Here is a 67,776-nt window from a genome sequence, read left to right as displayed (position 1 = left end):
ACGAGGCAGGACTTTAGGCGGAACAAGTACTATAAATAGCCTTGTCTATCATCGAGGTGGGCGTGGAGATTATGATAAATGGGCGGAACTTGGAGCAAAAGGGTGGGACTACGATAGTGTGTTGCCGTATTTCTTAAAATCCGAGTCCTTTCAATCGCCATCTTTTAGGGATAGCAGTAAGTTTATCTACCTACTGTTTTCTTACTATAAAAATGATAGTCTAGATGATATCATTGAAATTTGATCTACTTGTATTTCCTTAATTTTTCGTTCCAGAATATCACAATACGAATGGACCATTGAAAATCACCGAAACAGCTTTCACACGGGTAGCCGACATCTTTTTGAATGGTGGAAAAGAATTAGGCTATAAAATTCATGATTGCAATGGAAATGATGGCGACCAAGAGGGTATACGTGATTTGTTAAAAAAAAAAATTCTTTAAGATTGATGTATTTGTAAATAGATTTACGTTGGATTATATGCATGTTCTAAATTCTATACTCTGTTCTGACATATTTACCTTTCCCTTCCGTTTTAAGGGTTTTGCAGGCTTCAGACGTTTACCGGAGACGGGTTACGGTCAAGTACAGCCCGAAGTTTTTTAATTCCTGCCTCTAAGAGAGAAAATTTACACATTTCAATCAATTCTCATGCCACAAAGGTAAAGCAAATAGAATTATTATGCTCTTTTGCAGCAGAGCTTTCATAGGGAAGAGGTTGAAAATGAAAATTATCAAATTCTAGAATTATGATATTTTTCACGCGGTTTTGCATTTTTAACGATACGTTTTGAATAATTCATTAAAATGAATCAGAATTATTCAAAAGTCGCAAGACTTACACCAGATTTAAAGATAAGAAAAAAATAATTTAAACTTCGATTTAAGCAAACAAGTTCATTGCAAATGTAGTTCACAGTATTTTGAAAACATTAAAAAAGCATTATCATGACGTGACCGAAAATAGCTTTTGAACTTGATGGAAAATTACTGGTATGCATCCACTAAATTTTGATTGAGCTGATAACACATAATTTAATGTGCATCTCTACATTTATATTGCTTTCCTTTAGGTGAAGTGAATTCCATTTTTTGGTTGCTCTGTTCTCTTTGCTTTGAAAATAGCGGCAAGAAAGTTTCACCTTCTGTATAGTGTTTATATAAGTATTCTTTTTAGATTCATTTTGAGGGAAAATCTGCTACAGGGGTATCTTTCGTTAGAGGTGGCCTGAAATTTACTGTGAATGCTCGGAAAGAAGTTATAATATCCAGTGGTGCTGTTGGATCGCCCCAACTTCTAATGCTTTCCGGTGTGGGACCTAAAAAGGATATGGATAAACTCAAAGTACATTTACATAATAATAAGTGATTACTCCACAGCTTATTCATTGCCAGTTGAAAAAACAATGCAACGATAAAGAAAGATTCATAGTTTATTCAAATTCTGAAGACCTGTATCATTACTTGATAGTAACGAAATATTCCTTGATGGGACGTTAAATAATGTGGATTGTGAATTGTTGACCAATCAATATATTCGTTACAGATACCGTTGGTGGCAGATCTACCAGTCGGAAAGAACCTTCAGGATCACATGATGTTCCCCGCGATGATCCACGTGAACGAATCTATCAGTGGATCTGATTGGGTGTACGGCTTTTGGAGTCAGCTGAAATACTCACTGTTTAGATCAGGTTGGTGACTATAAAACACTCGGCTTTTATGATTGTCTTGTTGCTTTTCAACAAAATATTTTTTATTAAACTCTTTTATAAGAATGTCGCCCTTGGGCAGAATTTTATTTCTTTCTACTATTTTCTCATAAATAATGGTTATTGTTTCATTCAATCCTTTTTTATAAGCAGTATTTCTATAAATATTTGCTTAATACATAACTTGTGGAATCAATTTGGCACCATTGATATATTGTCCTATTTGTTTCCTTTTTAAGGACCTCTGTCGTTCGCGGGCATGCGCGAAGCTGCTGCTTACTTCCGGACGGAAAGATCAGCCTCGGACATCTCGCCGGATGTACAGTACCAGCTACACAGCATAGACATCAAATACGAAAAGCGATTCTCCTTTTTGGATTTCTCAAAACCGAAGGTTGTAAATAATCTATGTTGAAATCAAGTTTAAAATTTTGATTTTTTCCTATGTCGTTACCATAGAGAATTTACAAGATTCGGAAGCTACAAAGTTAATCGGAAAAGGTGCATTTATGAATTTAACCAGGCAATGACAGAAGGAGATATCAAAGGAAATGGGCAACTTTTCACGATAGGAATCATGGCCCCGCAACACCCAAAAAGCGTTGGAGAAATCCGCCTCCGATCCGCAGACCCATTTGATTACCCTATAATTGATCCACATTATCTGGAGGATCCATATGACATGGGATGTTTCATAAGAGGTATTCATACATTGAAATTTTCGGGAGAAAAAATATTCACTTCTATAACTGTTTCGAAGAAAAATAAATAACGCTTTTGAAACTTGAACTATTACATTATGCAAAAGAAGAACACTTTCTTGTTGAAAATTATGAGTAATAGTCATTTGGTTGATATAGGAATTCGCAAGCTTCAGGATCTTGTGGCAACAAAGTCATTCCAGTCGGTACAGGCCAGAATTGTCCAGATAAAGCACGAGGATTGCCAATCAAAAGACCAGGATGCTGATGAGCATTGGGAATGCCTCGTCCGCCATTACGCCCTGACGAACTACCATCCCACCAGCACCTGTAAGATGGGGGCCAGAGACGACAAGACAGCTGTTGTTGACCCTGATTTGAGGTATTCAACATTTTTAGTTTTCGATTCAAAGAATGGTTTATTATTTATTAGTTCATGTCTTCAAATTCAATCACCTGGAAAATCTTTCAAATATTTCAGAGTGATTGGCATAAAAGGTCTACGTGTGGTTGACGCATCTATCATGCCTTTTGTAACCGCTGCTAACACAAACGCACCTGTGATCATGATCGCCGAAAAAGCTGCTGACGCCATTTTAAATGCTATCAAATAGCAAAGCCATAAAACTTATGCTTAAGCGCTATCATATAGCACTGATGTAGCTGTCCACGTAGACAAAATAATATCACTGTTATTTGTTTTTATATGTATGCATGTAGTTGTTATGATTTTAAATAAAAGAAGTTAAGAAAGATGTTTAAATTATTTGTGTTAAATGCTATCAACTGATTTATTATACCTCATTTTAATAATTTTATAAAACTCATTATCTTATTGATGCTAGACAATCACGTGTCATGGCAATGAAACTTCATATTCCCCTGTCGTATTCATCATATCCCACGCCTTCGGAAGCCATATGAATTTTCATTTAGGATGCGATATAGTCCAAAAGATTAATTCTAAAATTTTATAGGAATTATATCAACATTTAATATACTGTTTATATCAGAAAACTGACATAGAAAGAAACCAGTAAACATTCGATAGGTTTTTGCTTTAAAAGAGTAAAACAAACTATTAGAAGCTGATATATTCTAAATTATCACCTGTCGTTCGGTATCCTAATAAACAATTTATTGCATGAACATTCTGGAGGTATATAAAAATATATTCGTCCAGGAAAATCATATTTTTCTCGGTATTCCAAACTGCCACGTAATCCTATATATAAACCCGACCAAGTGTAAATCTTGTTTAATACATTACCATTTTCTCAAACACAATAGAGAATTTCATATCTGTTTACCGTACAGTAGAAGAGAGATATATTACACAAGACCAATGTTTCCATGCATCAGGTCCTGGAACGAACGTTTTGATCACAGTCTCACTATTTCAGTATATTGTTAATTGAGAATGGAGACTTTGATCAAACGTGATGTCTTCTGGTTATGAGTTTTTTGATACACCTGTTTTACTTTGTTGGCAAAATCCCGTTCAGATGGATTTCTAATTTAAACGTCAACCCCAAAATTCGAAACAAAAGGGAAGGAGAGAATTGTAAATTTTGAACGAATAAAATGTTCAACCCAATGATATTTATTTATTAATTAACATGAGTTCATACAAATACTCTGATTATTCTAATTAACATATATACTAGCTGTTTAAAAATCTGTTTTGTGTCCCAAATGGTTTGTATTCGTTCAAAATGTCGTATTTAGTTGCTAATATCACAATGATCGTGAAACCGACATTTGTATGGTGACGTATTTATTTGAATTAAGATTATGAATAGATATTTAAGCAACGGGACACAAAAGATTCTAAGAATAATTTCTATCAACTGGATTCACAAATGCTGGTGTTCCTCAGGGTTCTGTTACTGGTCCATTATTATTTTTTTTACTTTATGTAAATGATGTTTCTAAATATATGAGATCAATTTGTAGACTTTATGCTGATGATAGTTCATTACAACAGTTGCTGTCTTGGAAAATGATCTACATTGTGATCTTTATCTGTTTAAGACATGATAAAAGAATGCAACTACAACTTAACATACACACAAAAAAACAAGCTGTATTTTTTTAGTTCTCGAAACCTTCACCAACCTATATTGTACGCAAAATTACGGACTGCACGAGATGACCATGGTATGATGTCAGATAGAGGACGATACACAATAATTAAATTAATTTTACTTACTTTTTACAATCAGTTTATAATTTAAAATAATATAAAAAGATGTAAATATTAACAATATACTTAATATACTTTCTCTGATGATTCACGCGGGTTAAGGTGGCGATCATTGCAGAAAAATACATAGCCCGCTAAATTATTAATGCTTTAAAAATGCTTGAAATGGCGTTTTTGTCCAAATTTGCAGACAGTTATGAGTGAACTCAAGACACACGACAAAAGTATAGCCGGTGATTCAAATCAAGCACACTTTCGATTCGTAGATTATATAATGCTGCATGGATTATTTAAAGGATGAACAATTTGATGATGCCAAATACAAAAGTAAGTATACATAGGTATTGGAGGCTTGAATTCTGTGAAAGACAGGTCTACGAACAGGGTGAATGAGCACGGGTATAGGGACTGTGTCAAGACACGCAGAAGGGTCGACAGAACGCGGGAAAACTCTGACCGACTTCTCTATGTCCAACGATCGCGTGCAAGCATCAACAGACGCGCAACATTCAAAGAGAGACCGCATGGATTTTTGGGGACTGCTAACCTAGAGTCAAAAGACTGCTCGAGTATAGTACACTAACAGTTACAAGTAAACAAAGGACTGAACTTTGGGGTAAGAGTTTTGCGGTATATTTTCTTCAGTATAGTAATCGTTATGTTTGCACTGCGATGTTTGGATTATGTAAGATCACGTTGTGTAAGCACTATAGTATAGTCCGAAATCACCGATTGATTCAGGCACTTGTGCTGATAGACTCAACATTAAAAAAAATTATATCCTCCTTTGTATTTGCCAAGCAAAACACATCAAGAAAATGAGAATGCTGTGTTTGAAGTTATATTTTAACTCGCTATACATGTGTACAAGAGTTACCTCCCGTTAAGCACATAGGAGGCAAGTGCATCGTCACAATCCCTCGGCGTTTTTGGGAAGATCATGTATAGCATTTTTAATGGGTTTTCCTCACATTCTGACTTTGCTGAAGTAAGCTGAAGAAATTATACGCTCCATAGATATTTGATATTTACCACAATGCAGGGGAAAATATACAGAGATGTTTGTATACTAAGTTGGCTATTAAAAGCATCAATATTTTTACTCTGAGCATGCACTTGATGGGGCACAGTGGTATTGCCAAAAAGAAAATATATTCTCGAAAATGAAAGAAAAGAGTTGTCTTTATGTCATAATCAGAGAAGCCGTGGAGAATGTGGATTTTCATAACACAGATTTAGTCATAAGAAGAAAGCGTAAAAAAGCTTTGAGTTAATGTATAAAATAATTTTTTTTAAGTTAAAAAAAATGAATAAATAAATAAATAGCAACGTCTGATTACACGAGTTAAACACTTTTATTTCATTGGTTATAGATTTATCATTAAAATTAATGTACCGTATATCATGATGAAAAATTTATGAGCGAAAAGGGGATTTGCTTTGCATGGATTTACTTTGATTTGCTTTAGGCCTATAAAAAAAATTGTGTGTTTAGGGTAACACTGATGAAAAAATTAGGTTAGGTAGGTAGGGATTTTTTAATCATATTTTTTTCTGCATGAATTCTAAGAATGTTTGTGTCATATTTAAAAACGGATGTTTTAATAGATATAATATAAAACTTACAATCGGATAAAAAACATACATCTAAAAATGGTAGGATCGGGGCATATTTGTAGGTTAGGTCGGGTTTCCCTAAACCCAAAACTTTTTTAGGCCTTATCAAACTGGTTAAATTTGTCAGTAGATGTGTAAACACAATCGGATCAAATTTTAATGCATATGAAGTGTAGATATAAATTGCAGAACAATAATGCGGTTTACATTTTTGGGAGTCGATTTTAATCAACTCTCCTATGCAGTTACTCTGGCAAACAGAAAGTGAAACAGTGTTTGGACCGAAGAACAAATCATCACCGCTGACAAGACTTAAATCTCGAAAATAATCGATAAATTCGGTGTAATGAATTCTGAAGCACTGCTTTTCAAGGAAACTTATTTACAAATACCATGAAAATAGTCAGATTTTAAATGATAGGAACAATTCAGATATTTTTTCTAGTGGTATGTATTCCTTCGCTAGAGGAGATTACTATAGTCTCGTTCAACTAGACGATCGGTGGTTTCCGTAAATTTTCGACAAGTAGAGAATCTCTCTTGCTTGTCGGAGATTAACGGAGAAAGCCGAGCGTCTGGTTGAACGAAACTAGAGTCCAGTATTGCTTGGATCCATACAATTTTTCAGAAATATTTCGATTACTGATACATACATGTATCTTGGTATTAGTAATATTACACGACATGATTCATATGGGTTTTATCGAAATTCTTTTCGGAAAAGTCCGAGTATTCATATTATAAAAATGTGCGTAATTCAAATACATACATGTATAAGCAGAGACATAAATATTAAGAAACTACTTGTCATGCAAAATAACAACGTATCGTTGATTCTAAAATAAATGATAATCGATAAAATCAAAAAATCAACTCCCGTCAGTACTTCAGTACTTTGATTTTCGGTAACTATTTGCTAACCTTTACGCCTACATGAACCACTGTTCATTAGCTCAGCACAATTTGCTAATCTGAAAGCTGTCTCTTTTTATGCACTTTGTCCATGTATATGATATGTCAATTGACTTTATAAATAAATAAAAAACTGCATTTTATAACTACTGTAAATAAAATATTTTTAAACTCAAACATAATTTCCATATGGGTGTATGTCTTTTTTGGCATTTAAATCGTCGCAATTTTCCATCGGTGTATTTATGATATGAAGTATTTGATACTGCATAATATGTATTTTATATCCAGTTTTGTAAATTTAATGGGTTCTTTGATAATTTTTCAGAAACCTTGATGAATTTTAGTAAAATAAATACGACTAACATTATATGAAGGGAAACGTGATGACTATAAAGACATACCGATAGTAATGCGTGCAGGGAAAGATTAGTTGTTGTGTCTTATATTAGTTTTGACCAGGGGTTAGCGCGAACGCAGACCCCCACACTAAAAAATTACGTGCCCGAGTAACCCGCATTTGGGGTTATCGCAGACTTCAGCCAAACCGGAGTGCAATGGTAAGGCCTCGATCTGGGGGAACCACCTTGCTGATCATGGTATCCCCTGCACCAGGTAAGTATGATTTGTTAATGGCAGTATTAGCTTTTATAATGAACGGTAGAACATAGAGTGTGAGTGGAAATAATTTTAATGTATTGGTTTTGTTTTTGTTTTTTAAACTTATGTGATAAGTATTCATGAGTTTGCAAGTTTATGAAATATAAAATACTTTATAATTTAAATTATTGTTTTAATGATATATTTATTATCTCGGGAAATAATTGGTTATTAACTCTATATATGCTTTTTTTTTCTCAACAGATTAAGGGCGCATGTTTGACATAATGTTCGATAACTCTTGTTTATGCCACGTCATATAGATAGTTAGTTGCTTAGAACAATGAAAAAAATGTGTTTACAAACCCTAAAACTAAAAAGGGATCTTTTATGTTACATTGTGAAATTTAATGCATCTTTTTAATCGTGTATAGGCCCCATATTCTTTTTTGTATCATCGTAATCATTTAACGTATAAACAACTGATTAGCCTGATGAAACGTTTCTTATAGATAGGTATGAATGCTCCTCTCTCTCTCTCTCTGAATAATTACACTATATATCTCCTGTGACTGTTAGTATTACAATAAAAAAGAAAAGAAATTACACAAGTCATTAATGGCTCAAATCTTTTAATTACATAGCAAAATTTGTTCACGTGTTCTCAAGCGTCGGTGGTGTAATGGTCAGCATGGTTGCCTTCCAAGCAGTCGATCCGGGTTCAATTCCCGGCCGACGCACGTTTTTTGTTTACTTTTGTGTGGTGTTATCACGAGCACAGAATGAGCTTTTATTTTTTTTTTTATCGTTCAGTAAAGTTTATCAATAAAAAACTTGTGGTTAGGAAATAAATGAATTTCATGAACAAAAGAAGTGAACTTGCATAATGTAGTGAATAGAATATGTTACATGTATTGTGAACTTTTGGTAATTTTCTATTGCATCTATTTATTGTAAAGATCTACCCTTGTTGCAGTTATAGTTGTGAATTTGCCCGTGGTATGTTTTAGTAAACTGCATATTTTAATATATTAGATGAAACATTTGTCATGGAAAAATTGTATTTTGAAAAGTATTTTAATTAAAAACATATTAGTTTTGACAAAAGTCGTGTATTGTACATGTTATTGCTTTATATGAAATAAAGTAAAATTTGAAAAGGTGCTGTTGTGTAAAAACTGCAGTAGTACATGTGAATTGTGTTATAGTTGTCGGTAATCTTGCATGCATTATTACTTTTCCAACCATATAAATTAAGGGCATACCCCCAGTATGTCATACTACATCATATTATCATGGCATCATGTTGAATTACTATTTCATGCGTGTTTGCATCAAGAGTAAAAGCAATAGGAATGCACATGTTACATGCATTGATGCGCATAGCGTCATTGTTATTGTTATTCCTTGGGGTTGTTTTTATATCTATTATAAGGGGTATGTTGAAGGAACTCTCTCTCTCTCTCTCTCTCTCTCTCTCTCTCTCTCTCTCTCTCCAGGTTCAATGCATTTCAAAATTTAAAATATCGTGAATTTAGATGAAATACCCTTCAAGAGTTGAGATATGAACATAAAAAACGAACTAGAAACGGTATGTAGCAGACGAATAAATCGTTATCTGTTGCAGCATTTCCCGCCAGATTTCAACATCCATCGGTGCTTCGAAATTGATGCTTCCTCTACCCCGGAATCGATAAAACAATTGTAAACAGGAATATATCTCGTGCACACATCGCTGGTCTAATCTATTACCACGAGCCTACAGGTATGTAAATCATTCAAACAATCACTTAGTTACAACTGTCAAACTGCTTCAGGTGTGATTTTCCTGTACAGAAAGCTTGCCTTTTGCATTGTTGTCGGAATTCGTTTTGAATCCAATGTTGTCTAAATGGTAGTATTTATGTTTGGTATTGGAATGGTAAAAACGCCCGTTTCGCAACGAACAAAAATCAATAAATGGGTATATTTCGTTGTTATTAAGACAGTATTTAAAGATAAAAGATTGATTGTATATAATCGTTCTCAAGATTTTTTTTCCATCTGTCCATTAAAAAGATTATTATCGGGAATCATTATAGTTTAAGGTTTGTTCTTCTTAAAGTATATATCGATTTATTTTATTCTGTCTAATTCAAAACCAGGTTCAAATCGATTAAAATAAGCATGGTTTAGCGGTAAGTGGAGAGTTACATTGTGATTTTTGCCATAAGTAATTAACAAGACGAAAATTTAGTTTTGTTTGAAAAAGAAATGCAAAATTGGAGGTACAAAGTATTTCTATTTGAATTTCAATTCTGTAATGATTAAACAACAAGTGTATTACCCAAGGGTTGGTAAAGTTATTTATGTAACCTTCATTTCAGTATATTTTTACCTGCAAATTAACCCAAAAAATGCGAAATCACGATCACTCAAAATTTGAAAAAGACAGTCCAGACCTGGAAAATAAAAATTAAGGAAGATTTGAAGCGACGAATTTATATGCTACTGAAATGATTTTGTGATAAATAAACATAGTGTTTTCTAAAAAAAGGAGCTTTATGATTCATTCAGTGGCGTCAGAAGTTATGGTCACGTTCAAATTTGGAAAAAAGTGGGGGAAGGCGCAAAGTCCCAGCCCCCCCCCCCCCCCCTCCCGATTCCGACAGCGATGATTTCATTTACGTGAATTTGCATTAAATTATCAAATGAAACCTAAGATCTACATGGTATAATTTCATTTCGATCGAAACATGAGGAATAAATATTTAATGTAGAATACCTTTATAATCTTGTCATGAGTCAGCAAATCACTATAAGCTATGGTCAGGAGGACTTCACAAACCCGTATCATTATGTGCTAGTAATTTATCAATAGACATAAAACCCTGTTTGAAAGTCGCAATGTTTTATGACGCTTTCAAAATTCACCAATTTTATTATATATGATTAGTAAGCATGCAAGGACGACTCATCCAATCGAATTGTTTCATGAAGATTTGAAATTTGAATTGTATTATTGTTTGTTTCATGGTTGTATTGTTGTGTACACGTGTTTTGATCACATGTTCTTGTGATTTATATGAATGTATCGTCAGCTGAAAGAATTTCCGTTAATTGTTTCATAACTTTGTAATGTATAAATATTATACACGCCTACCAGTGAATGAATAACTCGTAGCACAAAAGGGCCCTCCATCATAACTTTGTAATGTTATACACCGAAGTGAATAAATTTCGCACAACACGAAAGGGCCCTCTTTGCACTGACGAAAAAAATATTTGTTGACTTTGAGAAAGTACATGTAAAATGACATAGTAGATATAACTTGTATATTGATACTATTTACTTCATTTTAAACATGGTGATTTTGTAAAAAGCAGATTAAATCTTAAAAGACAATGCTAAAATCGTTGTTGGTTAATTAATAACATAAACAAGTAAATAAATAATTAAAGTTTTCAATAACATTGTCTTGGTCATTTAAATGTTTAGAATAAATGTCAGGATAAATCAGAAATTATGTCATGTAACTTGATACTTAGATTGGCGATTATACTGTTTTACTTGCATACTATGATGGACCTCCGTACCTAGACAAAAGGACTCTGAATTAAATATTTACATTTGTACATGTAACTACCCATCTAGTAAATTAAAGATTGATAAATACCTCAAAAAGTCTTAAAATTGAATGCAAAGGGCACCCCTTTCTCTTAATATACATATATATATTTACAATTAATGATATCAATTTTTCCAAAGGAATTAAAGCGGAACAGATGTTCTTATATAAATAGTGCCTGTTTGGGAGGGTAACAGTTGAAATTGACACCCCGAGAAAACCATTGTCAACCGACGCGAAGCGGAGGTTGACAATGGTTTTCGAGGGGTGTCAATTTCAACTGTTATCCTCCCAAACAGGCACTATTTATTTTGTTATACTGAATGTCTTTTTTAAAATTTTAAAAATTTTTTTACTGCTTTTATATAGGAATAACGTGAATTCTACAGCGAACCGTACGCGCATAATTTTCGCGCATGTAACATTTTTTTATGTTACCCGTTGCCAAGTGCGTTGCTAACGCTGAGGGTAATAGTAAATATTATTAACTGCGTCTTAACCAATCAGATTTCAGTATTTAACATGAAAGTATAACAATTACGTTTGTATGTTTTCTCACGGCGCATTCTGCTAGGATCGTATTACTTTAGTTATATATTGAATAAAGAGTATTTTCCTCCTATGACTTAGCTAATGTGTTTGAAAAATCATCATAAAAATGATTTAAAAGATTTACTTGTACAAGTAATCCATCGAATTCTAAGTTTCTTAGATTTTTGCCGCAATTCCGCCTAAGCATGCAACATTTTTTATAACGCATGATCTGCCTGATTGACCGTGTTTCATATGCCATATTTTGTTAAATTTCATGGCACTTTCTGCCACAGAGAAAAAAAAAATCAAATTACATGACTTAATATCTGTATTGTTAATTTATTGACCGTGTATTTGATGCATTTATATTTTGCAGACTTAACGAAAATGGGATTTTTGGAACGCTGGAATCGAAACAAAAACAATTCTGAGAGAGTTTACACCGAGCGGCGTCCCCTGGAAACTATAGGTTCCATCATCTTCGTCTTCTGTAAGCCTCTCTTTGTGATAGGAATTATACTAACAATTGTTATATACACGGAAAAAGATCCGACGGACTCCATCTCTTCCTTCCGGATCATCGGTCCGGTTTTTCTGTCTCTGTCCGCCGTGTTCTTCGTCTTTGGCGGATTCATGACGAGTCCCTATTTCCCGCTTGTCTTGGAGAGATGTAAAAGGAAGAAAAATACTACTAGTCCCATAGCAGCGACGGTATTAAATAAGGAAGAACCCGCAGTAAAGACCGTTAGAGTGCATCCATTGAAAACAGCCGATCCTGTAAACGTATAGTAAACGATCGATTGATTGTTTAATTTTTTGTAGCTACAAAGGAAGAAGAAAAAAACATACTCTCCCTCTTTTCCATATATAGCATTTCTCTCGTGACATTTCCAAGAGATATAGATGTGTCGTTTTGCCGTAGAATCTTAAAAAGTCCCCATGGTGACGAGATGTTTTATCAAACAAGTTAGTTCGTCTTTTCTTTTTAAACGTCGGCCCGGTGCAGGTCTAAAAATAGGGACCATGGTCCAAGGATTCCACACAAAACAACAACAAAATGGAGTCTCTGTCTCCAGAGAGGGAAAATGTCAACCAAAATATCTCATAGTGATTGACTTTCAGGTAATGTTTAATTTTTTCTTTCACAATAAACAAATGTCAACCAAAATAAGCACATTTTTTTTCTGTTTCTGTCCGTATATCAAATATTTGTAAATGACATACTTTATCGTATATGACGCGAACTAGAATGAGAGACCACCCACCTTTAACCAAGACATGTTTTGATCGGTTTTTCCTAAACTTAACTGAGTGCAAACAAGGCAGTTTCCAACATAATGAAACGTATTAACTGTGTTGATTTTTCATCCTAATGATTTTTTTTTTTTAGAAATGAAGTGATATCTGAAGATGATGTACCTGTACAGTAATAACCTGGCCAAATTTACAGGGCAAGAGATGAATAATTAAAAGGTACTCTAGCGGAGTCCAGGTAAACAGACCCAGAGCCGTGGATCCTGCGCCGGTAAGATTCGATTTCTGGAGTATAGTCGTGGATTGGAAGTTGCAAATAACGTGGAGCTCCTAGCTCGGTCACGTTACATCAGGATCTCGTCGTCAGCCGGCATCCGGTATCGTTAAAATGTCAATACTCTGATCTAAATTTTGAACTGTTTACATTTTCCCCCTTTTCTCTCCCTCGATTCGTTTTATAATTGAACTGTTTACAAAAAAAGTGAAGGAACTTTTATCAGGCGTGTAGTGATATTGCCTCAGTCGGCATGAACCATGGATCCAATACAAAGCAAATACTGGAACGACCAAATAAAGAGCCTGGTGGGGCCGTGTATGGTGACTTTTGCTATACCCCTGACGATCCCTGGACTAACTATCACGCTTGTAGCGTTCAGTGACGAGAAATCATTCCCTGTGTACGGAACATTACACATCACTGGACTGATCATTTTAATCATATCCGTGCTTTTGATCCTTTCGGGGTGTATCCTGAAGTTCATTTGGAAACCTATCATACTCCCTGACATTGAGCGCCAGCTGTCCCCCCGAGAGTCTTTCAGGAATGAGAGAGGGGACTCTTTCTACAGGAGAGAAATTGAGCGCATTCAGCGTGAAAATTTGAGGAGGTCCGACCCCGCACCTGAGAGACAGCGAAAGAATAGTTCAACAAAGACAGAAGAAACTGTTTTAGACTCTCAGAAAGGTACAGAGACAATTAAATCTATCGATGTTGCACAACCAGGGAAGGCAGGTAAACAGTCTGGAAGAAGAAGCGTAGAGCAAGACGATGCACAACCCAGTACAGCGGGCAAAGGTTTATCAGCATTACCCCCAAATGACTTATACTTCCAGTCTCCGCGTGGAGGCCGCTTACCACCGATAGAGACCACAGACAAGGGACCCGTACCCCGTAACAGAGTTCCTAGTTCTGATCGCGAAGTCCCGGATGTGCATGTGTCAAGAGGAATTCGACTCAGTGATCCTGGAGAAACAGAATCGGCGTCCAGAAAGAAGAAAAAGAAACGTAAACGCCATCGCAGAAGTGAAGAAGGAGGAAGGAGTAAAGGGGAGGAGGAGGAAGGAGAGGAGGAGGAAGATGAGACTATTCAAAGAGGAGACGAAGTTAAAGACAATGTTTCTCACGCACAGAGTCAACTCCAGCTGCCAAAATTACAGAAAGCCAGAGAACATCTGTTGGATGAAAACAACTCAGGGTAATGTACCAGTTTATTGATCACTTTATAAACATTTTTGGGGTACACATCGTCTCTTATATTTGTTTTCAATTTTTTGTTTTCAAAAAGATATGATTGAAATAATCCTCTGCATGTTATTTAGATCAAAACAATTTGACATAATTTTCCATATTATTGTTTGATGCATTGAGAAATGCATGTTCCATTTATAACAGTTCTATTTCACGTGCAAGTTTTGTTATGCAATGAAAACTTACATATGTGTACTTGTCAGTTAGTTATAGCTATGAGCTAATTATCTGCGAACTACAATGTATGTGTGAGGGTAAAAATCAATCAACTATCGATTTGGTGTGAATTATCTCGAAGATGGGCATCCCAATAAATCTTTTTGATAAGGCTCGATTTCCAGAAACTTCCATTTTTTACTCATACTAAATAGATTCAAATAACCATAACAAGAGCTGGGAATACAGTTGTATATCCTGGTTAGTTCAAGTCAGTAATCTGTTGGGTGACACACAGAAAACGTATGCGGTATTTTGGAAAAGCATAAATACCGAGTGCATGTACATATGAAAACGTTATTGACTGATCGGATGAAAACACATGTACTCTTATTGAACGGAATCCCCTCAATTAGAAAATGATTTCAAAATATTTAAGTTAGTTTGTGAAACACTTTGTACCATGATTTCTTCATGGTAATGGTATTTGCCATGCACCTTTTTCATGCCAGACTTCATTTATATACTTCTACATTAGAGTTTTTTTTTTATTACAGGGAATCTGCTATATCTTCAAATCGTAGTCTACTGAATGAGGAGAATTCAGACACTGGAAAGAAAAGAAAAAGACGCAGGAAAAAGAAAGCATTAAGTTCACTACGCCAAGAATCTAAAGAACAAACGAATTCTATCCAATCAGTGTGTCGCTCCTCATCACATGGGTCGTGCAATGACGATGACGTCATAACTCGCAATCTTTCCGATTCGGATAGCCCGCATCCGATTGACTCTAATTAGCTTTGTAATTGACCGAATAATCAGAGTCAAGATGCATGTGGTTGCCAAATCTCAAACTGGACGGGTTGTTTTAATGCGTCAATGAGGAACTATATGCGGTATGTCCGCCCCATTACGTAAATTTGTGCACACGAGTGCTTCAGTATTGTTTACGATTATTTATTTTGCGTAACCAAAAGCTTAATAAGTCTACAATCTCATGGCTTATTTTGACTTCATGAAGCAAAGTGATTTTCAGAAAACTAATGAGAATTCTTGATCCAGTGATTAAAATCTGTGATATTATTTTTTTCTAATTTGTTACTGTACATACTAACATGGAGTCTTTTCTAATTAAATGTTTTTTTTTAAAAAGACGAATTTTGTTTTCAAAACAATATTTTTCTATATAACGTTACAGTTTAAAGGAAACAATGCAGATTTATTTTTACAATTGATTTCAACAAGGTACCCAGATGTAAAATAATGCGTAATGCTCTACAAATAGAGAAATTCCTTTAGCTTTAAAGTTAAAGTCGTAATACAACCATACCCGTCTCGTCGTCAGAGGTGAAATTTAACATGAGGCGAAATAATTAACACTGTACCCTTTTATGTCGTTTGTTTGTTAGCAAATTTTGTTCGTATTTTTCTTCATTGGAATTTAGCTAAATTGACTAGAAAAAACTGCTGCAATGTCTATTATAATACATATACTAAGCATAACCATCGTTTAAAAGCGTGCATAAAATTTGATATAAAATCGGACCAAGCAGCTTTAACTAACATTATATTTCCTTTGTATATCATATACTGCTTTCCGTGTTCCGTGTTTATGCATACGAATACTTGTGGTCGTTTACTTCCGGCAGTATAACAATGCACAGGTGTCCGTCTTAGTCCAGCATGTAGGAGATATTTTCAGCATCGATATGTAAAATTATATTATAACCATTAGAATCGCTTCCTTCTGTAACTAATGTATGATGTATAAATAGGCATGTCTACTTGTATCTACTTCGTGAAATACGTTACAGATAAGCATTACCATATCTTATGTTGGTGCAGTAAAATGAAAACTGTGTAAATAGGTATACTGTATGGTTCACGTTTTTCATTGAGAATGATAGTTTAAAGACGACTTTAATGCAAATAATCCACCGTTTTTAGCTCACCTGAGCTGAAAGCTCAAGTGAGCTATTCTGATCACATTTTGTCTGTCGTCCGTCTGTCCGTCTGTCCGTCCGTCTGTCCGTCCGTCTGTCCGTCCGTCCGTCTGTCCGTAAACTTTTCACATTTTCAACATCTTCTCAAGAACTACTAGGCCAATTTCAACCAAACTTGGCACAAATCATCCTTAGGCAAAGGGGATTCAAAGTTGTGAACATTAAGGGTCACACCCGTTTTCAAGGGGAGATAATTAGAAATTAATGAAAAATTTCGAGAAATTTTCAAAAATCTTCTTCTCAAGAACCAGAAAGCCAGGAAAGCTGAAACTTGTGTGGAAGCATCCTCAGGTAGTGTAGATTCAAAGTTGTGAAATTCATGACCCCCCGGGGGTGGGGTGGGGCCACAATGGGGGGTCGAAGTTTTACATAGGAATATATAGAGTAAATCTTTAAAAATCTTCTTCTCAGAAACTAAACAGCCAGAAAAGCTGAAACTTGTGTGGAAGCGTCCTCAGGTAGTGTAGATTCAAAGTTGTGAAAATCATGACCCCTGGGGGTAGGGTGGGGCCACAGTGGGGGGGGTCGAAGTTTTACATAGGAATATATAGAGTAAATCTTTAAAAATCTTCTTCTCAGAAACTAATCAGCCAGGAAAGCTGAAACTTGTGTGGAAGCATCCTCAGGTAGTGTAGATTCAAAGTTGTGAAAATCATGACCCCTGGGGTTAGGTTGGGGCCACAATGGAGTGTCGAAGTTTTACATAGGAATATATAGAGTAAATCTTTAAAAATCTTCTTCTCAGAAACTAATCAGCCAGGAAAGCTGAAACTTGTGTGGAAGCATCCTCAGGTAGCGTAGATTCAAAGTTGTGAAAATCATGATCCCTAGGGGTAGGGTGAGGCCACATTTGGGGGGGGGTGTTAAAATTTTACATAGGAATATATAGAGTAAATCTTTAAAAATCTTCTTCTCAGAAACTAATCAGCCAGGAAAGCTGAAACTTGTGGGAAGCATCCTCAGGTAGTGTAGATTCAAAGTTGTGAAAATCATGACCCCTGGCGGTAGGGTGAGGCCACATGGGGGGGTGGGTGTTAAAGTTTTACATAGGAATAAAGAGTAAATCTTTAAAAATCTTCTCAGAAACTAATCAGCAAGATGATTCTTTATAATTGTTAAGACTTTGGCTCCAGGACAATTCCTCGTCCTCACAAGAAGGTTCAGAGTTTGATGTAGCAAAATATCCCATATATAAACAATTGTAAAGGATCTTTTTGAGAACTGCAATACTCAACATGTGATATGACTATAAAATTGAAGCAGGCAGCTATTTTTTCATTAGAATCTTTTTGTATTACTGTTTTGGGTTATTGCCCTTGATTTATTGATTCTTGATTATTTTAATTAATGCATCCACTGTTAACCAATTATTGTGATGATTATTTTTATACAATAATAAATATTCAATGTATATAAGTTGTTTTGCATAAGTAGTTTTGGGTTAGGCTGGATTAGTTTGTTTATTTTTGATTTCCAATTTTTAGATACTATGAATTATTTTAGGCGGGCACATATATAGGGACAGTGTCTATTGCTTTGTGCTGAGTGACTGTTTGGGGTTAAACTTGAACAGGTACGGAGAGATTGAGGGTGTTAACATCCCTGGTCTATCTAATCTTCGAGTCTTTCAAACCAACGATACAGAATGTGTGGTCATTTCTGCCCTGTATCGCATTAATACAAGTGTGCGGTCATACCTGCTTGTATTGGTGGTGATTGCGGTGCCTGCGTTAGGTTGAGCTGTTGGCGCAAGTGTGTGGACATCCTTGCTTGTGTTATCTCTGCTTGCGTTAACGTTGGTACCTGTTGAGTTGCGTAGGTGTGCGGTCATCCCTGCCTGCGTAACGTTGAGTCCCTATATATGTGCAGGAGCGGTGATTAAAGTCTGCTCTTGTAAATATTGGCAGCAATCAGGGCTATCCGAGTTCCAAGGGGGAAAAATGGATTTTATTTATACAGGATCTACATTGTCCAGATTGTATTATGACTCCATTAAGCTGACTTTATCATACCTGTTGTTCCTCAGGTGAGCGATGTGGCCCATGGGCCTCTTGTTATATTAGTGGACATCTAAAAAAAATCAAACGATTTCAAAAAAGCACTTGAATTAATTAGCTATTGTATAAAATTCTGAAAAAATGGTATTTTTGGTTTACAAATTAAGTAGACTCTAAAGATTCAATAGACTTATTATATTTTTCGACGTATCATATTTTGTGATACACTTCAATCATGTGTTAGGCTTAATAACTAAAAAAAATATATTCAAAATTCAGTCAAAAATTAATTATGCACATTCCCTACCCAATGTTGTCTTTTAAACTCCCATTTCGGCAAAAACCCTCACTCTAGGGAAAGATAATATAATCTAAGATTTGAGCGACCCCCAAACCTTTAGCCCCTTGACAATTTATTTGCCCAGACACTTTTCAAAGAGGGAAGAATTTGGAACAGCTGTTCATGATCGTAACATCAGGCGTTTTTAAAACAATTGATATTGGCACATCGAAAGGTTTTAATAGGGAAAAAATAATTATGTAGCATCAAAATATCAATAACGACTCCAGAATTTTTACATCTTTACTTAGTTTGAACAAATAGTTTGCAGGGCGACTTACCACTGCAAGAAGAAGTAAATACTCGAATTCAAAAGGTAAACAAACACGTACTTCCGGTAATCATTAAACTCACTTAACAATACGTCTTAGAGTTAGATTAGGTTGGTTACCTATGTAATGTGATACTATATAAATAGTGCCTGTTTGGGAGGGTAACAGTTGAAATTGACACCCCGAGAAAACCATTGTCAACCGACGCGAAGCGGAGGTTGACAATGGTTTTCGAGGGGTGTCAATTTCAACTGTTATCCTCCCAAACAGGCACTATTTATTTTGTTATACTGAATGTCTTTTTTAAAATTTTTAAGAAAATTTTACTGCTTTTATATAGGAATAACTTGAATTCTACAGCGAACCGTACGCGCATAATTTTCGCGCATGTAACATTTTTTAATGTTACCCGTTGCCAAGTGCGTTGCTAACGCTGAGGGTAATAGTAAATATTATTAACTGCGTCTTAACCAATCAGATTTCAGTATTTAACATGAAAGTATAACAAAAGCAGATAGCTTATTATACGCCAATGACGTTGTTATAGTTTGAAATTAACAACTTTTTTTGAATTGTCAATTTGTACTCTGCTAATCTCTGCGAATAAACACAAAACTAGTTACAGGCAATTGCAAACTATACATGTAACTAGAACCGTTTTAACAAGAGCTTGGACTTTCTGTGGGATGTTACTATCTAGTTTACTCCTCAAAACAACCTGTAAAATATTGACCTGCTTTCAAAACCGGAATGTTGTTTGCCAAGATCTGCTCTGCTGTGTGAAATGGACGATGTTTCAGCGAAATATACATATCTGGGTGAAGTCGGGCGAGTGCCATTGCGTTCAGTATATTCATATTTATTAGCCAATGACTGGACAGTTAATCATGAATAGACCCCGCCTTCGTCAAATCGGAGTTTGTTACGTACTGCCCAAAGTCCAGGCTCCGTTTAAAACGGTTCTAATGATGACAAAATTAGACCCTTTTGAACGAATCAGGCTGATCTATACGAATAGATTGCTGTTTAGTATGCATGTTACCATGTGAATAATAAGTAACAGCCAGTTTTACATTCGTAAAAATTCGTTAAAAGAACAAACCATCTCCATGGCAACAGTTGAAATGCATGTTACAGCTGCATAAATTTAAAATGGCGTTCTTTAACATGCAACGACATTTAAGATTAACTTGATAGAATTATCTGGAAAAGTATGTTTTGTGATATAAAAATGCAATATAGAGAAGACTTCCTGAGTTTTACTTTGTAGCATATTCTTAGTGCGTTGAACCCCGAGCAAAAAGCGGAAAACGAAAAAGTCAAACAAAGATTAATGCACAATTTTTGTCTAGAGTTGTTGTTCTTTCCATTCAATAAAAAAAAAAACAGAGAGAGAGAGAGAGCGAGAGACTTTAATGGATAGATCGTTAATCATTAATATGTTTTAATTTTTATAGGACATCTACACATTCGGGTTAATATATAGGGAGAGTGTTCACGAACGTTTTCATTGCAAAATATGAATCGATGCATGGCGCGTTTGGGTGAACTTTTTCTGAACTTGTTATGTTACAATGTAAATAATATATCAATCTCACATTCATAGAAAAGTCGATTTAAAAAAATTCCCCTTGACAACAGGTGAAATGAAACATTGTTTTTAAAAAAAGGCTTTGTTTTACGCACATCAAACTCATCATTTTCCATGTCTCTTTGAAATGGCTGTCTATGAACAAATGTTACGATATAAGGAATTATAAACTTCCCAAAAATATAAAACTACATGTATATTTTTAGAAGGGGTCTAGTGATTTGATATATATTTTACATAATTGTTGCATTTTTAATCATTGTGGAGGTTTGAATTCATATATAAAAACTCAGTCAAAGATAAAATATTTTCGCCCTCCCTCCCGAGTACAGTTCCTATATAGGAGAAAAGTATTCTACCAGATGTACATGTACATAAAAGTATGATGTACATGACTGTACATAATGTACATAAGGGTATATATACAATCGCAACTTCTCGGGCCTTTCCGGCAGAAGTCGGAAAAACAACACCTCGAATGTATAAGTACAACCGGAGGTAAGAATTTTATACAAAATGGAGTCGCTTCCCATTAAAAGAAGTATCGACTAGACAGCTTTGTATGTCGCTTCTGTGGTATATTTTAGGGTATCATCGATTTTAATGATGTGTAGCTCACATCTCAAACGATCGTGAATATGTTGTATTTATTTAAGGAATAAGGAATCATTCTTTGAGGTGAAAATTTCGGCCGGGGCGTGGTCAAATCCAAGAAATCCCGAATGGCTTTATGATAGATTTGACCACGCTCCGACCGAAATTATCACCTCATAATATTCAAAGAATGATTCCTTATTACTTATATTTATATTATTTCCAATTTGTACTCTTTAAAACAGCGTTATTTTTAAAGCACTATTTTTTATGTTGCACATGCTGTGTATTACTACGCGGCACAGCCAATGCCGTTTTTCGTCTATGCTATAAGACACGCCCATTTTATGTCACTCATGTTTTATGAAGTTATTGGGTTTTAGGGTTCTAAATTGATTCGTAATTAATGTTATCACAGACAAAGACAGTTGAAAATGTAAATATATCAAATAAAAAGGAGGGTTGTAATGGACGCCTTTATAATACATTCGAGGTGTTTTTCCGAGCCTGCCGGAAAGGCCTAAGAAGTTGCGATGGGAATTTGAGTCTGACATCATTATGATTATTTAGTGCAGTCCGTAATTTGTTGGGGTCACTGTAGCAATCGGAACATCCCTCGGCCTTCGCCGTTAACTTGACTCAAGACGGAAAAGGCCGAGCGATGTTCCGATTTTCGACAAGTAGATAAACGGGGCGTGTAGATTTTAATCCCGACAGTTTCTACAGCTGTTCTACAGAGCAATGAATTAACTATGTTTCCGTAAGAAACAGAGGGAGTCATACTCGGTAGATATAAATATAATATAATGATTGTTTACATGAAGAAAAAAAACCTTCTTTAGACCAGTACATTAAATATGCACTTCTCTAAGCACTGTCTATTTATCTCCTCGAGTGAAAACAAATACTGCGCAGCCTAAGATGCTCTGTATATAATGCAGCAGCCAATTAGGATTGAAATGTATGGATAATCTACAGTGTGTTTTCTATTTTTTATGTGTTTAATGCTTACATAAGAGTACGTTGAAATCGAATAATCGCGCACTTTAAGGAGAGTTAATATATACACTCTTCTATAAGTCAACATATCTTTTTTTTTAATATTACGTGTATTTGGCATCAGTCAGTAATTTTATGAATGCGTTATTTTTTCTCAATGCACTGTGTACACTGTGCTTTAACATAATCTAAAATATTAGTATACTAGTAATATTTAAGTGTACATTATATAATTATCATTGCCAAAGGCCAAAGACCTTTACAGGTTTACGAGTTATATATCCATTTTTTTTAGGGGGTCATTGATAAGTATTTACAAATTTTATATATCAAACACAGATTGTTGTCGCCACTTTCTGTTCTCGAAACACAAATGCTGCAGTTTGAATTTGCGTTGTCCTTCTTCAGGACAGCTGCATGCAAGTTCACCGTCTCCTCTAATTTAAATTTAATTAGATCGCCTTTATAGAAGGATATTGAGAAAAATTTTACGCTCAAACATATATTATTTGCAACCAAAGCATTTTTTGCAATTTATGAGAAAATTTTTTAACATTTCCTGAACATATAAGATCAATAAAATCAATAAGATCATATGAGACCGGACGGTTTCGGAGTGAGTGATCCTATAACTGATCGTATCTGTAAAATCTGCTGTATAAATATTACTTATTTCAGTAACTCTACGCAACCTATTTCAAACTTTCATGTGTAATTCTTCAATGACGAACTGCAAAAGTTTGTATATCATTCTTTTACATTAAGACAACGCATGATGCTATATTCGCGCATGCATCGAAAGTTATCATTTATTGTTTACATTGACTTATACATGTACGTCAGAAGTGCCGGGGGCCATTAATTTAAAATATGTACATGTATATTTGTCATTGTAAACAATATACACAGCTCACTGTGATAAATGATATACTTACTTCCCTACTAACTTATTTACCTATTTTTTTTTTACATCCTATAGTGTACATGAATCAAGCAAACAGTCTGTTACAATTCCAAAATTCACTTGAACTTTTTAAGTCTCTCGAGCTTAACAACTTTAGATTATTATTCCTTATTTAATGAGGGTGTTTAAACTTAGTTGTTCCATTCAAAAAGAAAATTTTAAAAATACTTCCATGGCATGTTAAAGGCGACATTTTTTTCTTCAAAAAGCTATGCATGCATACTTGTGTCTGTGTGAATGAATATGATATATAATAAATATAGACGACAATGTAAAAATAATGTGTACTCATATTCATCCTTTCCTAGAATTTAATGTAAACAACTGTGCACTTTTATCATGGATAAAGTTCAATCTAGCTGTTCGTGTAATGTTTTAATATTTATTCACTACACTTTGACTTCGTAGTTGGTTACAGCTATTGAATTAGATTTGTCGTTCTTAGAATCCATTGGGGTTGATCGAAGCAAGGCTTATCAAAAAAGCAATGTCAGAGTGCATATTTAACAAATTCTGGGGACAAACTCTAAATCAGATAAGCATGAAATTACAAGTTAGTTTTTGTAAATTTCCGTCTGATGTCGGTTTTCTTGTTAGATTCTATGTGATAACACTGAAAGATAATCGAATTTTCACTCCATTATTCACCTTCCTGTTTCAATTTTTAAAAAAATTAAAGAAAAGGGACGAATAACCGTTGCAGGTCCCGAAGTCAATGTTATGTAACTAAGGTATTTTGGGTGGGTTTTTTTTTTTTCAAGAATGATCCCTGCTACGAGCACACTAAGAAGTAGACATCATCACCTGGACTGATCGCTCTTTCCATTGGTTATTTAATGCCAAGACAAACAGAATGTGCACAAAGTTATATAGGCCACATTTCTGAAAGCAAATCTGTTTGGCGTTCTGCTCTTTGATCAACTCGACCTGCACATGATTTTTTTTTTTTTAATTTTGGAATTCTTACGTAGAAGAAATCAATAACCCAGCTTTCACGGGTCTCAATGCGTTTCATTTTTCCATTTTTCGTGCAATGAATATTTCATAATTAAGATCCGGTGCACGACTTGATTTTTATCAAAGAGACTGCAGTCATGCGAGAAGATGTTTATGATTGTAACCTATTTGGCAACTGCAGCTATGTCAAACACGTGGTGTATTTGATAGTCGTGTTTCATACGGTGCATTTGTTCTTGAACTGTTATACTAGAAAAATTATTACATGTACTATTAATTATGAATTAGTTTTTTATTGTTTTTTTGCGCAGTCTCCTCAGCTAATTTATTATTTATGAAATATGGACATACCAAGGTCGTTTTTCATGTTCGTACATGTAACGCAAATATCGAAATATGTATGTCAGTTACTAGTAGTTTACACCAAAAAAAAAAAAAAAAATAAATAAAAGACATATCAGGGTTTATTGACTTTTATATGGCAAAAAATATCACACTTGACTGGTGTTGAGAATGGACCTAAAGGAAACAAAATCATAAAATTGAAAAATATTGCCTCAGATTATTATTTTCCTTGGCAACTTATTACTGATAATTATTGTTACATTTAACAATGTAAATCTCAAGTGAAGAAAATGAGTTATAAAAAAGGAAAACAAGAATATCAATTTCTCAAAACAGCCATGTAGAAACGTATATCGTCTTGTTTCATTTAAACAATAAAATGCTTTCTCTCAATGGGGATTCATGCGGGCATGAAGGTGGCGACATTGCATAAAAGATGCATAACCCGCGTAATTTATTTTTTTTCTGCTATGATCGCTACCTTCATAGTTCGCATAAATCACCAAAGGTTTGTATTTACTTTTTTCTGTTTAAAATTTATTGAATTAATCATAGAATGTTAGGAAATGTCAAGTTAACGTACATCAGTTCGTTGGATAGAAGAAAAAGTCAATTGTTCTTATGTGGGAATTTGGCTCTGATATTGTCATGATTATTTTGAACAGTCCGTGATTTTTTATAGCTTGCTGAAGGTTTCGACCAGTCAAGAATTTGGTAATAACTGGATCGTGGATTTTGAGTCCTGTCGCGTTTGCGGGTTGTACAATTTGTTTCTGCAATGATCGCTACTTTCATAACCCCCCATGAATCATCAAAGAAAGAATTATATTGCTTATATTTACATCTTGAGTGTAAAAAGTAAGTTTTATTAACTAGATAACTGTAAATGTACATCTCTATACACGTTGGCTATTGGAAACAGCGAAGTCGTCTCCTATGGGAATTTGAATCCAACATTAAGATAAGTTCGTGCATTCCGTGATTTTTCTTAGGTCACCAGCTGTATAGGATTCGACCAATCGATAGATGGGGCGTGTAGATTTCAGTCCTGTTAGTTTCAGTCGCTGTAGGTATCAATCGATAAACGGGACGTGTAGATTTCAGTCCTGTCAGTTTCTATAGAGCTATATGCATTTACAATAAGTCTCGGTAAATGAGCTTTAAATTGCAATTTCCGTTAGAAATCATACTTACTGGATGCAAATAAAACATTACCTTCCTTGCATGTATATATTGGCAATACACGAAAAACTAATTAATATCACGTCAGAATTTGGGACACTTGGAAGTTTTTCAAAATTTAAAAAAACTCGGTTTAATATGACGCATTATGAGGCATTGTTAATTACAAATGAGTATGAAGTATATGCCTGGTGATTCCAACCAAAAATACGTTCCTAATATATCCTTTGATCTCTCTTCCGTTTAAATAACCGACTACAAATAAGGAATTGTCAATTATCTTCGAACCATCATAAGTTAAGACACGACAAAAAGTTTAACAAGTACATTGCCAAAGAGCTAACAAGTTGATCAGTCAATTTGATCAATGATCATTTTAGGCCGTGGCAGTAGTGTGGGAGTTTTTTGTGCTCTGTGTCCAAAATCTAATGCCATGTCGGCAATCCAAATTTCAATTATGTGAATACCTTATAGCCCATCCAAATGTCAGTTAGTGAATGCCATATCAGCAATCCAAATGTCAAATAGTAAATGTCATGTCGGCAGTCCAAATGTCAATTACATGTATGTGAATGCCATGTCGGCAGTCTTGAAGTCAGTCAGTGAGTGCCATCTTGTCACTCCCAGAGTTCTGCGTTTGTAATGCTTCCCTATATGTCGTGTCGGCAATTCCATGGAATGTATGTCATGTTGGCAAAGGAATAATTCTATGAAAGCCTATTACATGCATTCCCAGCTGCGGAGATTGTGCATTTCCTCTTAATAATGTTCTTGATTTTGCAATGGCTAGTCAGAATTATCATATTTTTTTCACATGTTTTCACATGTTACATGCGGTTCTTAAAATTAACAAGGGTTTTTTTTCTTCTTTAAAATAACAAAAAAAGTGTGTTCCTTTTCCCCAATATCATAGGTATATACAATTGTAAAGTAAACAATGATAACACTGTATAACAGTAGAGCTTGCTCATTTATTGATGTTGTGGAAATATAGAGCAACAGATGTTCTCCATATTTCTTTTCTTCTCTACATTAAGCCATATATATAAAAACACCTATAAACACATATACATGTAAGCAATGTGCAAGTATATCGACGATGAACAAACACAAAATTTGAAGTTTGTGTTTCTGATATGAAATATCCAACAATTCCTACGAAAAGATCTTCAAATAGGCTTAGCAGGAGAACCCTCCGATGTCTTTCAAAGGAGGTGTATGGCTTTCTGGCATTACTGGCCATCTGCACTGCGACTATTGGGACTTTCCTGCTCATATTCGGACTGAAGAAGATTCTGATTTTTGACACTCTATCCACGGAGGTATTGGTCGCCAGCGGCGCATTTTTTATACTTTTTGGGGGTTTACTTTTGTGTCTTTCAATTGTCATCTACCAGCGGGAACGTCGAAAGAAAAACATCTGTTGTTGGTGTTGCCAAGACAACGAAGATGACGAGTGGGTTTATGGGATAGAAGACGACGCAAGTGTCAGTCTGTCGGGGTCGTCTTACATAGACTACGAAATGACGACTATCAAACCAGAATCTGCCAGACATTTCAACGATGCAAGGTAAAACCCGACAAAATATCGATACAGAGAGATCTGGCCGATACAGAAATAACAGAATGTGTCAATATTCTATAATCACTGCTTATCAAATGATATAATAGTGTCGTTGTTTCAAACGAAAAATCAATGTCAAAAAAACAAGGGGGCTTTGAATCGCTATTGATGAGTTAACGGGTCTATACATATAAATGGTTCTAAGCAGGGAAGTCTTTGAAATGGTTATTCATTCAAAATTCTTACGACGTTATCTGTAAGAATATCTGTGTAACAATTCTGCAATGTCGGCAATTGTTTAGTGTCTGTGATGGCAAACAATGTGAGGCCACCCCATAACAAATGCATGCATTAAGACCAAAATACAGATAATCGGTACGCTATTGAAATCATTAATTTTGTTTTGTTTCAGTATAACTAATTTAAAATTACATTTGAAAATCATATAAAATAAGGGTTGCTAATTTTGGTTATTTCAGTAATTAAACCCTGTTTTCTATAGAGGACTGATTCCTTTTGTCGTATATATTTGTTTAATCGACAACTTCAGTGTAGCACGTATTTGCCTTGCAGTTGTTTTCTGCACGTCTTCTTTCGGTAGCCTTTCTAAGGGTGAGAACCTAGTAAGTTGCAAGAACTTGTGTTCGAACCCTTTGTATTTTATATATACATGCAATAAAATATGTTCAAACCAGCCTTTCCAATCAAATCAATATTTTGCAGTAAATAATTGCAGTCTCTTCAGTTGAAACTGATTCTCGGCTCAGAAGTATTTTGTCAAATGACCTTATTCATCCAATACTTTGATGAACTTGTCAGTTGTATAACCCCATTGTCAAGATCTCACCATATCATTAAAGTTCGATATAGAAATAGTTATACTGGTTATTCGCAGGATGTTTAGCTATACTATGGAAACATTAGAATTCGTTGTATGATTTCGTGGGTACCCTTCACCCACGAATGGATCTCTCCGACAAATTATGAAACAAGGTCTTTATAGCTTACACGTGAGCATAATTTTTGAATTTACAAAATCGTCGCCAACTATAAATTAAATAGCAATCCACGAATTTTCGTCTCCACGAATTAAACGTGTTCTACGGTTGTTTTCAAGCCTAACTTTTCTCTGCGCATTACGTATTACATAGCTAAGATGTGCAATTTATTGTTTGTTTGTTTTTTACTTTACATTAAAATGTCCTGAGAGTGCAATTTTCCCCCATCATCCAATAAAAAAAAACCCCACTTTTATGTCCCTGTCATTTAGACTTCCTGCGGTAACATTTCAATGCAAGGTACAGAGCTCTGTGATTTGGTTTTCCCTATCTCTGTCCTGTGTTTAGATCGTCGTATATAATTGGCATAGCGCACTGGGTGGCTCAGCTGTATTGCTATTGCAACAATCTCAGTTGTCACATAAAAAAACTGACACCCGTTTGGAGATATACACTTTAAAAACCCGCAAACAATGCTTTTAAAACATCGACGTGTTTTAATTAAACTATTTTCCGTGATTTATAAACATGATGATCTTGCTAATGGCAACGAGAATCAATTTTAGAAGTTAACGTCTTCCGATTAAAATCGGTTAAGTTTCTTCATAAAATGCAGACCGGTATCATACATTGATAAGGGATGAGGAACAGGTTGCAGAGAGTTACCTTGCCTCTTTACCGTTGTGGCTCCTCATGCACGCTACTCCACCCATCCCCCACCCCGCCAATCTCCGACCACAATTATATGAGTTTGATTTATATAGGCCCCTACTCTTTGACCACCTGTGTGGAAATGAAGAATCCTTTTACCGTTCCTATTTTTTTACAAGGAAAATTTCCACCAGTTCTTTCATCAAGGTATATATATACGACTTGCTACAGATAGCCGCGTTTTTCTTATTTTTTAGTTTGCTTGTGCCCCATCCCCCTTTGTCAAAAGTTGATCACTATGGGTCTTTAGTGCATATATACAGTAATCGTAACTCTTTCTGTCCCTGGGTTTTCGCGATTCGTGGGCAGGTGAACCTAAAAGTTCCCACTGGCCACTGATTAACCGTGAATCAATTTACGTATACCCTTTTGAAGAATAAAGTTAAGATATTTACACTGTTAGTCACGACTTTAAATGTTCCTGCTTGATTCTCTGTGTTTACTCATTACAGCTTCGATTGCGGTTGCTCCTGTTGGCTCTGTGACAATCTTAATTCGGACACCAATCTTCCAAAGTCCTTAATGTAATACAGGAAAAAAGGGCCAAGAAAACAAATAAGTCAGAGATATTCCTTCCTTTGATAAATTGTAATTAATGAAGACCTCGCAAGTTGTTATAACTTGTGTCATAACCATTTGTATATGCATGTGTTATATATATATATATATATATATATATATATATATATATATATATATATATATATATATATATATATATATATATATATATATATATATATATATATATATATATTTGTATTATAAAATATGTTCAAATCATATTATAGATTTTAACTGTGACCATATGTGAATAAACGTTAAATGAAGACAAACTTTTGGCCTTTATTGAAGCATTTAAATTCTATGGAGTTTTTTTTCCACGCTATCGATCTGTTACTTGGTTGAAAGTTGACATAGATAACACATAGTTTCATTATATGCATTTATAGTTATTCACTTCCAGTTCCTTCATGGTTCTTCGAAAAAATACACTTATCTTGTTATGATTTCATTCAAACTATCCTTTTATCAAAAGAGACAATTTCATTACGACGAAAGGCGTTAAGGGGATAAACTTTATATATGGTCCCAATTCGGTTTAATGTTATACAGTATGTTATCTCGCGACTTCCTGTTTAAATTGCAAAATTTTCTTTAAAAAAACACATCACATCAATTAAGGTCAATCGTCAATTCTTTTATCATGATTCCAAAAAACAAGTGGGAAACCTTATCTTGGAAAAACCCGAAATGTTGAATATGCTAATTAAAATCATTCAACTTTTAAAGGTAAGGAATGCTAGGCCGATTTCTCGTGTACGTCATAGCCTGACTCCGCGGTGCATTCGTCCGGAAACCTCGTTGCCAGGGACGCTTATTGGTCAATATTATTCAGTATTTTGGGTAGCTACAAGATCTTCGGTCTGTACCAATAATTCAGCGCAACTCCTGAGTGTGTTGTTGTAGCAAGTATATTTACACCCCAAATTGATTTTACGACGATATTTGATTTCTGAAAACCAATACAAATTCATCTTCGCTCGGTTAAACTTGAGGTTTTAATGACCGAAAATTTTGATATCGATAAATCGGTTGTTCGTTACATGAAAACAAATCGTTCAGTTCTCTGTGAAGCTATGAGTATTAACGTACACATTGTTCATTGCTTCACACTCTATTGAGCAATATCAAGAACCCTCTATTCATAGAGGAAAGTGTTTTTAGGGACTTTTATCGCATACTGGGTTTATTAGACTTTATCTACTTTCCTGAGAACCATGAAATTATTCTTTAAATGGTATCAAAGTACTTATTTACGCGGGAAAAATACATGCAAAAAAGTAATTTTCATCTTAGTCGTATGACATGTCCAGACTACAGAAAATAATGACGGGTAATTTTATTTACTCTACGGTACCCCTAAATAATAGCAAAAAGGAGAGGAGGACCTTTACTTCTAAATTTTCAAGTTTTCGCGTTGAATTTTAACAAATTCTTTCATCATTCATATCTCAATTAAATCAAAATAAAACAATGAAAAAAATCGTTTAAATTTATTTCGTTTCAATGCAATAAAATAATAACAATAACATTATTTATCACTTTAAAGGTTTAAACAGTACAAAATACTCCAATACTAAAAAAGATGTCAATACAACAAATCATGCATTCATTCAGAGAAACCCTGTCAAAATAATTGCAAAGTAAAATATCATTGACTGGTTTTCTGGCTAATAGTCAAGTTCAGGCTGTTCACATAAAGTTTAAAATAAAACCTGTAACAGTACATGTATAAAGGTAGGTTTTCAAATACTTTTAAAACATATACAGCCATTTATAAATTTGTGAAGGGGGTGAGATTTTGTGTCAGGTCCACTGTCCATCATTTACCATGTTTACAGTCACAATAACAGTGTATTTACCATATTTACAGTCCCAATAACAGTGTATTTACCATGTTTACTGTCACAATAACAGTGTATTTACCATGTTTACAGTCACAATAACAATGTATTTACCATGTTTATAGACACAATAACAGTGTATCTATCATGCTTAGTTACTGTCGTAATAACAGTTTATTTACCATTTTTTCTGTCACAATAACAGTGTATCTATCATGTCAACTATCACAATAACAGTGTATCTATGGTGTTAACTGTTAAATGATACAATAACAGTATATTTATCATGCTTACTGTCACACAAACAGTACATTTACCATTTTCTGTCACAATAATGGCGTGTTAACCTTTTTTTCTGTCACAAAACCATGATTCTGGGACTTCATGCATGGGAACACTTGCATCTCCTTATTATAAATGCTTCAATGAACGAAGATGATTGCATTGATTTGAAAAATTAGGCTTACATTATCCAGACATTTATTTCTATACCTCCCTCTTTCTCTCTAAAAAAATATCTACATTCAGATACATAACACCAACACTTTTTATATTACTCCTTATATACAAGTAATTAATTTAGCATCAGTTTAACACACAACCAGAACAAAGAAAAATATAAAATAACAAAAGAAACAAGACCAATACACAAAAAGAAAACTTGAATAACACCTAACATTTACATCTGTAAAAGGTACATGTAACTTAGGATTTATAGGTAATACAAAGGATCTATTTGGCAGTGACCATTGTATGTCAGCAGTATCCAAATGAGCGGTAATGTCTCACAATTCACTCCTACAATAAATATAACTAGTGTGACTTCATTCTAAGATTAGATTGCACAATACACCCACAAATGTACACAGGATGGGAGGTAACAATTGAGATCTGAATTCTTTTCGTTTTCTTTTTCTAAAAGCACAAAATATCTTTTTAGTTTTGATTTGATTTATTTCATCACTTAAAAAAAGCCAGCCAAAAAAAATGATCAATTTGGGCTAAAAAAGCAATTCAGATTAGAAAATCAAACTGAATTTCCAAAAATATTATGCATAGCTTTGCCTACTAACACAAAATATAAAGGGATAGGGGTAGGGGTGCAATGGAATTATCAAAGTGTACTAACAAAAAAAAAATATATAATGAAATAACAATTTAATAATTTGCACACAAAAAAAAAATTTGCATTGAACCTACAAAATTTGTGAAATGTTCACAACATGCAATCATAATGCACAGCATCAGTAGTCTTTCCTTGTCAGATTTTCTAATCAACAGAGAATTAACGATAATGGAAGAAAATAAACCCTGAATGAAACCACAAAGTTTAACTACATCTAGAACTGTGTCTATACAAAAGCTTAAAGCAGTTACAATACAAGCACTTCCCTTGTTATCACACAAAATTTGTATACATATAGATTTATATAATATATATATAAGATGAAAGATTCTCTCATGAGTAGCAGAAGACCAGCTTCCTCGCTGAAAGGACTGTATATGATGAAAGTTGATTTTGGTCCCCTTAAATCAACACATAAATAAATGTGTTTCATGCATGTTCAATTTTTTCTTGATGTTTTAAAGAAAGCTGAGAGAGAATGTATGAAATTGTTCGACATAATGTGGCTTCATAAAATAAATTGTCATTTTGCTCAACTTTTATTTAGTGGGAAACAGAGTGCAGCTTTGAACTAGCAAATGTTTTCTTTTATAAGTAATTCTGAATCGATATAATGTGTTTTATAAAAAAAACAATTTGATCAAGCCTGCAGTCAATATTTCAACTTTTATACAATTTCATTCAAAAAATGATAAAATGCTGTGAAAAGGCATTGTGGGATTTTCGATCAGTAATAAGTTTAACCTACTCATGATATTTGTGTTTGAACCAAATTGATTTTTAAAATCATGGTCGAACTTGAGATGAATATTGTTGCAAATTTAACGTATTCATTGTAAGTGAATATTTCAAACCTTCATCATATACAGTCCTTTTGATGACAAAATTGTCCTTCAATGATCAGTGGGACTAGCAATGTTCTTAATTCCTGATGGAGTTTGCTGCAATAACATCACACTGGATGGTCCATGCTCCCTTCCACTTTGTGAAGGCTGTCTGTTTGCTCTGATCCTGTGAATCCACTTGAGGTGGAAGACCGGTCAAAATCATCCTTGGCTTTGGGCATATCAGAAAAGGATGGATTGTCCACTTGTGGCAAGTCATCACAACTTCCAACAGAATTTGAAGATGAGACTTTGTGTTCACTTGCAATAAACACTTCTTCCTGCATTTCATATGCAACGAACTCCCTTTCCTGAGAATCTTTTTGACTGTCTACATCTTCAGTAACATTTATGTCTTTCTCTGAGAATTTTCTCGAAATGGCGTCTGCCTCTTGTATGCCCTCTAGTTTGCTCCTCTGCATAATCCTCTGCTTCTGCTTTTTGCGTTTTCTGGGATGTCTTGCACGAGGCACTGCGGTAGAGTGCAAGTCCTTGCTCTTATTTTGAGATTTTGTTGAATGAGAGGACTGTTTATGTTTCCCTGTAGAAGTGTTGGCATCAGAGGAGGCCACTTTATTCCTGCTTCCAGCAGAAGACTTTCTGCCACTATTTGGAATATTGTTGAGTTCATCCGAGTGCACAGAAGGAGTCTTACTCCGTGAACACAAGTATATGGAGCTCACAAGGACACTTATAAACACAGCAGCAAATCCAGACACTGTCAAAATAATCCCTACGGTCCTTTTGCCTTCTTGGCTTTGTAATTCCGGAGGGAACAGTGCATTGTCAAAGTAGCCATAGTTGAGGATAAGGCAGACTCCTGTGGAGACCATGATGATCCCCATGAGGAACATGAAGACCCCCACCACACACAGGCAGCACTGGGTGGAGCTGGAGTGCATCCTGGGCATCTGAAATGACAAAGGGTGGCACCACTTATAAAACGGGTCTAAGACGCTCACAAAGAACAGCAACAAGTGTTAAGGAAATTTTTTTTAAAAGGAAGATTCATATCTCATTGGAGAGAGCAGATCATGTTTAATATCATTAATGCACAACATCTGACCATAATCTCTCCTTTGTTGTCTACAATACATAGAGGCAAAAGCAATCGATTGTAGACAGATGGAGATGAATTGTAATATGACTATAGTCTTGTATATCACTTAGTATTGACGTTTGTTGTTCAGTATCCACTTCAACATGTACAATCGACATTGCCTCTACGTATACACATGTACCAGTGGATATTGACCACAGAGAACATTTTAACTTATTTCATTGTCTATCAAATATTTTTTAATGACCTCTACAAAAGTTTCCATTTCATTCTAAAATGGTGCTATTTTAATTTTTTGCATACTTCAGTATGAACAAAATAAAGAAGAAAGAGACAGTAAAAAGTTTAAAATGTAAAGGTTTTTATTTTGTAATTGCCTAAATGAGCAAAACAAAGTAATTAATACTGCTGTACCAATGCTAATGTACAAAATAATTCCATTTCAAAAACAAAAACAACTGTTTTTAGTAAAGAACTAGTAAAATGGGGAAAAAAAATCTTTCAATGAAGTTTGGGGTAACTTCTAATTATCTTTCAATTTATTCCCCCTTCCTTCCTATACATTCATTTAGAGGTTAACCTTTGATACAAAACAAGGAAATACATTTCCTTCCCTCCTTCTAACCTAATGCATACTAGTTAGTAGTACTTCCATCTATTTTGAGTTGGTTTCTGGTATTGGCTTTCCGCATGCATATTTTATGCTTAAATAGCCATGCAGACTCTTCTTTATATTATGTTCAGTAACACAGTTGTGAAAAATCATTATTCATTTTTAGGCCACAGTTTAGGTAAAATTACCCGGTATATGAAATACTGTTACATGTGATTGCATGAAGTCTAATACCGGTACTCTAATCTCGTATGAATATTACCAGGTATTCAGAATTCTTAGTCTGCGTTATTATTCAAAAGGGTTACAACTTAATTGTCTCTTTCAAACTACTGTCAATTGAAAGCAAAGTTCGTACAAAAATATGGCCACGGTTTTCAGAATTCTTCCTCTTTGAGATCATGTGTCAGAATAAATCCCATCGTTAGAAATCAGTTGGTTTCTTACGAACGTAAAGAAAATCAGCCGACCGACTATCAGATAGAAATTCATTTATGCTTATAACAAAAAATGGCATGATAGTATCTACATGTGCAGAGTCATCTCTTTCCCATTCAAATGTCAACAAATTTTTCATCAACAATGGAAAATTATAATATATACACCATACATATAATTTTGTGAAAAAAAATAAACACATTCCTCCACAACAAAGCAATTTCCATGCTCTAAAAATCACAAGAGTTTCGTGTTGCTTTCTGTTGTTGTTGTTGTGAGTTTATTGTGTTTTTACAGATTTCACTAAACTTTGTCACGTCACACCTTCTTCGTGAATATTCTATGCATGATTTATGAGCCCGGCTTGAACTTTACGAGATTTTACTACAGGTGTATGCACACATTAAGTAAAGAACGCAATAAACTATTTCAAAGAGAACGTCATTTGTTGTGAAATATTTCTAAGCTCTCTCTTCCTTAAAAACAATGATGAAGCTTTTTTTTTTTGGTTCTAAATCATTAACAAGTATACTTGTATATACTTACTGCAGATAATTGACATGAAGAGAATTCACATTTTTAAATTTGGCTTTATAAATCAGGTAGATAAAAGTTGATAATATTCCAATATTATGACTTATGATACATCAGCAAAAAATGTCATTGTTCTAAACAAAATGCACAATATACAATACTCCTCATTGAATTACCTATAGGCAAGAAGTATTTCATAACTTGTATTAATTCATGTAGCAAAATAGTAACAAAACAGCACGTACAGCTAGAATTTAAACTTCTCAGAAAAGATTATCTGTTTTGATTTATAGTTCGTGTAGCTTAAATTCTGCAGATTTTTTCACAAACAGCATGCTTCATTGGTTTTGGTCAATTTAACTTCTGCAGTCTTCAAGGGACACCCCATGTCTAGGGCTTAACATATACTTAGTGTCTATTGTTCTTTCAAATGCTGATAGCTCTGATTTTTAAATCCTTCTTCAAATTACTGGTCCAGATGACAAGTCTAAACGTATAGTGTTGTAAACCTCTTACATAAATTAATATCCTTGAAAATAAAGAGTTTAATCTGTTCTCCTTATTTAACCCAAATTATATCAAATGACTGCCAAACAAACTAATTAATAAGGGTTAATAATGGTGACATCATTAAAATCATTAATAATCATTAAATATTCAAGAATTATGACTGAGATATTTCAGTATATGCTTGCATATATGTAAAACTCAATCAGTTTGCTAATTTCATATTAAACCATTTCCCCCTTTTTCAACACTTTGTGGAAACCCCTAAGGGCCTATCAAAAGTTTACTAGAAGAGAAAGGTTAATATTGAGAAAACACCTGTTCACATGAGATGACAACATTTTTCTTAGATCTTCGATTATATAACTCAAATTCAGAAAAAAATATCACAGATAGGGTCCTATAGTCGGACAATATTCTTACAATGCATGACACCACAAGTTAATCGATCTTTTCCTACCCCAAGACAGAAGATCGGCCATGTTTCCCAGTCATGAATCCATGACAGCGCTTCGCTTTGTGACTTGGACGATAAAATCAAACTAACAAACAACGTATATTACCTGAATGATGGCCAGGAGACTCAGCTTTAGTCTCTTCCTAAATGTCACACTGTTTTCACTCTCCATATTTTGTTCGCATGTCTATCGACACGACAGCGAGGTAAGGAAATAAACACATACACACACAGTCACAATGTATTCACAGTGACCCTCTTCCACTCGGGTTCGACTGTTTACCCAATCGATACACCAGAACTACCGAAGCTTGAAATATTTAATAGCCAGCATAACGACTACCCGCCATTACATTCCAGTAAATCGTGTATGTGTCATTTAAAAATAGATTTCAGCACATCCTTGATATTCCTTGAGTAATTTATTCAATAATTGTGCTATAATACAGAACATTCGTATTGATCAATTATATAATTTCGTAATAAATAAATAGTAGATGCAGTTATTGAATCAGTCTTATATACTGTTTTTAATGATTTTTTTCTATTCATTCATCATATAGGCTTATCTGAGATATTTTATTGCGGTTTTTTGTTTTTGGTTTTTTTTAACTAACTTATCCATCGACAGAGCCTGGGATTTATATATCTATTAAAACAGTGTATTTAGCTCACCTGAGCCGAAAAATAGAGTACATTTATATTATATATTTACTTGTATATCAGTTGTTTCGTTAAAAGTTGTCACAAATCAGCTCAAAATTTGGAAAAAAACGTGTCACTTCGAGGAACTGATACACATCTACTCAGAACACTATGTAATTTTTGTTAATCAAAGGGAACGTTCCAAAATATTCTAAATAAAATAAAATCAAGAATGTTCATAACTGTTAGTGTTAGTTCTTGTTGCAAACGATCTTTTTGGTTGGCTACACTTATTCATCTTTCATCATAACATATCCCCTCAAACTAGTCTATTTCCCGAGGCTTCGCGTCGGGAAATAGACTTGCTCTCGGGGAACTGGAATCTTGCTGACTCCCTCATTGGTATACTTTAAATACTGTCAATCAAAACGTTACATAAAATCAAGTGTCAGTTCTACCGTATATGAAAATTACTACAACTATCAGGAAATCTTACATTCCGTGCTTAAAATTTCACCATTGCATAAAAGAAATAATCCATGGATATTAAAATCGAGTTTAGAATAAAAGTACGACATATATGCTCATATTTATAGCCTACTCGGAAGCTTTAAGATTGTTTTTTATTTATTTATTTATTAGCTATAGAATGAATTCTTTAGATAAGAAGGAAAAAATCAGTACTAACAGTGGAAGGAAGTATTTTCTCCGACGAAAAGAAGAACGTAAAAATAATTTAATATTTGTTTGAAAAGAGGAAGAGGGTGTCTTGACAAAAATGTAAAAAAAAAGAGTGAATGAACAAATATTGGTGACTGGGCCAGGGAACCGAATTCGGGACCGGTTTTCTACCGGTCAAGTTTAGTTAACCTGGCTTATCATATCAGAATGTATCGGATCTAGACTAAAGTATTATGTCTGTATCCAAAGAAGAAGAAGAAAAACGCTCGCCGCTCCTTTAATTGGTGTTACCATCAATTACTTAGGGAAATATAGCGTGGCATTTCTCGTGTATTTTGGGCAGTTCGTCAGAAATAAAACATAATTAGGGTCAACTTTCCGCAATGCAGAATTTCGTAATAAATTCTATACTTTATCACGATCGATATATGACTCAGCATCTTTTTTTTTTTCTTGTTGCGTAAAAGCCACCCGTGCTAAATAATTTAAGAGCATCAATTTAATTGGAATGTTCAAAACCCTTTAGCGCATCATTAGGAAAATCATTTCGACACCGTTGTCTGGTGGTAAAAAAAATCAATAGTTTGTTTTCTAAAGTAACGATATGGTACGAACGAAATTAAAAAACAATATTAGAAATACAAAACTGGTTGTCAAGGTACCATTATGCGGTATGCGTGAACCCTCAATTGTATCCTATATATATGTACACGCGATACATTGCTTGGCTGAATTACCCAACCACGATCATGCCGTTTATTTTATATCTAGATTATTGGTTTAGTCTTTACTAACTTTGAGGTGAGCAAGGACGTATTTCACCCCGACAATTAATTAAAGCAGTTAGTCATTCATTAACCGAAGCGAAGCGTCTTGACTTTTAGGACTCTCTCAGTTTATTGATTTCATGTTCGATGCATAAACATTTTTAGCTAATTGGTGCACTCTGTCTTAAAACTATGAATAAAAAAAAAGATGACATCCACATTGGAATTGAATAGGAATTTCTTCAGATCTGCACTTAAAACAACGCAGTCCTCTTTAAGATGGATTATCTGAACGGCTAGTTATGGCACTAACTTGCAGTTACTGTAACTAACGTTTGTGCAACCGAATCCTAAACTCTTGTATATATGCTTTAAACTGAACAAGGAAAGATGACATCCGCGCAAATATGCCAACTCTTAAGAAAGACTAAATGTTTTTGTTCTATTTTTTGTTCATTTAATTGTGTTATGTTTATATTTCTTATATAACATTTCTATCTCTGGCATTAAACATTACAGTTAAAAGCACTGTCTAATATTGAATCTGTTTTATACAGTGTTTAAAGTTCTTTTCAATAAATTTGCAAATGCCTAAATTTAAGGCGAATACGTTTCCCTGTCATTAGTTAAACTGTATTGTATTAAGGTAGTCCATCCATAACTAAGGCAAATTTTACAAATTTGATTGATCTATGCTAGAGCAAAAACATATTTTAAAGTTATTATGAGGCTGACATAAACCAAAATCGAAAGTATGTATGTAGTCAATTAAATGAATTTTTTGCACTTAAAAAACTTTTTTAAAAGAGTAGTCCGCTCTTAAGGAAAATTTTAAGAAATCATTTTGTGAAAATATTCGAAGAAAGGGAAAGCTTGTGCAACTTTTTACCAGGAGAAATGCCAGAAAATTACTTGTACTAAAAAAATATAATTAAAAATGCATTTTTCCCATAGACTTCAATGTTTACTTCAACATAAGGTAAATTTGTTAATATTCATTTTTTTTTTAAATTTCAAAGGTGAATTTGTATTATTTAATAAACCCCTTAAAATCACACTAAGATTTTAATGATCAAACTTGCAATCTATTAGATACGAAATATGATAGTTATGGATGGACTACCTTAAAGCTTATGATGCGAAATTTTGATATTTTTCCGTAATGGCTTTACATGAAAAAAAAAGTTCCCAACTTTCCTTAAACTGCACCAACAAATTCACTTTCAATAAGTTAAAAAAAATCCAAAAGAAATGAATTAAAATCTTTATCGTATACCTAGTGTATATATCAGATTTGCAAATAACCTATCGAGAGGAGACAATCTAATCTGGCTTTTTAAAAGACGATATGGGATTAGAATTTTATGAAGCATCGTGTTTGGCCTTGGAATTTGTACGGACTTGTCTTTAAAAATCGAAGTACAGTGTAAATCCTTGCAATTAAGGAAATCCCTGCGAAGATTTAAAACTTGTTCTAAGATTAAAATGAAACAACTTCTGGGGTCAATAGTTGTGACACCGGACGGACCCTGTGATCGTATACAAAACGTTAATGAGAGTGGGATCTTTAAAGACTATAGATTTATATATAGACTTGTATTTATAGAGTCTAGATTTAAAACTTTCAAATGGATCGATATCAATTCGTGACTATGCGATTCAAAATGTCAATTAAAGTTTCTTACATTTGTAGGTCTTGATTGAAGCAAGGTTGATTTTTTGGCTTAGATGTATACTATGTATAATCAATTTATGGTCAATGAAACGGCTTGGTCGATACGACTTACAAATTTCAGAACACAACATTCTACATACACGCAGTAACTGAAACTGGAATTGCCAGGCCTTATAAATACGCTGCAAAAGCAGACTAGAATATCAGTAATACATAATTTGAATAAAAAAAATTAATTAATCATGTTTTGGAATAAATATGGAATTGTGACTCCTCTGTTCAAGGTGCTTGGATCAAAAGTTTTGAACTTTTCCACTTCCGACCTATTAAATACTCAGTTTTGCATATGTAAACTCGCCAGTTTATTTTGATCATAATTTGAAATATATGTTAAGAACGAAGCAAACACGACACAGCCTTGTTAAACGACATCTTATTTATATGAACAGAAGAATGATATGATTTTCAAATATAAGTTCTGGATATGACTTGGAATTTTGAGGTTCCTGTCGTTCTTAGGCCAAGGTCAATTTTGCGCTAGTTCCTTGGGTTCGATCTTGTTTTTTGGGTCTTAAAAATAGTAATTTTGACAACATAATGCTATATTCATACTTCTATGTCAGATCAAATATTAAACCTGTTATTTTTAGTAGTATTACACAGTATTATGATGTTGGTAATGTTAATGATTCGATGAGGCATTAAGCATTTTACTCCAGAAAGTTGAATACTTCTTTTTGTTTTTATGTTATTGTTAGTCGAGGGATGATACAGGCTATGATATGGGAAAGGGTATCTATTATTATATTATCATGTTATTGTTAATGATCATCATCCTTTAGAAAATTGAGCACCTCTTTTTGTTTCTCTTTTTACTGAGGTTGATGATGATGGAAGCCCAACAGTTGTCTTCTAGTAGACAACTTCGCTGATCGTTGGTTTCCGGAAGCGGCGCGTGATGTTGGTCTTATATTGGTTGACATTAATGATGACTTGTTTTGATTTTGTGTTTGTCTAATTTACATTAAGACGTGATTTGGCTAAGTGAAATGCAGTTGTATGTACCTACAATGATAGTTATTGATCGTATGCACATATGAAAGGCATAATTGTACATACTTTATTGTACCGGTATTAATCTTTTCAATCAGCTAAAATACGAAAGTCGCAAAGACGTTAATGCCATGCCATCGAATCAATTTTTTAAAAGCGAGACCTCAGTAGAAAGGAAACAACGATATTAAACCGTTAAAAATAGATCAGGCTCATGAAGACATGTTAGGGAAATTCATTATACCCAATATAGTGTTGCATGAACAACTACATTATGATAGCAATTATGGTTACAACGTTCTACTTTCAGCAACTAATTGCCTCTGACGTCACTAGGACGCAATATTGTTATTTTATTTGGCAGATTTTTTTATATATATCCTAATAAAAGTTCGACAGCACTAGTACTTAATTTGCAACATAATGTTTTACAACTGACAAAAATTAAACCCCAATTACTGGTAAAGAAAAAATCAATACCTAAGGATGGAAGGTGAAGAAGAAGAGAGTTGTTTTTTATTCTTCCGATTTGTACTTTAAAAACATTTATACGTGTTCCTACACTGATAGGTTTTGTTTTGTAATTTTAAACACTTTTTAAAAAATTCACTGTGCATATAAATATATAGCCTACGTTGAACTTGATCTTTTAACTTCATATAGAAATTTGATTATTTTTAAAACTGTTCTGAAACAATCAACCCATTTTTTCCAGCTAATATCATGAGGAAAATCAGCATTCGTCTATTGGTCTATTTCTATAACATGACGTTCAATTTCGCCATAAATTATTTGTACAACTATAAATCTATATATGGAAACTCTATCCTTTCTGAAATGATGCTATACCAAATAATTAATTATTATTTAACAATTGTAATCTAAACTTGCATCGATTGTTAAAAAAAAATTACGATAATATTTCAAATCGAGGAGCAAATTTCTTCTCTATGTGCAGTTGTTGCTTGAATATTGATTCACCAATTTGCAATATAAGCATAGAAATTGCAAAAATTTCGCAACAAAAGACGTTCTGATGTATGTATTCTTATTAACTTGATATATCAGTGGCTTTGAAAAGTCACTGCATGACAATGGAGTTTGTATTTTTGAACTCGATATTTAAAAGAGCAATAATGACAGAACATGCAATTATTAACCATTGATGAAGCTTTTTAACAACAAAATTATTATGACCAAAAATGTATGAATAAATAAAGATAATTACATTTCTTACCTTGACGACAAGCAAATATCAAACAAACCTATTTTTTTTCTAATATGAATTGCAATTTCTTTTTTCTTTTTTTCGCAATGACTTGACATTTAAAGGTGGTGGATACCCCCGCCCCCTCTTAACTTAGAATGCCCTAAGTATCTATGTAGAAGAACATGATCAAACAATAAATAACCTCATAACAAAAAATTCCATCGATTAATATTTGTCATCATCCAAATAAAATCGTCATGGATGATGTGCTTGGGAATCAAGGATTGTAAAAAAGTTATTTTCACAGATAATTTGAATCATCTTTGCTGCTGTTGATTTAAAAAAAAATAACTAGCACTGATTGGGAATCTTTAAAGTAGTTTACAGACCGTGGGCTAGAATGGATATAGGTATCTATTTCACGTGTCGTGCCTTCTTTAAATGACCAAACAATCGCGAGCTCCCGAATTCCACATGCATGCATTTTGTATTCGTGTCCATGGTCTTAATACAAACACTATTTAATTCTACGTGTCGAAATACCCTTTCTTGAAGACATTTTCTTATTTTTGGAACATATAAACACTTTGTAAATGTTGACTTTGCTTTCAAAGATAAGATATCAACCTATCCCCCAATTAACGCTATGCAAACTGCATTTGCGAATATTTATCAAAACATGGCAATTTTCTTTGACTCAAAGCAATAAGACATCGTCATGAATGAGACTGTTATGCAAGAGACACTGGAAAAGTCCTAAAAAAACCTAGTGAAGAAGCAATAAATAAATATCGACTAACTCTCTTTGCCAAGTACTACAGTAGAAAAATTACACGCAAATATACCTTTTAGCTGCTTTATCAGAGTCTTATATAATGTTTAAAGAAGCTGAATTAATAACAATTTCTGTCATCCGCAGCTGTTTGCAGTTAATTCTATTCTGAATTTGAAAGGAGAATCGACCAATGTAAAGTACGAATGTACCCTGAATATTAAATGGAATGGAATGGATGGTCACCCGAACTACACAAATTCACACTGATCTAAGTGTAAAAATATTCTAAGGGTAGAAGTTATCAACAAAATGACTATCGGTGATATTATACCTCGCTGAATAAATAATGAGACTATGAAAAGCCATGAAACCTGCGTTCATTAATTGATGAATTGTGGGATATCTAAGCATCACCTCTAGGATCGGGTTGTCATTTCATCTATCTATCTGATCGTCACTATATCCACTACTTCCTGGCTGTATACATACAGATATAAGATTTCTTTCTGAACCGAATTTTACGTGGCAAAGTTCCAAATAAGCTCTCTCCTTTTGTCAACATAACTGCATGCATATTTTTTGTTAACTGGCATTAAAAATCTTTTTATTAGATATTCTTTTCCATTTCAAACGAGTGTACTTGAACATGTAAATGTTTTGTTTAAATTGTTTACTTTGCTCATGTATTTCAAAAAGTTTATGTTTTAAGAATTGCATCAACCAGAGTTATCAAATATTAGCTATGTATTTCAATCATGAGATAGTTTTGTTTTTTTTATCACAAAACATACTTTTTATTTTTTTATTTTTCATGCATGAATATGATGGGGTTCCTTGTGTCAAGTCGTTATTCTTCAATTTAACTAGTGGCAGTAAATACAAAATACAGCATGACACTTGGATGCTTATACAGCGTACAATGTTACCGATTTATATTGCTGGTAGTTTTAAAACCAGTAAGTTCTTGGATCGTAAACACTTCCCCACTGAAGACAACAACATAATCATACAGTGTAACAGTTATGGTCATATAAATTAAAAGGTTTTGAGTGACGTGTATTAGAAGTGGATTACACGCGATCAGCTAATGAAATCATAATCAAAAACATGACTTACCCATTGTGCACAGGTTGTTTTGTTTGGAGTCTGAGACATTTGACAGGAATCAGCTCGACCATGCTTAAGGTAGTTCCTCCATTCTCGGCTACACCTACATTAAGGGAATCACACACTCGTAAAGAGATTTCACAACACCGCGGTCCGCTCAAACAGCCCGAGTTTACTTAACTTTCATAGACCTGACATGAAGAAGTTTGTTTAGAAATGGTGCAGATTTCTTCCGTACTGTCAGACCTTATCGGTTTAAGTAACTAAGCATACCCCCAATAAATTGAACTTAACTCAAAGCAATCATAACTCTGGACCTTTAAACCTGTTTACATTTTTTTTTCTTTCAGTCTTTGGAAAAACCCATTGAAATGTTAGCGAATATTGCATACAAAGTACTCGGGTGGTTGAACGCGATTTGCTTCATTTGAGCCAGTTATTTGAAAAGAAATGGTCGAGTATTTTAAGGGATGTGAGTGAATGGATTAATGATTCCAACAGCTTTGAATAATTAATGGAAGTCAATATATAAATCATTAAAAGACGCGGCTGCTAGATTTGATAGAATCAATGTTGTCGGCTCACAGAAGACATTTGATAACTAAAGTGTCTTATAACGAACGACTTACGATTTTCTAAAGTTGAAGGTCCAAAATATCCTGCAGAATTTCAAAAACAAAGAAAACGCAGCGCGCTTGCAATTGAGCTTCACTGCGACGAAAAGATTGTCAGTTCACACTTACATCCAGTTGAGAACTCAAAACGATTATTGAGTTCGATTTTTGTCTTTCACAGGCATGCTGCAGAAACAGGGAGTATAAGTGAATACAACTTAAAAGAAGCGACGAAGTCTCATATTATTGTTAATTACTGACGACAACAACAATGCAGCTATACATTGAACCGCTCTGGAACCCACAACATTCGCATGAATACTAGTACCCGTTGCATTGCTCCATGTATATCAAATTATATCGAAAATGAAAAAAAAATCCCTGTACGCCTTTATCCCAGGTGCATTGATTTTCAATACATAAAAGTGACTAAGCTTAAATTCCATATCTCTCAGTGGATGACAGCGGGAACTATAAGCTCGCTGATATTTTTTTTTTATATGCTTGTTTACACAACGACAGTCCTTCAAAGTTAGGACCATTTTATTGTTGTTTGAACCTGACTTCCTGGTCCACACAAACCGATCCCGACCCATGGGGAAATGATTCATGCTCCTATCAGTTGCGATAGTTTATTTACATCCGGGTACAATTTTCTTCAAAAATCTTACAAAACTCTGTCTCTGTCTGTCTGTCTTTCTCTTTCTCTGTCTGTGTGGGTGTGTGTGTGTGTGTGTCTCTCTCCCCTCCCCCCCCCCCCCCTTTGATTTTTCCAACGTTCCGACAAATGACCTCGCTTTGACAGCATAATAGATAATAATAATTAATAATAATAAATGCTAATGGAACAAACTAAAGTAGTTGATGGACAAATGTTCTGGAAATTCCCCCATGAGCATTTTGGGTAGGCGGATATGCTTGTGTACATGGGTCATTGTGAAAGAGTAAGCGAATATCGTGACAAAATGGCAGAATCGATCCATGGTAAAACATCCTCTTTTCATGATCTAGTGATAACACTGCCGACAATTAAAATTATTCTACAACAGTCGACAATTGGAGATCTGAGGAAACGTAACAAAGCACACATACACACACACCCGAGCCGATTACTAGTATCATATTCTGTAAAGAGTGTTCTGTACATCGATTTGGAATGAACTTAAAATAAAAATTTTACAATGCCTTCTCTTCCTGGATTTTTTTTTCAAAGAGGTTGGCGTCGATTTGGAACGATTTAGATAAGATTAAGAATACTAGTATATAACAGAATCTGATGCGTATATTATTCATTTTGTCTTATCGATTCTTTGTCAAATCATCGGTCGATACATGTATACATATAGTCCTTTCAGATTTTGTTTCGAAATTCATTCACGACAAATTCTGATTATCACGAATCTAAACTTGTGTGAAAGATTTATACATGTACATACATGCAGCGAAATTTAACAACTGACCCTTTTGTTAAGGGGGGGGGGGGGGGATCGCTAGTTAACAAATTAACGATCAGATTTGTTTTAAATTTTCAAAAATGGTTTGTATTGCCATTAACTATTATTTTGTAAAAAATATACTAGTATTCCAAAAAAACTTTAAAATTTGATTTTTTATCTATGTACCTATAAAGAGCTCTTCCTCTCAAGAATATTAGATTTCTAATCTATGATAATCTATAGATTTACTATGGCAACAGCCACCCAGCGCATTGCTCGAATATAGATGTACATGTACTTACTTTGTAAATTTGCCGTTGTCTTTTCTCTAACGGTGATTCGTGAAACTGTTTGCAAGCTTGACAATTAAAATTCAGTTTTTAAAGAACACAAATAAACATTAATAAAAACTTTTACTAGACGAAAAGTGTCGTGGTGCTTTATAAGCTGATGCCTCGTACTTTACCGCATTTTCTGTATATTTAATTTTTCTTTTGTGTGTAGTTTTCATTTAACGTATAAAAAGTTCGTGTACCAGCTGCTTCCGATTGATCCGAATGAGCAAGTAACATTGCATGCGGTAGAGACACAAATTTAATTTAAAAGTTATTTTTACATGCTAATGATTCACATGTATCAGCTTGCTTTAAAGTGTCCCTTTTGTCGTCAGTATTATCTTCGATCGCGTTTTTGCAGTCCACAAACAGTACAGTATAGTATTACAAGAGCAACGCAAACTTTTAGAAATATTGGGATAAGAAATATATTGATATTCAGTTTAATATGATGAGTTTTTGTATTAGTCGAAAACTGATTAATACGCTGTTTTTCATTAAACTTTGGCGGTCTCGCTCGATCATTATTGATATTCCTGTTTTTAGCGAGGCATATATATTTATGTGGCCAATATTAAATTTTGAAACATAATTAATAAGCATTGGTTGTGTTCAAGTTCAGATTTCTTTTATTCATTTTTTTTCTCCTTTGCTGTCAGTAATCTTTGCTAGACAAAGTAGCAATTTTAACAAACAGAAACACCAGCACCTGGAAAAAACCAAACGTGCAGTTTATTTTTCACAAGGGATTGAAAACTTTAGGGGAAACTTGACTTCCTAGCTTTTTTTGAAATTCAATTTTACAAATATACACGAATGATGGTTGTAAAGACATAAAGATTAAGATATATGTTTATCAGCCCTTTTGTTGGGATCATAGAACACACATTTACAAACATGTTGCACATGCCTCAAGTGTTGTAAAAATTTATTGTCCGAAAAAATATCAAATTGAAAGATTTTTACTGCCTGCTCTAATCTTGAAGCTGGCTCACAACAGAAAAGCCGAAATTTCCTATCGTTCAGTTTTTCGGAACTTTGATATATTGTTCTTTAGATTTTCTTTTAGGCTAAAACGCGTAAATATTATTATTATTAAATATGTTTGAATATGCAATACCAAAAATTAAAGGTCTTTACTCTAGTTTAACAAAAAATTACAGATTTTTAGATAATAGAGAGCTAAATTGCACAAAGACCAAATACACACCTGTATATGTTTCAAAATTATCAATATATTCGGTATCTCATTGTTTGGCCTTAATTAAGTATGACATATATTTTTCTTAAGATAAAGGTTGGAAATTAACTTACTTTGTGTTCTTTAGAAAATATTGTAAAAAACTAACTTCACGAGTGTTTCGTTTATTCTTTGAAATCAGAAGAACGCTAAAATAAACGCTTGAACCCAATGGTGAAAAGATTTAAAGTCAACCGTATAAACAAACAGTAAAATTGCAATTTGTGTTTCAACATGTCTCTTATTTTAAAAGTTCTTTAAATTGTACAATAATTGGTTTTAGCCGATATATACATTTTAACACCACGACAATTGCTTTGAATTTCAATGAAACCCATTAGAAGTCATCTTAATTCGCAGGAATTCATGATAAGTTAAATAGAATAGATTTTTTTTAATCTTCCAAACTTCAAGCATCAGTTGTCTCCTTAACTGCTATTTACAAAAAGAAATAAAAGAAAAATAAAGGCAGTAATTTAAATGATGACATGTAGAATCAAAGTCTACGAGATACCCTCGATTTGATATGTTTGGCTCATATTGCGCCTCATTTTATTTTTCTTTACAAAGACAATTTATTTTTAACTCATTTGACAATTTACAATTACCCACTGTTTTGCAATTGAAGTTTCAATGAAATATGGCACTTCTTAAGATTGCAAAAACATATTTAACTACGCCAAAATAGTTTGATAAGTGACCATCCACTAGTTGATTGTGTACTATGACAATGTACAATATATATATAATACATTGTAGTTTGTTGTTAACGTCAAAGGAATACTCATTCATTTCTCAAAATTGTGTGTTTTTCATATTCGATTGTTCTTTGTTTCCCGATCATATTATTGAATTGCATAATAAAATATCCTTTAAATTAATCGCTATTATATAATGAATTTTCCAAGAAGAGATTTATTTTATCAAATAAATAATGCAACAAAGAACCACTGAAATTGTGTAATATTAGATACTATTACACTGGAGTGGTTAAAATTAGTTCAGTAATTAAAGACATCGTGTTTTTTTTCACCTGTGCTGGTTGAGCTTAAGCTTGAACAAAATGTTTGTTCAATTATGTAAGTGTCTTAGTGACAGTATGATGCTCAAAGCATGAGAATCTAAGCATTTTGAGAGCTGAATTGCATCGAATCCCACGCGCCATTGGAAATTAACTTGGTACCTGTCTGTCGATTATACTTTAAGTTCGCTGTCCGTCTGACCGTCCGTCCGATCACTTCACAGTTTTAACTCTTTGAAAATGACTGAGTCAATTGCAAACAAACTTAGCACTAAACAATTTAGGCGAAGAACATTCCAATTTATTCATTTGAAGAGTTAGGTTTCCTCTCCAAAAGGGACATACTAATATTAATGAAGGATGAAAACAGGATAGAATATTTAATATTTTTATTAAAAGAATTATAAAACCGCCAATGAGAATCAAAACGAGTTTCATTCCTTACCTTATATATATATGATGGATATAATTTTTGTCGAACAATAACCCCCGGGGTCGGGTAAATGGTTTCAAATTATTGAAGTGTTTCATTTAAGAAACTAATAAGAACCTATCCTTACATATCAGGTTACTTTAAAAGAACAAAACGAGGACGAATTGCGAGACAGTTGTAGAAGGTTTCTACTCAATCGCAACTTCTCAGGCCTTTCCGGCAAGCTCGGAAAACGTGTTTTTCCGAGCTTGCCGGAAAGGCCCGAGAAGTTGCGATTGGGTTTCTACTTTGTTTCAATGTTACCCTAAATATGAAATTCCAAATGCTCACAAATTAGAACTTGAATTCACAAAAACAACGTTATTGTTTACCTTCTCAATTCCTATATGCAGCAAGGAAATATAATTAATTAAGTCGGATTGTTGTATTGGCATTCAAAGTAAAAAAAAAAATCTGTCATTGGAATAATTTGGTCTTAATGATAAAACAGTATGTTACCAGTCAACTAGACTAATGCCGCACTCTAATCAGAATTGCTTCCAACCAACTTGAATATTTGCATGTCTTTCGAATAAAATTCTCATAAAAGACACTCAGAATTATGCAATACGCAAAATGTTCCCTGGACGTTTGCATCGATATGATAATTCTTTGTTCTTTGAATGCAGTTAAACCATGCTGAAAAGACCGAGACGAGCTGCGATTGTTAACAACATAAAATCTTTGAATTGATATAAACATTTCTAAAGACAGAGATTCTTCAATTGAAATAAAATTCCGGTAATCTGAAGCAGGCATGGGCGTTTTTATGATACCAGTATTATTTTATTCTTGCCGCTATTTTGTCATAACGTTTGTCATTTTCTTTATAACTTCCGATAAATCACAATGAATTCCTTCTAAAGGATGCATTTATCGTAGATGCACTTTACAATACGTATATACATCGCACATCGCACAGAGAGAGAGAGAGAGAGAGAGAGAGAGAGAGAGAGAGAGAGAGAGAGAGAGAGAGAGAGAGAGAGAGAGAGTTTTGAGGGAGTTATGTAGGAGTTATGTAGGAAATGGTACCGGATGTAGATAAATTATCGTCAGTCAGACAGACAGACAGAGGTTAATTGTATTTTTAAAAAATATATTCCATATGTACAAGCATATTCCTATAGAACAGAAAAATCTTCACACCTCACTTCGATATCTTTAATAGAACTGCACAGTAATGACAAGCCCTGTGAGAATGCCAAACGTTTACAGTAATTAAAGAAAAAAAATACATGACCGACACTCCCCATTCTCAATCTGACCGACTTTTAGAGACATTTTATTTAAAGTTGATTTGAAAACAATTTTTTACCCGTTATTTGATGTTCAACAAATACTTATTCATTATCAATGGAAATAAATAGATTTAATCGTTACAACTCTAGCTGGTCTGGTATTTATTCTTTTCATTTGGAATCCTTAAAGTATATCTATAGACATTCGGGGTTTTTTAAATCTCAATATTCGTGTAAGCAATTATATATATTGCTAATGTGTTCGAGTTCCTTTGAAAAGGTTAACGTTTGTTCTAAATGATAAAGGAATGTTTGGGTAAAATTTCTCTGCACTGGTTTTTCTAGTTGTGATTTGGTTTAGTTAACGTTTTACCAGTTCAGCTTCACAACTGATAGCTGCAAGACTGTAGTTCTACAGGGGGTTGACGTACCGCAGAGTTGCAATTCCACCCGTACAAAAAAAAAACCGTGTCTCTATTGCGCACAAAGAGTTGCGCACGGTTTTGGACTTATCAAACTAATTAAGGAATATATTCTGTGAAAAGTCTGATACCAAATAGGTTGTAGAAAAGGGGTGTGAGGATATCCTTTTAGTCACTTTTAGGTAGATAAAGTTTAATTAAAACGAAAAACTGAACGGAGTGTTAAATTGGCCTGCTTCCCCCTCTTTTAAAGACTTCGTTTACATTATCCCGTTATGGAGTATCAGCTTTCGGTAAATTTGAAATTTTGTACGTAGTCAGTGCCGCTCCTGAAACGTGATGAGTGCTTAGTGCTAATTATTAACACGGAAGGTCCTGCAATATTCTTTAAAAAAAAACTATATTTCACAATACAACAAGGTATGTCGAAATATGACGAAATACTTTCAATTAAGATTTTGTATCATAAAAATGTTATTTTAACAAGAACGATGGACACCCTTTTTTATCGAGGGCGGAGTCTGGCATTTAAAAAAAAATTATATAGTTATGAAATGAAGGTTTGCGTCTTAGGTTTTATATATTCATTCCTTAGTCGTTACCAGGGAGTCTGGAAACTTAAACCACTTTTGAGCTCTATAATTCCCGGGATCGCAAATGTCTTCGACGCCTATTTTAAATTCATCTTTTCATTCATATATTTAATGATTTTTATGACTGGGCGAGGTCCTTAGAAGATGGGACAAACCATTTAAGTAGTATAAAGATTAAAAAGTCCTATTTTATTAATTTTCAGCCAAACTCTGTTGTAGAGTTTCTTTGTCTCATTGGTTATCAAAAGATCGATATGTGTGAAACGAATATCTACCGAATCTCCAACAAATTCTGATTTTAAACAGAGACATAAATTACATTATATTCTTGCATACATAGTATACGAACAGAAAAGAGAAGACACGGCTTTTATTTTTTTTTAATCTATTTTTTTTTTCAAAATGTTGAACTGAAATGTTTTCAGTTCTGCATTAATTTCGAACCACTTTAATATCACCATGAACTTTATATGGATAGTCTATGTTACACAACACATTGATGTACAATGTAGATATGTTATCTCCTATGTTGACAATTCTGAAGTCAACATTTTTGTTTAATTTTAAGTTTTGCTTCCGTAACTTGTGCATTCATGTTTATTTATGTTTAATTTTTTTTTTATATGCCTGAGGATTTCCAAAAAAGATTCTTCCATCGTATGAAATTTCATGATATTTTGTCAAATAGATATTAATAGCGTATGTAACTATGGTTAACTTGAGGGAAAATGCAAATAAATATGAAATAAATAAGAAATCTTTGTTTCCTCTGAGCACAATGTGAATTGAAAAAGTTCTCTACCAAAAACATTTGCTTCTGGGTTAAAAAAATCGTACGTGGGATCCTATGTTATTTCTCGTCTTGGCTGACAAGAATGAAGATGTAATATGGGAAATCATATTACCTCTAATCAAGGCCTACCCAAGGTTCTTTCTTTGAAATCCCGGCATTATGTCAGCCATAATTGGAACTCCTCGGACCACCACCCCCAACCATACGTATACTGATGAAAGTATTATTGGTCATTACGGAGATACGAATGTCTTAGGTCGCTTAATTATGATGGCCAATTTGGATTTTTGCGGAAAAAACTACGATAGCAAAACTCTTCATTTTTTAACCGTATGTAATTAACACCAACTCTAGTTTATCTGCGATGTTTCAAGAAAATCGACTCTTTGGTTCTTTTTAGGGGCCATCTCAAAATACGGGTACATTTACTGTAGGAATACATAAGAAATTGTCATTTTCCGCAATTCAAAGCAGATTTTAAAAAAAATACTACAAAATCTTTTTTTCTCAAATTGTGTAATATGTGATTAGTGTTATCATTTCTACATTAAATGTTTGAAAAAAATACTTAATTCTACCCGTCTAGTTTTAAGTGTGGACCATCTAAAAGTATTAAAATGCACCAAATTTGCTGCATAAATGGAGTATTACAAATGTAGATTGGTATAATGGATTCATTTAAAAATTAAGAAAAATACTTCGAGGATTGCTACATTCTGTGTATAGATTTTCAACGGCTTACGCCTACGAAGAAATAGTTTAGTTTTAAAATATAAATTTTCTTAAAATATTTAAATATTTTTAATTGTGTTTTGTTTTTTGTGTACAGTTTTATTAATGGTATCGAAAATAATTCATAAAAAGTGTAATTACACTGCATTCTAACATTGAAAACTAAATTCGGCCTGCTTAAATATCACAAACACAAATAACAACAAAGAAAATGGTAAATGAGTTTATTTAATGAATGTTCCTCTTAGTTATATATTATTGTAAAAATATGAATATATCGAACAAGCAAAAATCATAAGTGAATCGAAGACAATTTGATGAGCACACAACGAAATACTGTATTTCAATAAAAAATAATAATAATGTTCATACAGGTATTCATGCAAATCAATTAGATGGATTTCTTCTCTGAAAATCATAAAATATTGTTTTAAGATATTACGATCTTTTGTATCTCTAATCTAATGCTAGTAAAGCACCACATTGTCGGATTTCAGATATGAGAAAACGCCAACACATTTCAAAGAAAGATAACTCGAAGTTGTTATTACTTTAAGTAGTAACTCGCAGTAGTATGTTTTTTTGTTGAACGTTATTAAAGGCAAAAGTAATATCTCTACAGAATATTACAAACGTCTTTCGATGCTGCTTCGTGGTTTTTCATAACCTTGTGCTTTCCGGATGCTCACTATAACCGGGGTTTTCATGAAAACCACCCGCCGTCTGCTCATACGGTGGCGGTTTATCCGGATCGACGACTTTTTCTACTTCTAGGTATTGAGTCTCTTCCGGTGACTTATACTTATAAAAATAAGCCACGACGACAAAAACTAGCGTGTTCACGGCCATCAGGGCGGCTAGCATGAAAAATAAGTTTTCTGTCTTTCCGTCGTTTATTTCCTCTGGAAACCAGGCATCTGAAAAATATGTCCGATTTGAAACATATGTCATCTATAAATGTTACGCAAGCTATATAGAAAATAATTCAGACTTCTGGTTGAGGTCAATAATACAAAACACAAAATATTACCGGACTGTGAGAAAGAAAAACTATATAAAACAAAAGAAGGAAAAAAAGAGAAGCTAGTGTACTAACCTGGAGGGTCAGCTCCTGTGGCCTCTTTGACTATCTCAAGGATTGCCTCAGACACATAGTTTCCAATTCCTGACGTCATGAGAAATAGACCCATCACCAATCCTTGCATAAAAGATGGCGCCTGGGAGTAGGCAAATTCCAGGCCTGTTGAGAACAAGTTTTAATAAAAAAAAAAAGCTTAATCTCTTTCAAGCAACTTCTTAACAACAAGTTATCAAAAGAAAATTAATTCTTTATTAAATAAATGTTGCCTTCTTCTACACAGTGCCATGGCGTATCGAACTTTTTTTGTGTATGTGCCTTTTAATCAATCATTCATAAGATAATGTTTTCAAAAAGTTAATAGTGCCATCGGTCGTAGCAATGACTAACTTAATAAATATGCATGTATATAATTTACAGCTGCTTATTCTATAAAATATAACTCCATATACTGTTTCCTTAGTGATATGCACATAATAATTAAATAGCATGTTAGTTGTACCAAAAATACTTCTAATTTTAATTACAGCCCTGTCTGGTTATATGTTATCTGATGAAATGAACACATAAATAGTTATAAATAATTCTTGCAATATTTAATTGTGAACGCTAGACAACATCTAAAAGTCATTCAACGCTATAACAAAAGTTCAAGTATTAACTGGTGTTGTTTTTTGTTTTTTTTTTTTTTTTTTTTGGGGGGGGGGATAGCAACAAGAAAGTATCAACAAAACCTGAAAACCGATATCACCTCTATTCAAAATACACTTTGTAACAATCCGTCCCTTTTTAAAACATTCTCGTAAAGATGATAAAGTGAGTTTTAAAAAAAAATGAAAATATCAAAGTTTGGCTGAGATATGGGCAGGGAAAAATTGCCCCAACCCTCCCCTAATGCTACGTGTCGTTCGGTTCTGATAGTTAAAAATGTCATCCCTGTTAAGATCCCATACATACTCCATGAACACAAAAAATTAATTTTATATTAATTGAAAAAAAGTAAAACTAAGCAGAGAAAGGGTATTTATAAAGGTTTATTTTTGGTTTTTCTTTTTCTCAAAACTTTTAACTTTCGAAAAATTCTTCCAATCCTATGCTCTCTGGTGACAGTACATACTTAGTAGACATAAATAACTAGATCTTTGGACAGTCTTACACATTTCGAAATTTCTCCATAGAGCTATAGATCTGCAGCTTGCTTGAGGCCATAAAACTTTAAACGTTTGGTCTAAGTCTCAATTTTGCAAAAGGAATATATAGTAGAAAAAAGGTAGGTGTTACTGCCCGCAGGCCTGCATGCGCGGGTCCTTGGAAGTTGAAAGGGGGCCTCCACTTTCTGGAAAATTCAAACTTATCAATTTATCTCACATAGTAAAGTTACCCCCAAAAAATTCTTAGGACCTGCCCTTCTGGCAAATTGAATCCTACTCACCTGAAACACTCGCAAACACCTCACTGGCTCCTACAAGGGCAAACTGTGGAACTTGTGCAAATATCGAAATACTCGAGGCGTTGAATGTATCTCCTGAAAGTTTTTGTTCAATGACTCCATTTTCTTCGATGTCCTTTTTACGGTAAATTTCCAAAATTCCCGCCACTAAAACCGACAGAGCTGATAAGACAAACCCCAAGCCTACAATACAATAATCAAAATACTGAAGAACTGAGAGGAGTTGATTTTGTCGATGTTTATTTATTTTAAAATTAATGATATGTTATTTTGCATGACAAGTACATGTATTTTCTAATTTGAATTACGCACATTTTTATAATATGAATTTTTGGACTTTTTCGACAAGAATGTCGAGAAACCCCCATATGAATAATGTTAAATCATGTTCAAAGATAAAATTAATTCAATCAAACTATGTATCGGTGATAGAAATATTTCTCGAAAATTGTATGGATCCAAGCAATATTGAACTCTAGTCTCGTTCAACCAAACGCTCGGCTGACACCGTAAATCTTCGACAAGGATTTACATAGACAGACTCTGGCGTAGGAATACATACGACTACAAAAAAAATTGTTCGTACCATTTAAAATCTGACTATTTTCAAGGTATTTATAAATAAGTTTTCTTGAAAAACAATGCTTTAGCATACATTACATAGAATTCATCAATTATTTTCAAGAACTAAGTCTTGTCAGCAGCAGCGATTTGTGCTGAGGTCCAAACACTGTTTCACTTTCGGTTTGTCTGAGTAACTGCATAGGAGAGTTGATTAAAATCAACTCCCAAAAATCTTTTAAAACTCATTGTGATTAGTTTGAAACATCTCCTAACAGAAGTGCATGCTGAAGGAAAAAAGTCAATCAAAATATCAAAAGATATTCAATAAAATATTGTTCTTTTTCTACATTTGATTGCATGTGAATCAATATTTACTGGAACTTTCCTCCCTGTTTAGTGTTTCTGTTTGTTTGTTTGGGATTTTGGGGGATTTTTTAATGTAAATGATGCTAACCGATTCTCTGCAAGTGAGTGGGGCTCCTGTTATATTTAGCCAAGAATGGATAAACGACTTTGTCCATGATGGGGATAAGGATTAAGATGATGATCGTGTTGAACACATTCAATACAGCTATAGGCATTATCACGCTTCCGAGTTTGGCGTCCATGCGTTCGCCTTGTAAGAAAAATGTCGACTGCATCTGAAATGGAAAATAAATAACAATAAACAACACGTTCTCCCTGTTCACAGTACATTGCTTAGAAATTTTTTTCTTCAAACCATAAATATCTACAAAATCGTTAAAAAGACTATATACACACAGATATATTCACAAATACATATAATTTTATAATATACACACATTTATAATTCAAATAAAAAACATGAATCTTTTGAACTTTGCATTAAACAATGGCATGGGAACTATCGGCAATTGATGATTGTAGCCTCAACAGTCAATGAGGAAAAATTTCACCTCACCATTTAATGTTAAATCTATTAATCAAAGTGACAACTTTTGTTTTACCTGAGAATATATTGCCCAGTAAAGAATAATCAACAGGAACACTGGAATAACCCGCAGAACAGCGATGACACCGGTAACGAAATCGTCTGGATACTTTCCTCCATTGCTTTTTCGCGCATTGTCAAACTTCCTACATCCAGCATCACAACAAACGCCAAGTGAATCGACAATTATGCTACCTAAAAAAGAAAATAAAAATAAACCTAGTTTTATTTGAAAAACGATTAAGAGAATTTATCATTTCTAATGAAAGAGCCCGTGTAAATGTCCTCTCTTGACTAAAGGAATAAGGAATCTTTTTTTTTTAAAGTATGAGGTGATTATTTCGGTCGGGGCGTAGTCAAATCCAATAAAGCCGAAGGGCTTTATGATAGATTGACCACGCTCCGACCAAAATTATCATCCCATAATATTTAAAAAAATGATTCCTTATTACTTTTATTTTTTCCCATTTAAAAACTTTAAAATAACATTTTATAAAACCGCTATTTTTTCCTGTAGCACATGCTATGTATTACTACGCGGTGTAGCCAATACCGTTTTCGGTTATGCTATAAGACACGCCCATTCTGTGTCACTTATTTTTTACAAAGTAATTGGGCTGTAGACTTCAAAATTGATTCGTGATGTTACCACAGTCAAAGAAATTTGAAAATGTAAATATCAGTAGGTAAAAGACAAATTAAAAATTGCCATTCCTGGCATTCTACAACATATGGAGAGAGCTATGATGACTCCGGACCGTGGGCTTGATACGAAGACTCACCTCCAGGAGGAGTCTGTTTGTACTTGGATTTGACGGCAACGAATATGACGAGGGCCACTATCATGGAAATAAAGGGTATGAGGTAACCCAGGCTGAAGCTGACGTTCTGCTGTATGTACGCCACACCCAGGAAAGCAATGAACGAGCCGGCGTTAATGAACCAGTAAAACCTGTATAAATCAAATGAAAAAAAATGAAGTACTGGTGACTTCACTTTTGCTTTTTGTTAATAAAGGAGAGTACACGGAAATCCACTTTATTCTACATGCATATGATATAATATATGGCCTGATAAAATGGTATGTCCTATACTGAATGTTGTTTGCACAAATGTATTTTATTCTATCAATATCGAAGGGCAAAATAGCATTGCTATCGTCTTTTTCAATATACATAGAAAAAAGTCCCTATGCATAGTGGACGGTGAGTTGGGTTCTTAAAGGGGGGGGGGGTAGACGCACAGGGACCGTACCAATTAAAGAAAGATTGTACAGCTTCCGGTCCAAGATCTTCAACTTGTTGCGCGCCAAATGGTCCGACGTTTGCTTTGATACCCCCGGTTCCTATGGCAACGAAAACGAGCCCCATAAAGTAGTAAACTCTGCGCATACTCTGAAAACATGGGGTATATTATTGGTTACTTGTATGACAGTTCTATACCATAAATGAATTATTAAAGAAGTAAGGAATCATTCTTTAAATATTTTTATCATTAAGATCGGGGCATAATCAAATCCATTAAGGCCCAAAAGGCTTAATGATAAATTTGATTACACTCCGACCGTAATGATCACCTCATAATATTTAAAAAATGATTCCATTTCCATTTCCTTATTAGGCTACCTATGTATAAGTAACAATTTTCGTCATTTGTACGAATAAATATTATTTATTGACAGTTTAACGTTATTTTCATTTCGTAAAATTATGCACGCACAACAGTACGTAATCTTTATCATTATTGAACTGTATTAAACTTTACATTTCAAATTGATTCGTAGTGTTACAATGGAAAATCTAAATATTGTAAATTACTATGGACAGGTCGAAGGGTACACCATCATCATCCGTGCCAAAGAAATCCGTGTAATCGAACGCTGAAGTCGGCAACAAAAACAAGCCTAAAGTTTGCAAAGAACAAAAAGTTAGAAACTTGTTCATGAATAGATCATTTATACTGAGTTAGAATATCAATAGAGCCGTTTTAACAAGAGCTTGGACTTCAGGCGTACATTCTGATGAAAACAGGTCCTACTCATGGTTATTTTTCATAGAAATGAATACACTGAACGCAACACGCAGGGCTAAACATTAGAAAAAAACTTTCCAACTTCGACAGGCTATTTATATAGATGAAATTCTCTTAGCGAGTTAGAAAAGATTTACTCAATATATGACAGCTTGTCCTGATGAGTGAACTATATAGATAGTATCATCACGCCGAAAGTCCAAGTTCTTAAATCTTAAAATGGCTCTTAGTGAGAACGTACATGTACACACACAACGTTGCGCTTGCGTCCACTTCTGTATAATTGAATTGCAACCACTGTTGTAAATTGTAGCACTATCTCAGTGAATTTAAGATTTTGCCATTTAAACTTACCTAGCACATATATAAGTCCCGATCCTAGAATTGTGTTGTATTTTCCCGCCAAAGTGTCTGCTATATAACCTCCAATGACGGGGATAATAAACACAGTTCCTACGAAATGAAAGGAAAATAAAGTAATGGCAGCTGTATTTTATTCATATGTGGTTTCTGTTGGTCAACCCCTTGCAAAACTTACTTGTAAATCGTTACAATTTCAATGATAATTGATAAGATTATCATTGATAATAATTCCTAAATATGAACTGAAATGAGAGCAAAACACCCTGATGGGTATGGTTCATCTTCATATGCACATTCATATGTCGACTACTTTCAGACAATTCGGTCAGATTTTACGAGGGCCCAAAATTGCATATCATTAATCAACAATATGTCTTGCAAAATTCCACAGTCTCTAAAATAACAAAAGTTTTCTATAGTAACATCTTAACTCCTCTTAACCTCTCTGGTACAGTAAATAACAAATTGCGTTGCTTTGCATAGAGCAAAGTCTGAGAATCCCAGCCATATAAAACACATGACTATTGCATAACTAGAAGACGGCATATGAATTTTTTTAAAGAAAAAAAATATATTTTGAAAGAATCTTACGATCGATATAGATAGCTGACCCTTGACCTGTGGTAACTAACCGGTGAAGTAGAGACTCACTGAGGTAGCAGTAGTGGACTCCAAGTCTAGTACCGTGGTACCATACAACAACAGGTTAGCGGTCACGCTATAAAAGGTCAACCTCTCACACAGTTCCGTGAAGAGGATGCAAGCCACGAGCACCACTTGTTTACCCCTCCAGATCGAGGGACGGGCGATCGGTTCCCCCACCTCCCAACCTCGTACGGAGATTAGAGCCGTTTTTTCGTCATCCCCAGCTTCCATCTTACCCGTGTTCGCCGGTATTTTGATGTTGGTTATAGGAATCACATGATGTGCAGATAAACGTGAGTTAAAGTATTTAGGGTAGATAACGTTGATACAAACTTTGTTTAAATTTGACCATGATCGCGAAAAAACACCACTTCAACATTTGTTGATTTTAGTAGATATACATGTTAACTAAGGTCATTGTTCTTTACTTGACGTTTTATTTAAAATCTTAAGATTTCAAATACAAATCAAATGGGTCGAATATATCTGACTTAACATAGATTTATTTTTAACCTTAGAAAAGGGTCAAGATATTTACTCACGCAATACGAAATTTCTGCTTTATTTAAAAGTGAAGATTTCAACATTTTGTGGCTAAAATCGGCTGGATATGCAAGTGATAAGTTTGAATGGTAGCAACAACTCTGTAAATTCCTCTGAAGCATAGCACTGTAAGAGGTCAACACACGACAAAACAGACTGGGCGAGGTCCGATAGCACCTGTTCATACAGGCATATTGCAGGACTGAAGGCACTAGAAAACCGACTCACAATACATGGTGGCAATTGAACGTACCAGACTTGTAATATAGTTTTGCTTCTACTTCAATCAGTAATTTAATAAAAACCGCGTTTACCTTATATGCCCCTACCCCACCCAATCCCTAAAACAAAAATCCCATGCCCTTCACCAAAAAGTCATAATAATAAATTGTGTAACCTTTCTCTATGTATTATACATTCTACTCAGTATTTACTACTTATAAGAAGATGTCAAATGAAAATAAAGACACTTGCCGGAGAAGACCAACGAAACGGTTGCTGCTGTAGTACTCTCCAGTTTCAATGTGTTGGTGCAGAAAAGCACCACATTGGCGGTGACACTGTAGTAGGTCAGCCGTTCACAGAGCTCACACATCAGAATGCAACCCACCACCACCAGCTGCTGGCGGCTCATCGGCCGACTCGCTGGTTTCTTTTCCGCCTCCATGTTGGCCCCCTCTCTTCCCGTCCTCTTCAATAGAGGCTCTGATTCGTCTGGGTCAAAACTTGCCATATCAAGGGGTATAAGCCTGCCGATAACGGTATTTCACCTGATAAGAAAACATGATTTATTTATTTTTGTTGAAATTTTGCGCTCGGTAGTGTAGGTATGTACATGTAGGTAAGATCTTTATCTTGTCCTCAGAGAACGTTAAGGTGATGCTTTTTGTGTGTTGAGGAAGATATTGCAATATAATAATATCAATACTTATAAAGAACGCATGACATATAATTAGGTAGAATCTTTAATGAAAACCCCCACCATTTTAAATATAAATTTAAATATTAATCATCTACACGTTGAGAGGAAATAATTTTCAACATTTCGTTTTTATTGCAGTTAACAAACAGAAGACATCAGACAGGATACAATTTGTTGTTCATTCCTCCAGAATAGGTTTCAGGCCCTGCCTCATAGAGTGTATTTAATTTTCCTGTTCGTGTTTAAGAAATCTCTCTCTCTCTCTCTCTCTCTCTCACACACACACACACACACACACACACACACACACACACACACACACATATTGACTTGACTTGATATGTAGATATTTATCTATTGTATGAATAAATCACTAAACGCTCAAATTTTTAAAAATGATATTTCGTTAATTGCGATTAAAAGGAAATAGCTTTTAAAAAAAAAACTTCGAGGGTTAAAGCTTGAATATCAACTCCTTATTCTCTTCCAGACTATTATACCTCGTTTAAAATTGCCATCGACACATACTTTTGTAAACGTACTTTAACTTTAAAAAAATTCGATATTTGCTTTGATTATAGGAAATCAAACATACTATCATGGGTCGGATTTGAACTCCCTGGAGAATATAGAGTGAGGCTTTGTCAATGACCTCTCAGGGTACTCGACAGAAAGTGATAAATTAATTCTGGGTCAAGAAATCGGGCATGAATGTCTTGCAGACATCCCTCTGATCTCCTGTCTACACGACAGTATACAAATTGCAATTGTTTATTATCCGGCTTTTCTGTACAATTTTTGTTTCAAACGGATGGTTTGTGATTCAGAAAACTTTGAAATCATCATTCTTTTTTTTTTTTGTGGATTTCGTAGACATCGTTTGGCTCGTATTTACCGCCCCCAAGAACTTGGTACTAACATCTTGTGATGTACGTGTATACACAGACGCTGAGTAGCAACTATAATGTAACTTATTCAATCACCGGTAAATGACTTTCTAACCCTCCCTCCTCACCCCTTCATCACAAAAGTGTACAGATTTGAAGTTTTTTGTATTTCAATACTTCTTGACCAAGAGGGTGTTTCAAACCTCACAATCTGAAAGATGTAACTGAAACACAGAGGAAGGAAGAAACTCTTTCATTAAAAAATAAAATATATTGTAACCATATATCTGATAATAATTGATTGTGAAATTATTCGAAATATTTGTCGTGCAACATTAAAGTTCCTAGGGCTTTGTAACATTTTTTCATCTTTATCCATATCTTTAAATATAAAAATGAACACAAGTCGCGTCAATTGTAAAGAAAATATTTAGATTAATATCTAATAACATGTAAATTGTGGATTAATTTACAATGAATTTTAAATCATTCAGTGTCAAACTGAAATATGGAAAGGTAATAATTAAAGTACTTTTATAAGTTTTCGTGACATTTTAGAGTGGTATTCACCTGTATTGAATACATTCATTTCAATCTCTAACGGGTTTCCGTAAATTTTTAAATGTAAGCAATAAGACACCCCAGTCTGTGCTGTGTATACATTGTACAAACATACCCTGTCCCATAATGATTGATAGCAAGAATATGCCTTTTGATTGTTACTAAGATTTCAGCAATAGAAGTATTTCCATGTACGACATAATTCGGAAATAAAAAAAAAACCAAACACTTGCAAAATTACCTGAATATCTCTAATTATTTCCTTATATCCATGTAGACGAATTAATTGATTCTTTCTGGTATGTGTAAAAGCCTTTGTTTATATCTTTTAACATTTTTCATCATGTGTAGATATTCAGCTTCCTCAAACGGTCACATGTTGAAGGTTTATCGATGAATAGTACATGAGATAAAGACGAATTTCTGTATGGTTCAGACCCATGCCAATTTTCTTTCATAATATCAGATCATGTGAGTCACATGATTTTCATAAATATTTCCAAAAATATCCGCGGTAAAAATTTATAGCAAAGCTTCTCTTATTACATGTGTTTATATATAACCGTTATGACGTATATTTTCAGATATCAGTCCTAATTATTAACCCTAAACGTCATGTTGCCATCGTCTTTGATTGTTTTGTATATAGACGTCCTAATGGTTTGTCTTTTAAACTTTCTCTACAACATGACGAGGCAAAGTTCTATATATTACACGCTGGCCTACATATAAAGTATGGCGACCTTTCGTCCAAACTGTAAATTATTTTTACGCATCATGGGCCACTAAGCTGAATGATTACTTTAACGTATACTTGTAGTATATGTTAGATTGTACTTGTAGTATATGTTAGATTGTCCTTCCTTGTCAATAAAACATAGAATCAAGTTTGATTTTCATAAAATAAAGATAGTGTCTAGACATGCATAATTATTACATTGTACTATTATTTGACAGGAAAACGGACTCTAAAAAATCAATAGAATATACAAACAAATTAAATTCATGTCATGTGTGTCACATTGAAAGTACATAGAGAAATGCTAATTATGAGCAGTTTTATTGCATAATCAAAATCAATTTCATAAGATTTGCATTAATATACCGGTACATGAATTTTCATAATTTTCATTTATCGTAAAATGTGCAATGGCAATTTATATGAAAGTAAGGTAATCAAATCCTAGTAAATAGTTACTAAATTATTATAAAACGGTGATAATAAAATAATGCATCATATTTTTTTATCAAGTACTAAAGCACTGATGAAAATCTTTGAAATTCACAAGTTTAGTAAAATATTTTGAAGCACTTTTACCATGCATTCTGTTTTCCAAAAATCGCCCCCCCCCCCCCCCCCCCACGTTACCGTTACATCGATATCTGAACAGAAAATGTCTTGATTGTTCATTTTTTATTGAGATTTGTAAAGATTTGATAATTGTACTTACAAGGTTGATCATTTGTTCGACTGTTTCAACTATGTAACCCAAAGCAAGTCGCATATTTTACAAATCATGCATATTTTGACCACCAGATTACATTTAATTTGAAATTTGCCAAATAGTTTCGAAGTGTTTGAGACTACTAGACGCATAGAGAACTCGAACCAATGACCGACACAAAGTTTGACTATTTGCTGTCTTCCATGCGGTATATAATGGAAATATTTTTTATAAATACCAACAAAAGGCGTGACCTAATTTCCTTCCGTCTCCGAAACGAAGAAAATCGACTCCCCCCTACTTTTTATCGACTCCCCCGCGTTGGGGATTGTTTACGGTGAATCCAACAGTTCCAGTCCAACAGTCAAAATGCTGGAATTTTTTTCGTATAGAGATATATAGTAACTGTTTTACAAGGGTATAACAAATACTTCTGTACATAAACAACGACACTTCTAATTTACAAAAACTAAATGATTACGTGATATGCTAGACTCTCTTTATTCAGATTGGTATCTTAATTTAGAGTTTACAGTTCATAAACATAACCAAAAAAAAAAAAAAACAAAACTATGAGTTATAGTAAGTTACCCATAACGTAGCAGTAAGCAGACGACAAACTGTTATGTTATGTTACATTGTTATACTTTCATGTTAAATACCGAAATCTGATTGGTTAAGACGCAGTTAATAATATTTACTATTACCCTCAGCGTTAGCAACGCACTTGGCAACGGGTAACATTAAAAATGTTACATGCGCGAAAATTATGCGCGTACGGTTCGCTGTAGAATTCACGTTATTCCTATATATAAAAGCAGTAAAATTTTCTTAAAAATTTTAAAAAAGACATTCAGTATAACAAAATAAATAGTGCCTGTTTGGGAGGATAACAGTTGAAATTGACACCCCTCGAAAACCATTGTCAACCTCCGCTTCGCGTCGGTTGACAATGGTTTTCTCGGGGTGTCAATTTCAACTGTTACCCTCCCAAACAGGCACTATCTATATACTATGGAATAATCAGAATGCAATCATAAATAAGTATAAAACCGAAGTTTTATTTGGAAAACATGTATAAATTTCTAAAATGTAATAAGAAGATATCTATATTAAAAATCACTATATACCGGGTATCGTTCTGATTGGCTCCCACATAGTATAGATAACGTCAAGGTAATAATTACTTCCCTTTGTTTCTATGGTACCTTATTCGCTCAATGTTGAAAATTTGAAGTCAGCATATTTTTGTACATGTAGGTATCATACTAAGCATGTATTTTTCAGTTTTCCCTTGTTTCCTTTCTATGATTTCATTATTTCCATGATTCAAAATTGTTAAAAAGAATACTGAATTCTCTTCTAAAGTTAAATCCTTATTAATGTATTCCTTTCTTAAATCTCCAGCACCATGTACATACGTTTTGATTCTTTTTTATTTTATTTTAACTTAATCTTTGTGATATTGTTTTAGACTTTTAATATAGTCTAAAAGTCAACTAAGTTACTTTAACAATGTTATGATAAAAAAAAGTTTTAATGTCAACAAATGTCTGGACTATTTATGGAATATTTTATTTTTAAAAATGATACAAATTAAATCATACATTTTTATACATGTATTTTGGTATAAAAAATAGTTCGAACAATGAATAAACAGAACTATCTAAAACACTTAATTTTATCAAATTATGATACTTGCATTGCGTCTTTTTTATCCATATTTGACCTCGACCCTACCTCTAGGTCACTCGATCATGCTGACATTTTTGCGGCAGCGATTTGTTGTACAGATACAAGAATAGTACCAACTCCCGAAGCAAAACATTTTCCACAAATCTCTCGCTATAGATAGATTTCTGAGACCTCCTGTACCGTATGTAATATAAGGGTTAATCGGATAGTACCGAGTATCACCTGCACCATTGCACTTCCTAAACGCCTTGAGACATTACTTGCTCCCCTCTGGCGCTAGTATCTACATGTACACATTCTTTTTTCCCCCTGGAATTACCTATTCTAAGAATCATGGATAAGTGAAAAAATATGCAGTCGTGCTTTAACCAATCCGCTTGTCATCTTTCGCTAGCTTTCAAATCTTTTTTTTTTTTTTTTTTAGATAAACTTTTATTTCAGAAAGTGTATTACAAT

The 67,776-nt window shown here is 33.9% G+C and overlaps 5 protein-coding genes and 2 non-coding genes across 10 annotated transcripts in view; 4 read left to right on the top strand and 3 right to left on the bottom strand.

Moving 5' to 3' along the window:
* LOC128166657 (L-sorbose 1-dehydrogenase-like) overlaps window positions 1-3,172 on the top strand; it is a 4,610-nt gene extending 1,438 nt beyond the window's left edge. The window contains exons 4-12 of the mRNA XM_052831951.1: window positions 1-176; window positions 277-411; window positions 544-665; window positions 1,181-1,348; window positions 1,550-1,697; window positions 1,955-2,109; window positions 2,239-2,416; window positions 2,576-2,798; window positions 2,898-3,172. The exon at window positions 1-176 is cut by the window's left edge and continues 14 nt beyond it. Coding sequence (XP_052687911.1) covers window positions 1-176; window positions 277-411; window positions 544-665; window positions 1,181-1,348; window positions 1,550-1,697; window positions 1,955-2,109; window positions 2,239-2,416; window positions 2,576-2,798; window positions 2,898-3,030 — 1,438 coding nt within the window. The 3' untranslated portion in view covers window positions 3,031-3,172. The remainder of the gene's footprint in view (window positions 177-276; window positions 412-543; window positions 666-1,180; window positions 1,349-1,549; window positions 1,698-1,954; window positions 2,110-2,238; window positions 2,417-2,575; window positions 2,799-2,897) is intronic.
* A 4,438-nt stretch (window positions 3,173-7,610) lies between these two features.
* Window positions 7,611-7,774, bottom strand: LOC128168393 (U1 spliceosomal RNA). Its single transcript, XR_008241334.1, has one exon. It is a non-coding gene; the product is annotated as a U1 spliceosomal RNA (small nuclear RNA).
* Window positions 7,775-8,419: 645 nt separating this feature from the next.
* On the top strand, window positions 8,420-8,491 carry Trnag-ucc (transfer RNA glycine (anticodon UCC)). Its single transcript has one exon. It is a non-coding gene; the product is annotated as a tRNA-Gly (tRNA).
* Window positions 8,492-12,888: 4,397 nt separating this feature from the next.
* Window positions 12,889-15,989, top strand: LOC128167654 (uncharacterized). The gene is made up of 3 exons (XM_052833493.1): window positions 12,889-13,015; window positions 13,284-14,622; window positions 15,389-15,989. Exons 2-3 carry the CDS (start codon window positions 13,682-13,684, stop codon window positions 15,627-15,629), a joined length of 1,182 nt encoding a protein of 393 aa, XP_052689453.1. The 5' UTR covers window positions 12,889-13,015; window positions 13,284-13,681; the 3' UTR covers window positions 15,630-15,989.
* An 11,066-nt stretch (window positions 15,990-27,055) lies between these two features.
* LOC128167653 (uncharacterized) lies at window positions 27,056-30,011 on the top strand. The gene is made up of 2 exons (XM_052833492.1): window positions 27,056-27,645; window positions 29,801-30,011. Exons 1-2 carry the CDS (start codon window positions 27,212-27,214, stop codon window positions 29,874-29,876), a joined length of 510 nt encoding a protein of 169 aa, XP_052689452.1. The 5' UTR covers window positions 27,056-27,211; the 3' UTR covers window positions 29,877-30,011.
* A 1,382-nt stretch (window positions 30,012-31,393) lies between these two features.
* On the bottom strand, window positions 31,394-46,236 carry LOC128166276 (uncharacterized). Of its 3 annotated transcripts, none has more exons than XM_052831341.1 (3): window positions 46,032-46,236; window positions 45,298-45,391; window positions 31,394-34,677 (listed from the first exon to the last, which is right to left on the bottom strand). In XM_052831341.1, coding segments are annotated over exons 1-3 (939 nt in total). In that variant the 5' UTR covers window positions 46,034-46,236; the 3' UTR covers window positions 31,394-33,834. The 3 variants fall into 3 exon arrangements, with proteins under 3 accessions (XP_052687301.1, XP_052687303.1, XP_052687302.1); XM_052831343.1 differs by having other exon boundaries at window positions 45,918-46,233; XM_052831342.1 differs by lacking the exons at window positions 45,298-45,391; window positions 46,032-46,236 and adding an exon at window positions 37,482-37,644.
* Window positions 46,237-54,394: 8,158 nt separating this feature from the next.
* On the bottom strand, window positions 54,395-64,646 carry LOC128167670 (solute carrier family 15 member 4-like). 2 transcript variants are annotated; one of them, XM_052833515.1, is made up of 11 exons: window positions 64,422-64,646; window positions 62,285-62,580; window positions 60,614-60,712; window positions 60,046-60,131; window positions 59,483-59,622; window positions 59,011-59,180; window positions 58,245-58,423; window positions 57,731-57,917; window positions 56,695-56,895; window positions 55,281-55,424; window positions 54,395-55,101 (listed from the first exon to the last, which is right to left on the bottom strand). In XM_052833515.1, exons 2-11 carry the CDS (start codon window positions 62,541-62,543, stop codon window positions 54,845-54,847), a joined length of 1,722 nt encoding a protein of 573 aa, XP_052689475.1. In that variant the 5' UTR covers window positions 62,544-62,580; window positions 64,422-64,646; the 3' UTR covers window positions 54,395-54,844. The 2 variants fall into 2 exon arrangements, with proteins under 2 accessions (XP_052689475.1, XP_052689476.1); XM_052833516.1 differs by lacking the exons at window positions 62,285-62,580; window positions 64,422-64,646 and adding an exon at window positions 61,255-61,513.
* Window positions 64,647-67,776: the final 3,130 nt, after the last annotated feature.

This window comes from Crassostrea angulata, chromosome 10 (assembly GCF_025612915.1).
Source record: "Crassostrea angulata isolate pt1a10 chromosome 10, ASM2561291v2, whole genome shotgun sequence".
Taxonomy (NCBI): Eukaryota; Metazoa; Mollusca; class Bivalvia; order Ostreida; family Ostreidae; genus Magallana; species Magallana angulata.
This window is presented reverse-complemented; position numbering and strand designations above follow the sequence as displayed.

Bases quoted from the DNA above. Each gene is read 5' to 3' on its own strand.
- LOC128167653 (XM_052833492.1), top strand. From the start codon at position 27,212: ATGAAATATCCAACAATTCCTACGAAAAGATCTTCAAATAGGCTTAGC. The intron at 27,646-29,800 runs GTAAAACCCGAC...TACTCATTACAG, and splicing joins AGACATTTCAACGATGCAAG to CTTCGATTGCGGTTGCTCCT.
- LOC128167654 (XM_052833493.1), top strand. From the start codon at position 13,682: ATGGATCCAATACAAAGCAAATACTGGAACGACCAAATAAAGAGCCTG. The intron at 14,623-15,388 runs GTAATGTACCAG...TTTTTATTACAG, and splicing joins TTGGATGAAAACAACTCAGG to GGAATCTGCTATATCTTCAA.
- LOC128166276 (XM_052831341.1), bottom strand. The intron at 34,678-45,297 runs GTAAGTCATGTT...TTGTCATTTCAG, and splicing joins AAACAACCTGTGCACAATGG to ATGCCCAGGATGCACTCCAG.
- LOC128167670 (XM_052833515.1), bottom strand. From the start codon at position 62,543: ATGGCAAGTTTTGACCCAGACGAATCAGAGCCTCTATTGAAGAGGACG. The intron at 60,132-60,613 runs GTAAGTTTAAAT...TGCAAACTTTAG, and splicing joins GGGACTTATATATGTGCTAG to GCTTGTTTTTGTTGCCGACT. The intron at 58,424-59,010 runs GTGAGTCTTCGT...TTTCTTTTTTAG, and splicing joins CAAACAGACTCCTCCTGGAG to GTAGCATAATTGTCGATTCA.